Source organism: Hypanus sabinus, chromosome 29 (genome assembly GCF_030144855.1).
Source record: "Hypanus sabinus isolate sHypSab1 chromosome 29, sHypSab1.hap1, whole genome shotgun sequence".
In the NCBI taxonomy this organism is placed as follows: domain Eukaryota; kingdom Metazoa; phylum Chordata; class Chondrichthyes; order Myliobatiformes; family Dasyatidae; genus Hypanus; species Hypanus sabinus.
Window position 1 is genome coordinate 26,049,347 of NC_082734.1, and position 72,089 is coordinate 26,121,435.

Sequence of the window (72,089 nt, forward strand, 5' to 3'; positions counted from 1 at the left end):
GCACTTTCTATCTCATGTTGTAATTTATAGATGATCTTTACTACTGTTTGGGGGTCTGTGCAAAACTCCCATCATTTGTTTCTAATGATTTGATTTAACTTTTTTCCAACACAGCAATCTTGGCCCCTCTGCCTTCCTGATATAATATGTGTCCTTGGATGTTAAGCTCCCAGGTATAATAATTTTTCAGGTACGATTCAGTAATGCCTACAAGTTCAGCTACATTATTCTGTATACTGTGTGCTTTCAAATATAGCACCTTCAGTCATGTATTCACTCTTTTCCATCTTGTCTGCCTTTTACGTTGCATTTCATCCTGTCAACTACAATTTTGTCTAATCATCAGCCTCCCCTTGCTAGCTGTCTCACTGCACACTGCCTTTGTGAACCAACTTTCTCAACCTCAGCACTATCACCTTGGTTCCCATCCTCCTGCCAAATTAACTTAAACCCTCCCGAACAGCTCTAGCAAACCTGCCTGCAAGGATATTCCTCCCTCTCGGGTTCAGGTGTAAATCGTCCCTTTTGTACAGGTCGTACCTTCCCCAGAAGAGATCCCAATGACCCATAAATATGAACCCCTGCCCTTTGCACCAGTTCCTCAACCACACATTCATCTGCTAAGTCATTCTATTCTTACCCTCACTGGTAGGTGGCACAGGCTGTAATTCAGGCACTGCTACCCTGGAGGTTCTGTTCTTCAGCTTTCTAACTCCCTAAAATCTCTCCTCAGACTTGCTCATCTCTCCTACCTATGTCATTGGTGCCGATATGTACCAAGACTTCTGGCTGCTCGTCCTCCCCCTTTAGAATGCTGTAGACTTGATCTGAGATGTCCCTGACCCTGGCACCTGGGAGGCAGCATACCATCCGGGTGTCTCCGTAGCGCCCACAGAATCTCATCTTTGTTCCTCAGACTATGGAGTCTCCTGTCAGCACTGCAATCCTGTTCACCTCTCTTCTCTTCTGTGCCACAGCACCAGGTTCAATGCCAGAGACCTGGTCACTGTGGCTCTCTCCTGGTAGGCTGTCCTCTTCAACGATATCCAAATGGTACACTTATTATTGAGGAGAATGGCCACAGGGGTACTCTGCATCGGCTGTCCATTTCCCTTCCTTCTTCTGACAGTCACCCAGTTACCTGCCTCCTGCAACCTAGCGGTGACTTCCTCCCTAGTAAAAGAGGCAATGGGCCGACATATCGGAGTGAGAATGGAAATTTGAACTAAAATGGTTGGCCATGGGAAACCTTTCTTATGGTGGATGAAGTGACCCCGCCCCCCAATCTATGGCAGGTCTCTTCAACGTGAGGGAGGCTGCATCAGGAGCACTGGATACGATAGACGACCATAACGGATCTACAGGTGAAGTGTTGCCTCACCTGGAAGGACTGATTGGGGCCATGAATGGAGATGAGGGAGGAGGCGAATGAACATGTGTAGCACTTCTTCCTCTTGCAGGGATACAGTGCCAGGAGAAAGATGAATGAATAAGGGAATCACGGAGGGAATAATCTCTGCACAAAGTGGAGAGTTGGGCTGGGGAATGGCCACTGGATCTTAGTGTTTGGCACTAAGATCCAGTTGAAGATGGTGGTCCAATTTCTCCAACTTTCCTCCTCCCCTTTTCCTCTTCCTAATTCCCCAGTCTGCCTCCCCCCTTTACCTCTTCTTTTCACCTGCCTATTATCCTCCCTGGTGTCCCTTCTTCCCCTTCTCCCAGGGTCCACTCTTCTCTCCTATCAGATTCCTTCTTTTCCAGCCCTTTATATTTTCTTCCTATCACCCCTCAGTTTCTTACCTCATCCTACCCTTCCTCCAGTCATATGGCTTCACCTATCACTTTCTAGCTTGTACTCCTTCTTCTCCCCCACCTTCCTAATCTGGCTTCTTCCCCCTTCCTTTCCAGTCTCGTCCTGAAACATCAACTATTTGTTCATTTCCATAGATGCTGCCTGACCTGCTGAGTTCCTCCAGCATTTTGTGTGGGTTGCTCCGGATGTCCAGCATCTGCAAAATCTCTTGTGTTTTAAGTGGGAAATGATTCATGTCCAATAAAGGCTAACCTGTATGTCTTTGGAATGTGGGAGGAAACCGGAGCACCCAGAGGAAACGTACAGGGTCAGGGCAAGAAAGTACAAACTTCTTAGAGACAGTGGCAGGAGTTGAACCTGGGTTATTGGCACTGTAATAATGTCATATGTTATCCTCAAATCTTCTAGCTCAGTATTTACCCTGAAAGTATTGATATTTTATGTGAACAATCACTTGTAATATTGCCACTTTAGAACATTCTCAGCGGTGGCACTGTAGAAGTAATTGCTAAATCCTTCTGTAATTTGATGGAAGATCTTCAACCTGAAACGTTAACCTCAGTTCCCTTTCCATAGCAAGAGGGCATTTATAAGTCCAGATGTGGGGTGCTATGTGCAGTTTTGATCTCTCCGTTAAATATATCCCTCACTAGTTGGTTGAGGACAGTTCAGAGGAAGTTCACCATGTTGACTATGTTGTCTGAGTGGATGAGGACAGTTCAGAGGAAGTTCACCATGTTGACTATGTTGTCTGAGTGGATGAGGACAGTTCAGAGGAAATTCACCATGTTGACTATGTTGTCTGAGTGGATGAGGACAGTTCAGAGGAAGTTCACCATGTTGACTATGTTGTCTGAGTGGATGAGGACAGCTCAGCAGAAGTTCACCATGTTGACTACGGTGACTGAATGGATGAGGACAGCTCAGCAGAAGTTCACCATGTTGACTATGTTGTCTGAGTGGATGAGGACAGCTCAGCAGAAGTTCACCATGTTCACTACGGTGACTAAGTGGATGAGGACAGTTCAGCAGAAGTTCACCATGTTGACTATGTTGACTGAGTGGATGAGGACAGTTCAGAGGAAGTTCACCATGTTGACTATGTTGACTGAGTGGATGAGGACAGTTCAGAGAAAGTTCACCATGTTGACTACGGTGACTGAGTGGATGAGGACAGCTCATCAGAAGTTCACCATGTTGACTACGGTGACTAAGTGGATGAGGACAGCTCAGAAGAAGTTTACCATGTTCACTACGGTGACTGAATGGATGAAGACAGCTCATCAGAAGTTCACCATGTTGACTATGTTGTCTGAATGGATGAGGACAGTTCAGAGGAAGTTCACCATGTTGACTATGTTGTCTGAGTGGATGAGGACAGCTCAGCAGAATTTCACCATGTTGACTACGGTGACTGAATGGATGAGGTCAGTTCAGAGGAAGTTCACCATGTTGACTACGGTGACTGAGTGGATGAGGACAGTTCAGAGGAAGTTCACCATGTTGACTACGGTGACTGAATGGATGAGGACAGTTCAGAGAAAGTTCACCATGTTGACTACGGTGACTGAATGGATGAGGACAGTTCAGAGAAAGTTCACCATGTTGACTATGGTGACTAAGTGGATGAGGACAGTTCAGAGAAAGTTCACCATGTTGGCTACGGTGACTGAGTGGATGAGGTCAGTTCAGAGGAAGTTCACCATGTTGACTATGGTGACTGAGTGGTTGAGGACAGTTCAGAGGAAGTTCACCATGTTGACTACGGTGACTGAGTGGTTGAGGACAGTTCAGAGGAAGTTCACCATGTTGACTACGGTGACTGAGTGGTTGAGGACAGCTCATCAGAAGTTCACCATGTTGACTACGGTGACTGAGTGGATGAGGACAGCTCAGCAGAAGTTCACCATGTTGACTACGGTGACTGAGTGGATGAGGACAGCTCATCAGAAGTTCACCATGTTGACTACGGTGACTGAGTGGATGAGGACAGTTCAGAGGAAGTTCACCATGTTGACTACGGTGACTGAGTGGATGAGGACAGCTCAGCAGAAGTTCACCATGTTGACTACGGTGACTGAGTGGTTGAGGACAGTTCAGAGGAAGTTCACCATGTTGACTACGGTGACTGAGTGGATGAGGACAGCTCAGCAGAAGTTCACCATGTTGACTACGGTGACTAAGTGGATGAGGACAGTTCAGAGGAAGTTCACCATGTTGACTATGGTGACTGAGTGGTTGAGGACAGTTCAGAGGAAGTTCACCATGTTGACTACGGTGACTAAGTGGATGAGGACAGTTCAGAGAAAGTTCACCATGTTGACTATGTTGTCTGAGTGGATGAGGACAGTTCAGAGGAAGTTTACCATGTTGACTACGGTGACTGAGTGGTTGAGGACAGTTCAGAGGAAGTTCACCATGTTGACTACGGTGACTGAATGGATGAGGACAGTTCAGAGGAAGTTCACCATGTTGACTACGGTGACTAAGTGGATGAGGACAGCTCATCAGAAGTTCACCATGTTGACTACGGTGACTGAGTGGATGAGGACAGTTCAGAGGAAGTTCACCATGTTGACTACGGTGACTGAGTGGATGAGGACAGCTCATCAGAAGTTCACCATGTTGACTACGGTGACTGAGTGGTTGAGGACAGTTCAGAGGAAGTTCACCATGTTGACTATGTTGTCTGAGTGGATGAGGACAGCTCAGCAGAAGTTCACCATGTTGACTACGGTGACTGAGTGGATGAGGACCGCTCAGCAGAAGTTCACCATGTTGACTACGGTGACTGAATGGATGAGGTCAGTTCAGCAGAAGTTCACCATGTTGACTACGGTGACTGAGTGGATGAGGACAGTTCAGAGGAAGTTCACCATGTTGACTACGGTGACTGAGTGGATGAGGACAGTTCAGAGGAAGTTCACCATGTTGACTACGGTGACTGAGTGGATGAGGACAGTTCAGAAGAAGTTCACCATGTTGACTACGGTGACTAAGTGGATGAGGACAGTTCAGAAGAAGTTCACCATGTTGACTACGGTGACTAAGTGGATGAGGACAGTTCAGAAGAAGTTCACCATGTTGACTACGGTGACTAAGTGGATGAGGACAGTTCAGAGGAAGTTCACCATGTTGACTACGGTGACTAAGTGGATGAGGACAGTTCAGAAGAAGTTCACCATGTTGACTACGTTGACTGAGTGGATGAGGTCAGTTCAGAGGAAGTTCACCATGTTGACTATGGTGACTAAGTGGATGAGGACAGTTCAGAGGAAGTTCACCATGTTGACTATGGTGACTAAGTGGTTGAGGACAGTTCAGAGATGCACTGCACTCACTACATTCACTAAATGGACTGGGGCACTTCAGAGGAGGTTGACTATGTTCACTGGGTGGACAAGGACAATTCACTGCACTGATTTCTGAGATGAAGGAGTTTGGAAGGGAAGTTTGCACATATTGAGCTTCTAAGAGTTTAGAAAAGGGCAAGGTGATCTTATTGAATCACATGAAGTTTTGAACTGGATTGATGCTGAAATGATGTTTTCCTTTATGGTGGAATCTAGAACCAAAAAAAGGAATTGCCCATTTAAGGTGAAGATGGGAAGGTATTTCTTCTCTAATGATACGTAAGTTGCTGGGATCCAAAATTGGACAGGCATATTTATTGAATATATTCAAGGCCATGTCATCTAGAGATTTGGCTTTTATGGGTGGCAAGGATATGGGAAGACGGACAATTAAAATGGAGGCTGAAATCAGAACAGCCACAAGCTCGCTGAATGGTGACTGCCTTGTGAGGCCATAAAGCTTTCTGCTGCTCCCTTTCGTTAGGTGTTTAGATGCTGCCTGACCTACTGAAGGATTTCTTTAAATTAATTCAGAATTTCAGTATCTGCAATATTGGTTTCCCATAGTTCTCAAACTCTCAGCACATTCTGTAGACAGTTTTGCTTAGCAATAAATCTCAGCCCCATCATAGAACAACATGCAAAACACTGGAGGAACTCAGTAAGTCAGGCTGCATCTATGGAGGGAAATGGAGGAGACTCTACATCCGGCCATGGCACAAGTCAATTCATTACTGAATATTGTATGGCTAACATTGCATCAAATTATAACACTTAATCATCGATAAAGGCATAGTCTCTCTCTACTGCCCATTAGGCCACTGGTGATTAGGGCAGCAATATAGGCCCTCCGTCTCTGACACTGTTCAGGGCTTCTTTCTTCATGTCAGTAGCTCAGTTTTTAGTACTACCAGTCATGCAAATTCCAGTTTACAGTTCACAGTTACTGTTCTATAGATTTGCTAAGTCTGCCAGCAGAAAAAAAGAAACTTAGTGTGGTAACATGTATGTATTCCGATAATAGATTTTACTTTGAACTTTGGAAACTCAGGAAAACTATCACGTTTAGATGTAGAAGGATTCTTCATGAATGTTTCCAGTTAGGGTTGTTAGCCCTAAGCTGAACCCCTGAACCTGGAGGACCGGTGGACCACTCTTGGTTTGGCCTCTACCCTTTGACCTGTTTGGCATGGATGACCCTACCAAGAGCCAAGGCATAAAGCCTTGACTCCAGCCAACATAGCTCTCTGGGTCATTGAGGCACGCAAACCTCCAAACCATGACAAATCCTCTTGGAAGAAAGGCACAGTAATGGAAACAAAAATACTCTGACAAATCAAATTCAGAATTGTTATAGTTTATATTTGTACAAACACCATTTGTATAGCTGCCTCAATCTGTGTTTGAAACCAGTACTTACACTGGAAAAATTAGACCTTGTTACCTTAAAAACTGGTAAAATGAACTATTCTACACATGTGATGGACATGGAACTATTCTACACACGGGTTAGACATGGAACTATTCTACAGATGGGTTAGACATGGAACTATTCTACACATGGGATGGACGTGGAACTATTCTACACATGGGATAGACATGGAACTATTCTACAGATGGGTTAGACATGGAACTATTCTACACATGAGATGGACGTGGAACTATTCTACATACGGGATAGACATGGAACTATTCTACACATGGGTTAGACATGGAACTATTCCACACATGGGATAGACATGGAACTATTCTGCACATGGGTTAGACATGGAACTATTCTACACATGGGTTAGACATGGAACTATTCCACACATGGGATAGACATGGAACTATTCTACACATGTGATGGACATGGAACTATTCTACACACGGGTTAGACATGGATCTATTCTACACATGTGATGGACATGGAACTATTCTACACATGGGTTAGACATGGAACTATTCTACACACGGGTTAGACATGGATCTATTCTACATATGTGATGGACGTGGAACTATTCTACACACGGGATAGACATGGAACTATTCTACACATGTGATGGACATGGAACTATTCTACACATGTGATGGACATGGAACTATTCTACACACGGGATAGACATGGAACTATTCTACACATGGGATAGAGATGGAACTATTCCACACGTGATGGACACGGATCTATTCTACACATGGGATAGACATGGAACTATTCTACACACGGGTTAGATATGGATCTATTCTACACATGTGATGGACATGGAACTATTCTACACACGGGATAGACATGGAACTATTCTACACATGGGATAGAGATGGAACTATTCCACACGTGATGGACACGGATCTATTCTACACATGGGATAGACATGGAACTATTCTACACACGGGTTAGATATGGATCTATTCTGCACATGGGATAGACATGGAACTATTCTACACATGGGTTAGACATGGAACTATTCCACACATGGGATAGACATGGAACTATTCTGCACATGGGTTAGACATGGAACTATTCTACACATGGGTTAGACATGGAACTATTCCACACATGGGATAGACATGGAACTATTCTACACATGTGATGGACATGGAACTATTCTACACACGGGTTAGACATGGATCTATTCTACACATGTGATGGACATGGAACTATTCTACACATGGGTTAGACATGGAACTATTCTACACACGGGTTAGACATGGATCTATTCTACATATGTGATGGACGTGGAACTATTCTACACACGGGATAGACATGGAACTATTCTACACATGTGATGGACATGGAACTATTCTACACATGTGATGGACATGGAACTATTCTACACACGGGATAGACATGGAACTATTCTACACATGGGATAGAGATGGAACTATTCCACACGTGATGGACACGGATCTATTCTACACATGGGATAGACATGGAACTATTCTACACACGGGTTAGATATGGATCTATTCTACACATGGGATAGACATGGAACTATTCTACACATGTGATGGACATGGAACTATTCTACACATGGGTTAGACATGGAACTATTCTACACATGGATTAGACATGGAACTATTCTACACATGTGATGGACATGGAAATATTCTACACATGGGGTAGACATGGAACTATTCTACACATGTGATGGACATGGATCTTTTCTACAAATGGGATAGACATGGAACTATTCTACACGTGATGGACACGGATCTATTCTGCACATGGGATAGAGATGGAACTATTCCACACATGATGGACACGGATCTATTCTACACGTGATGGACACGGATCTATTCTACACATGGGATAGACATGGAACTATTCTACACGTGATGGACATGGATCTATTCTGCACATGGGATAGAGATGGAACTATTCCACACATGATGGACACGGATCTATTCTACACGTGATGGACACGGATCTATTCTGCACATGGGATAGAGATGGAACTATTCCACATGTGATGGACATGGAACTATTCTACACATGTGATGGACATGGAACTATTCTACACATGTGATGGACATGGAACTATTCTACACACGGGATAGACATGGAACTATTCTACACATGGGATAGAGATGGAACTATTCCACACGTGATGGACACGGATCTATTCTACACATGGGATAGACATGGAACTATTCTACACATGGGATAGACAAGGAACTATTCTACACATGGGTTAGGCATGGATCTATTCTACACATGGGATAGACATGGAACTATTCTACACATGTGATGGACATGGAACTATTCTACACATGGGTTAGACATGGAACTATTCTACACATGGATTAGACATGGAACTATTCTACACATGTGATGGACATGGAAATATTCTACACATGGGGTAGACATGGAACTATTCTACACATGTGATGGACATGGATCTTTTCTACACATGGGATAGACATGGAACTATTCTACACGTGATGGACACGGATCTATTCTGCACATGGGATAGAGATGGAACTATTCCACACATGATGGACACGGATCTATTCTACACGTGATGGACACGGATCTATTCTGCACATGGGATAGAAATGGAACTATTCCACATGTGATGGACATGGATCTATTCTACACATGTGATGGACATGGAACTATTCTACACATGGGTTAGACATGGATCTATTCTACACATGGGATAGACATGGAACTATTCCACACATGTGATGGACATGGAACTATTCCAACATGTGATGGACATGGATCTATTCCAACATGTGATGGACATGGAACTATTCTACACACGGGATAGACATGGAACTATTCTACACACGGGATAGACATGGAACTATTCTACACATGGGATAGACATGGATCTATTCTACACATGGGATAGACATAGATCTATTCTACACATGGGATAGACATGGAACTATTCCACATGTGATGGACATTGATCTATTCTACACTTGGGATAGACATGGAACTATTCTACACATGAGTTGGACATTGATCAATTCTACACTTGGGATAGACATGGATCTATACTACACATGGGATAGACATGGAACTATTCCAACATGTGATAGACATTGATCTATTCTACACATGGGATAGACATGGAACTATTCTACTCATGGGATAGACACGAATCTATTCTACACATGTGATGGACATGGAATTATTCTACACATGGGATAGACATGAATCTATTCTACACATGGGATAGACATGGAACTATTCTACACATAGGATAGACACGAATCTATTCTACACATATGATGGACATGGAATTATTCCAACATGTGATGGACATGGAACTATTCTACACATGGGATAGACACGAATCTATTCTACAGATGTGATGGACATGGAACTATTCGACACGTGATGACTCTTTGGAATACAATGCAACTTACTTTGTTCTGCACCACACCCTTTTGCTTGCAGCAGTCACATGGGAAATGTGCTGTTTACTGAGAAAACTGTAAAGGACCTTTCCTACTTCCTGGTCACCTACCACTGCATCTGCCAAACAACATTTTCTGCACTAACCTGAAATAAATTAGTCGATTACTACGGATTTTCCTCCCTCAGCTCTCCATGGCATGGTGGTGGTGTGGTATTTAATCATCCAAAGAGTAATGTGGAAGCTTGGATACAAATCACCCTGTAAACTGGTTCAAATCCAATCACAGCGACACGGAATCTAAGTTCAGTTAATATCCTGGATCTTGTCATAACTACTCTCAGTAATCCTGACCACAAAAACTGCCAGATTATTGTGAAAACCCCTCAGGTTCATGTAAGAAATTGGCATCTTTATCTGTCAGTGTATTAAAATGGCTTCTGGATAGGCAGTTATTCCTTTAATAACATTTTATTTATTCCTTTCTCAGAATATGTGCATTGTTTTATAACATAAAAAAAGGGTAATATCAAAGAGGATAGCAAAAATATTTTCTTCCTTGTAGGGTGCAACGGTTGGGAAGTTAACCTTGAAAACAACAGAGATGGAGACAATCTTTGATTTAGGAACAAAAATGGAAGAGGACGTGCAGACCCGGTGAGTATTTATGGAGGTGTAACCAGCAGTAGGAAAGTGCATTTTATTCAGTAGATTTTAAAAACCAACACAAGGCAACTTACAAAGAAAACAAAAGGAAAGAAAAGATGAAATATGAAGGTAAGCTAGCCAAAATATCAAAGAGGATACCAAATGATTTTTCAGATGTATTGTGTAAAAAAGGGATTAAAAGTAACATTAGCAAATTTGCTGATGACACAAAGCTGGGTGGCAGTGTGAAATGTCAGGACTATGTTATGAGAATGCAGGGTGACTTGGACAGGTTGGGTGAGTGGGCAGATGCAATTTAATGTGGATAAATGTGAGGTTATGTGAGTCAATGAAAGCAAGCATGCAGGTACAGCAGGCAGTGAAGAAAGCTAATGGCATGCTGGCTTTTATAACAAGAGGAATTGAGTATAGGAGTAAAGAGGTCCTTCTGCAGCTGTACAGGGCCCTGTTGAGACCCCACCTGGAGTATTGTGTGCAGTTTTGGTCTCCATTCTTGCTATTGAGGGAGTGCAGCGTAGGTTCACAAGGTTAATTCTCGGAATGGTGGGACTGTCATATGTTGAAAGATTGGGCTTGTATACACTGGAATTTAGAAGGGGATCTGATTGAGACATGTAAGATTATTAAGGGATTGGACATGCTGGAGGCAGGAAGCATGTTCCCGCTGATGGGTGAGTCCAGAATTAGAGGACACAGTTTAAGAATAAGGGGTAGGCCATTTAGAACTGAGATGCAGAAAAACTTTTTCACCCAGAGACTGGTGGATATGTGGAATGCTCTGCCCCAGAAGGCAATGGAGGCCAAGTCTCTGGATGCATTCAAGAGAGAGTTAGATAGAGCTCTTATAGATAGCGGGGTCAAGGGATATGGGGAGAGGGCAGGAACGGGGTTCTGATTGTGTATGATCAGCCATGATCACAGTGAGTGGCGGTGCTGGCTAGAAGGGCCAAATGGCCTACTTCTGCACCTACTGTCTATTGTCTATTGCCTATAAAAGAGTGGTGAAAGTGGATATTGGAAAATGACACTGGAAAGGTAGTAATAGAGGATAAAGAAATGGTAGTAAGTGTTTTGCAGTATGCCAGAAATTCAAGAGTGTCAGGGGGCAGAAGTGAGAGTCATTGCTATCACTAAGGAATGGGTGCTTGGGAAGCTAAGAAGTTTGAAGGTAGGTAAGTCACCTGGACCAGACAGACTACACCCCAGGATTTTGAAGGAGGTAGCTGGTGAGATTGTGGAGGCATTAGTAATGATTCTTCAAGAATCTCTAGATTCTGGTATGGTTTTGGGTGACTGGAAAATTGCAAATGTCACTCTGCTCTTTAAGAAGGGAAGGAGACAGAAGAAAGGAAATTATAGACCAGTTAGCCTGACTCAGTGATTGAGAGGATGTTGGAGTCCCTTGTTAAGGATAAGGTTTTGGGGTACTTGAAGGCACGTGGTAAAGTAGGCCAAAGTGAGAATGGTTTCCTTAAGGAGAAATCTTGCCCGACAAATCTGTTGGAATTCTTTGACAAAATAACAGGCAGAAAAGACAAAGGAGTGTCAGTGGGTGATGTGTACATGAATTTTCAGAAGGCTTTTGACAAAGTGTACAAATAGTATTGGTTAACAAGATACGAGCCCGTGACATTACAGGAAAGACGCTAGCTTGGATAGAAGGTTTGCTGACTGGCAGGAGGCAAAGAGTGAGAAGAAAGAGGGTTTACTCTGGATGGCTGCCAGTAACTAGGGTTGCTCCCCAGGTTTCAGTTAAATGCCAATGATTTGGATGACAGGATTGATGGCTTTGTGGCCAAGATTGCAGACAATACAAAAATAGGTAGAGGAGTAGTTAGTGTGGGGAAGCAGGAGTCTACAGGACTTAGACAGATTTGGAGAATGGGCAAAGAAGTAGCAAATGGAACATAGTGTAGGAAGGTGTACGGTCATGCACTTTGGTAGAAGGAATAAATGGAGAGATTTTTCTAAATTAGGAGAAAAATCAGAGGTGCAAAGGGCCTTGTGTAGGATTGCGTAACGGTTAGCTTACTGGTTCAATTGGTGGTAAGGAACGTAAATATGTACAATGTTAGCATTCATTTAGAGAGGACTAAAATATAAGAACAAGGATGTGATGCCGAGGCTTTCTAAGACATTGGTCAGACTGCTCTTGTGAGCAGTTTTGGGCCCCTTGTCTATAAAAGGATGTGTTGGCATCGGAGAGCATCTCAAGGAGGTTCACAAAAATGATTCCAGGAATGTAAGTGTTAATGTATGAGGAGTGTTTGATGACTGGAGTTTAGAAGAATGTGTGGGGGGGGAGACCTGATCTCATTGAAACTGAATATTGAGAGACCAAGAGAGAATGGCTGTGGGAGGATGTTTCTTTAGTGAGTGAGTCTAGGTCCAAAGGGCACAACTTCAGAATAGAACAAAAATGAGGAGGAATTTCTTTAGCCAGAAGGTGGTGAATCTGTGGAATTCCTTGCCACAGACTGCTACAGAGGCCAAGTCATTAAGTATATTTAAAGTGGAGGTTGATAGGTTCTTGATCAGGCAGGTTGTCAAAGGTTATGGAGAGAAAGGCAAGCATGGGGTTGGGAGGGATAAATCAGCCATGATGCAATGGCGGAGCAGATATGCTGGGACAAGTGGCCTAATTCTGCTCCTATGTCTTATGGTCTTATTTATATTAAAGGTGATGGTCAGTGCAAACTGATGGTGTCTTTTGTCAGAGGAAGTCTGATTCGCCAGTTAATCAAAGGCAATGCCCTCCCCACTAGTATTGCCTCAAGAAAGCAGCATCCATTATCAAGATCCCCACCATCCAGGCCAAGCTCTCTTTTTACTATTGGGAAGAAGGTGCAGCAGCCCTAGATCCCACACCACCAAGTTCAGGAACAGGTTGACCTACAACCATCAGGCTCCTGAACCAGTGTGTATGTTTCAATCATCACAACTCTAAACTGGCTCCACAACCTCTTTCAAGGACTCCACAACTCATTTTCTCAGTGTTACTTTTATTTTGCACAATTTATCTTCTTTTGCACATTGGTTGTTTGTCAGTCTTTGTTTATGTGTAGTTTTTTTATGAATTCTATTGTATTTATTTATTTTCTTATAAATGCCCTCAAGGAAATAAATCTCAAAGGTAACACATGCATACTTTGATAATAAACTTAACTCTGACGGCGAAAGGAGCAGAATTGTAGAATCAGAAGTCTACTCAGTCCATTGACCTGGGGCTAGCTCTTTTTAGAGCAGCCACTCAGTACCACTACCTCAGTGATTCCCCAAACTCCTGATAACTATTTTCCCGACTGATCTTAAAACAGGCCAGATTTGACACATTCCGACCTTCTCCACATCACCCTAAAAATTAATGGCCTTCCAGCTGTGGGCCAGCAAGTTAGCGTTGTGGTTAGTGCAACGTTAGTATGACACAAGCGACCCGGGGTCAATTCCAGCCTCCGTAAGGAGTTTGCACATTCTCCCCATGACCCTGCGGGTATCCTGGTGCTCCGGTTTCCTCCCACATTCCAAAAACATATGGGTCAGTAGGTTAATTGGTCACATGGGAGTAATTGGATGGTGTGGGCTCATTGTGCTGGAACGGCCAGTTACTAGCTGTATCTCTGAAGAAATAAATAAATTAATTAACAAACAGATGCAGGCTTTAATTTCTATCGCACTTTATTTATTTATTGCGATACTGCACTAAATAGGCCCTCCTGGCCCTTCAAGCTGTGCAGCCCAGCAACCCCTGATTTAATCCTAGCCCAATCACAGACCACTCACTTACAATGACAGCTTCTTCCCCTCTGCCATCCGATTTCTGAGTGGACATTGAACCCCTGAACACTACCTCACTACTTCTTAAACTTCTTTTTTGCACTGCTTTCATTACATATGCCGGTGATATTAAACCTGATTCTGGTTCCGAAACCTATCAACCGATATGTCCTTGGACGGTGGGAGGAAACCAGAGCACATGAAAGAAACCCTCGCAGTCACGGGGAGAGCGTACAAACTCCTTACAGGCAGAGGCAGGAATCGAACCCGGGTTGCTGGTACCATAAAGCACTGTGCTAACACGTAATGAGACAATGCATGAGACAATGCAGCGTTGCAGACACCCACAGCACAGGAACAGGTCCTTTGGTCAAAAGTCTGTGCCAAACATCAGCACCCAGTTATATTCATCCTTACTCTTTAAATTATTCTTTCTACCTTCCCATCAGTCCCTCCCTTCTACCACCCACCTGCACATTAGGGACGATTCTAATCGTGATAAATATTGACCCACACTTCTTTGGGGTGTGGGAGGAAACTGGAGCACCTGAGAGAACTTGCAAACTCCACACAGACAGTGGCAGAGGTTGGGATCAAATCAAATCAAATCAAAAAAGTTTCTTTATTTTTTTTCTTCTTTTTATGGATAAGAGGAGAATCAATGATCTTTTTCTTTATTACATACTATTAGATTAATACTATGTATGATCTTGATAATGTTTATTTTTCCTTTTATTTGAATTGTTATTGATACAGATATTTGAGATAATTCTCCTCTTGTTTATATACATATATATATATATATACTCTCTTTTATTTAAATAATAAAAATATTGATAAAGAAAAGATGCTGGAAATCTTGAGCAACACACACAAAACGTTGGCATGAACATCAATTTCTCTCATTTCTGGAAATTTCTCACTCCTCCCCTTTCTCCCTTTTTCCATTCCCCATTTTGGTTACCCATTCACCCCTCTCTTATCCTCACCTGCCTATCCCTCTTGTTCCCTACTCCTCCCATTTCTTCCATCAGAAATTTTCTTTTTCTGCCCTTTACCTCTTCTGCTTATCACCTTCCAGCATCTAACTGAACCTTACCCCAGCTCTCCTACCCACCTGCCTTCCCCCCTCACCTGGTCTCACCTATCACCCGTCAGCTTGTACACCTCTCCCTCCCCCACCTTCTTATTCCGCCTTCTTCTCCCTTCCTTTCCAGTCCTGATAAAGCGTCTCAGCTTGAAATGTTGACTGTTTATTCCCCTCCATAGATACCATGTAACCTGCTGAGTTTCTCCCGCATTCTGTGTGTGACATTTCATCCGAAATTATTGGATCCATATTGCAGTAGTCTCTTGGTACCTACACTGGAACATCTGCCTAGACCGTCAAATCTCCGGAAGAGATTAGAAACCAGAAACTTCTCATCAGTTAGCTGCTCTAGGTCACAGCAGCCTTCTTCAGGACAATGAATTCTCCTCACTTTGCCCACCAGGAATTTATTGATCCACTTGATAGAAGAAACTTGGCAGTCTTCACCTCTCTTGCACTTTCCTAGATGTGAGGTAAAAGTGACTAGTCGTACAGATTACCTCAAGGGAGAAGGGTGTGGTGGGGAGGTTTAGAGAGCGAAGTCCAGAACTCAAGATTATTCCCGAGTACGACAATCCTAAGCCGAAAGATACCCTTAAGCACATAGTCGTAATTTAGTAATTTATTTATTGAAGCTTTGAAGGGAAAGGGTAAGGTTGAGGAAATTCCATTTCATCAGACAAAAGAAACACACAGGTCTGCCATGTAGCCATAGACAAATCTGGGGAGCAGAGTCAGGAAGCACCTCTTTGTCATTCGCTTCATGCCCTCTAATCTCTGAGCGCCGTTCCAATATGTCCTGTTGTTTATTTCCAACGACCTCCAACCTTGCCTTTGCCTGCTGCCTTCTTGCTGTGGAAGAGAGACATGTACAGATATGCTGAGAACAGTGCAGACTGAGCAGAGAATGGTCGAAACTAAGCCCAAGCCAGGTAAGTGACCATTATGCTCACTCCCTATCAACTAGGCGGGAAGGAGCAAGCTCGTGCCCACGGGTCTTGATTGAGGCCAGGAGGAGGACATTTGGCCTATTGAGCTGATACTGGCCCTTTACTGAAATGCATATCTAGAGATTGCAAACTGGTAGTTTTTAGCTGGTGCCTTGTGATTAAGGAAGGAACATATAACTTCCGAGGAAGAGGAACAAGGTCAATTAGTTATACTGCCCCTGTAGGTTGAGCAAAGTTAACATAACTATCTTTTTTCCTTTAAAAAAGGTAAGACCCACAATATTGCAGTAATTCCAGATTATTTTCAGCTACTGTTGAATCCATCAAGTCAGGATTTAGCTAATCAAAGAAGGGGCATGCCTGGCCTTAAAACAAGTCACCTTCCTAACAACGGCAGATAACTTTATCTCTGTGAGGTCCAAGCACAAATATGTCAGAGGAATGGATTTTAGTTCCATATGTTGTTTCAAAGCACACATATTTTTAACGAGCTTGGACTTTTGGCTTTGGAATGAAGAAGGATGGAGGGGTTTGCAACTTGATAAGAGGCATAGATAGAGTGGACAGCCAGAGATGTTTTCCCAGGACGGAAATAGCTAATATGAGGTGACATAATTTTAAGGAGATTGGAGGAAAGTATGGGGGGGATGTCAGTGGTAAGTTATTTTACACAGAGAGTGGTGGGTGCTTCCAGGGGTGGTGGAGGCAGATATATTAGAGATATTAGTCGATTCTCAGAAAAATGGAGGGTTCTCGAGGAGGGAAGGGTTAGATTGATAGAGTTGGTTGAAAGGACGGCACAACATTGTGGGTGAAATGGCCTGTATTGTTATGCTTTTTGATTGATGTGGATCTAATGATTAAAAACAGGCTACAGAGAGCATACACCAGTGAATTGTACCACATGGGACTTTAATACCCATTCTGTTGTGTGTTTGACGCTGGTTCCATTTCACTTTGCCACACACTTCCTGTTGTGATCCGATTGCCATCTAAACCAAACACTGCCCACGACCTGCACGTCCAAGTCAGTACAGAATGGTAGGTGCTGTTTCACGTGCCTTTGGAATTCCAATGTTACTTTGAAATTCAATAGCATTGTGATTTTTCGGTGTTACCGAGTTAGGCTTCATTTCTTTCTGAGTGAAACACAATATGCTCCATTGCCAGCTCATTTCAGAAAACTGATACTTCCTGGTTCTCGCAAAGTGATGTGATTTCTCTAGGAACATTGCAGAGTAACTTCTACCTCACCGTCCTGGGAAGCCCTATCACTTGGCATTGTCAGGTCACGCTTGTCCTTGCCAGCACAGATCCAGGTAGTTTATTACACACCTTCATTCTCAGAGTCCATTCGCTTCTTTAGTGAACAACCTTCGTGGTGATTTCCACCACCTCTCCAGCATCCAATCCCAACTCAATTGTGGTGACGTTCAACACTGCTCAGGCACCCAATATCCCAGAACAAAGTACTGACCTCAGAGCTTTACCCCTTTACTGGTGTCTTCCTCTTCCCCCTTAACCCCCTTCACAGTGCCAGTCGCCAGCCTCCAATCCCCACCTACTCACCGCCCTGGATGGAAATCAGGTGAGTGGCTACTGGCTTCCCAAACCTGAGGCCAAGAGGGAAGTCCTGGGGAAAGTACATATCTGATGCTGGTTCACAGCAGAGAGGCAATGGCAAAATGGTGACTCAAGGAGCCAGCACAGCACAATGGGCTGACTGGCCTCCAGTCCATGACTCCAATTCTGTTTGAGGAGAGAACAACGTAGGAGCTTGCTCTGCAATGGCTCTGAGGTCCAAGTAGCAGTCCTCCAAACAATACGTGATCTCGTAGCACTGAGATCATTTGTCGCATCATGAAACTGCTGGCTCTTTGGAAGAGCTCTTTAATGAATCTTATCCCCGTTATAGAATAACAGAACACTACAGCACAGAAATAGGCTCTTTGGCGAATCCACCCCATTCCAATCTATTTATCTATCTGGTCCCGTCAACCTGCACCAGGACCATAGCCCTCTATACCCCCTCGTCCATTTACCTATCCAAATTGCTCTAAAATGTTGAAATTGAACCTGCATCTAAACTTCCGTAGGCAGCTTGTTCTACAATCTCACCACCTTCTGAGTGAAGAAGTTCCCCCTCATGTTTCCCTTAAACATTTCAAATTTCACACTTAACCTATGACCTCTAGTTCTGGTCTTACCGAACATCAGCGGAAAAAACCTGCTTACATTTACCCAATCTATACCCCTCTGTCAAATCACCCCTCATACTTCCACACTGTAGGGATTAAAGTCCTAATCTAATCAACCTTTCCCCATAACATCCTTGTAAATATACTCTGTACCCTTTCAATCGTACTGACATCTTTCCTTAGGTAGGTGACCAAAACTGCGCACAATACTCCAAATTAGGCCTCAGCAGTGTTTTACACAACTTCAACATAACATCCAAACTCCTCAAAACTTTTATTTACAAAGGCCATTGTGCCAAAAGCTTTCTGTATGATCTTATCCACCTGTGACATCACTTTCAGGGAACTATAGACCCGCCTTCCCAGATTTCTCTGTTCTACTACACTCCTCAGTGCCCTACCATTCGCTGCATAGGTCCTACCCTGGTTTGTCCTCTCAAAGTACAACACTTCACTCTTGTCTGCTGAAAGACTTGATATTTGTCCCCGCTGTCCACTACGCCCCCAATCTTGGTGTCATCTGCAAATTTGCTGATCTAGTTAACCACGTTATCATCCAGATCATTGCTATAGATGACAAACAACAATGGACACAACACCGATCCCTGTTGCACTCCACTAGTCAAAGCTCTCCAGTCAGAGAAGCAACCAGCTACAACCATTTTCTGGCTTCTCCCACAAAGGCAATACCTAATCCAGTTTACTACCTCATCCTGAATGACAAGCGACTGAACCTTCTTGACTAATCTTGCCAAAAGCCTTACTAAACTCCATGTAGGCAACATCCAACGCCTTCCCTTCATGCACTTTCCAGGTAACATCCTAGAAAAACTCTGTAAGTTTGGTTAGACATGACCAAAGCCATGTTGACTATCCCTAATTGGTCTCTGTCTATCCAAATAATTATATATCCAGTCCTTCAGATCACCTTCCAACAACATAGGCGCAACTCATGTCTAGCTCACCAGCCTATAATTTCCTAGCTTATTCTTAGAGCCTTTCTGAAACAACCAAGCAACATTAGCTGTCCTTCAGTCCTCCGGCACCTCACCCATGGCGATCTCTGCTGTTCCTGCACTAGCTTCCACAGGGTCTGAGGAAACACCTTGGCAAGTCCTGGGGACTTATCCACCCTAATTTTCCTCAAGACGGCAAACATCTCCTCCTATGTAATCTGTATACAGTCCAAGATCTCACTGCTGCTTCTTCTCACTTCTCTAGTCTCAGTTTCTGTCTCTCAAGTAAAATCAGGTGCAAAAAATCCATCTAAGATCTTCCCCAACTCTTCTGGTCCATGCATAGACAGCTACTCTGATGTTCATGAGGACCAATTTTGTCCTTTGCAATCCTTTTGCTCTTAACATATCTGTAGAATCCATTAGGATTCTCCTTCACCTTGTCTGCTCGGGCAACTTCATGTCTTCTCTTAGCCATCTTGATTCCCTTTTTAAGTGTTCTCTTGCATTTCTCATACTCCTCCAGTAGCTCATTTGCTCCTTCCCATATAGCAGGTAGAGATCTGCAATGCACCTCCTTCTTTTTCATAACCAGGGTCCTGTTCTTCCTCCACAGAACTGTAGATATTTGTTTGTTGAATTTGCATCCCTATCCAGTTTTGGATTGAGTTCCGCTTTCAAATCTTTGGGCACCAGTGAGAGTTGTTATGCTTCTTTTGTTGTTTACTTTGCACATGTTAAAGTTATGTAAATCATAAGCTAATCTAAATTAATGATAACTGCACTCAGTGGCCACTTTATTAGGTACACCTGTACACCTGCTTGTTACTGGAAATATCTAATCAGCCAATCATGTGGCAGCAACTCGATGCATAAAAGCATGTCAACATGGTCAAGAGGTTCAGTTGTTGTTCAGACCAAACATCAGAATGGGGAAGAAATGTGTTCTAAGTGACTTTGACTGTGGAATGATAGTTGGTGCCAGATGGGGTGGTTTGAGTATCTTAGAAACTGCTGATCTCCTGAGATTTTCATGCACAACAGTCTCAAAAGTTACAGAGAATGATGCGAAAAACAAAATAAAAATCTAGTAAGCAGCAGTTTTGTGGGCAAAAACGCCTTGTTAATGAGAGAGATCAGAGAAAAATGGCCAGACAAGTTCTAGCTGACAGGAAGGTGATAGGAACTCACATATCCATGTGTTACAACAGTGGTGTATGGAAGAGTAGCTCTGAATGCACAACATGGCGAACCCTGAAGTGGATGGACTACAGCATCAGAAGACCAGGAACACACAAAAATATATTCAGTGGCCACTTTACTACAAACCTCCGGTACCTAATTAAGTGGCCACTGGATATAGGTTTGTCCTCGTCCATGCTGCAAGAAGCTAATTTCCACGGTACGACAATGAACTTGAAAACGTAGCCGGAAAGAAGAGAAATCCAAAATGGGTCATTAGAGAAGATTACAAATCCTGAGGTTGATCACTGCACAACAAGTTAAAAATTAATCACAATCAATTCATCAGCATTTGGCATCCCTTGGTTATTCGTGTTTTGGCATGTTTCCTGTGATGTTGTTATTTCAGCAACCGGATAGACTACTTTCATGGTATTACTGTGGAGTAAATGAGTGTGAGAGGAGATGTCTGGTTCCCTCATTAAGCTTAAAGTGCATTTATTATCAAAGTACATATATGTCACCATATACAACCCTTAGATTCATTTTCTTGTGGGTGGTGTTAATTGGGTGGTGGGGTGGTGATACATCTCTACCAAAGGAGGTGTAAGACGCTCATTCCCTTCACTAGCCTACAGGTCACCCTTGGGTAAGGTGTAGCACTTGCTTGGCCCCCCAATCAGGGTCATGTGAAACCATGGGAGCAGGTGGTGGATGGTCATATGAGCAGCCGGTGCAGATCACAAGACCTGGTTATGCGACCACTGACACCAGGCAGACAATCTCCGAAGAGTATTGATAATGGCTGGGGTGGGGGGGTGGGGTCACCCATCTCGTAAAGATACTGCCCAGAAGAAGACAATGACAAACCACTTGTGTTGAAAAATTTGCCAAGAACAATCACAGTCATGGAAAGACTATGTTCACCTACATCATAAGACACAGCACAGAATGATGATGATGTTACATGGTTAAACACACACAACACACATAAAATGCTGGAGGAACTCAGCAGGCCAGGCAATATCTACTTTGTTTATGGTCAAACAGGACTTGTTTGGTCACAGATCCAGTGCAGCTCAGGCACACCTTGACCTGGGTTACTTGTTGTGTCAGCTGCAGGGACATCATAACCCTTAATTATGCATGACACGACGGGTCTGGGTTTTGAGCGTCAATGGTCAGGAGCAAATTCAGGCACAGTGTGATGCCTTCCACAGACGATGAGTTCAGTCACATTCTCTGTGAGGGTGAAGGTAAAATAATGGCCACAGTACTTGGAGACACAGGAGACTCTGGATGTTGGAATCTGGAGCAAGACACAGGGAGGGTGGAGGAACTCAGCAGGTTGAGCCTAGTCAAGATGGCGTCAAGCTACATTCTCCATTGTTGTTGTTCTTCTCCACGCCTTATGGCACATTGGGTGGCAACCTTGCTATTTCTTTAGCATTTGTTTGTTTTTTTACGAGGCTGAGTGGCTAGCTCGGTGCTCCCCCCAGCACGGATGGATGGAAAGTGTGCAGGGAGTCGGCCGGATTCGAACCCGGGAGCACTCACCTCGAAGTCCAGTGCAGATGCCGACAGGTCTCCGTTGCAGCTTAGATTTAGTTGTCTTGTTTAGTTCCGGGGACGAAGAGGAGAGCTAGGGTTGAGGGACTAACATTGAGTCAGGCCCTTGCTCCACACTTGGCATTTGAAGAGCAGCCATGTTGACAGGTGACAAAGAACATCCAGAGTCCGGGCCTCGGATCCATGGTCGATGGTCAGCGACGTGGACAGGGGACAAAGGACATCCGTGAATGTTCCAGTTCAGTGGGGTTCAGGTCGGCTGTTCATGCGAGCAGGAGGTATGAGGAGGCACAAGGACCGGTCAGTCAGTGGGCCTGGAGTTTGGGTTCCTGTCATCAGCTAGTCTGGGGATCAATACTGTAGCTCAAAGCCCAATGGTCAATTGGAAGAGTGGAAGTAAAAAATGATGGCCAAAGCCTGGGGACTGGAGGCCTAGAGGCCCATCCTGGAGTTGGAGGACTATCTATGCGTGTGGGTGGGAGGGAGGAAAGGGGTGTGTTTTGCTTTTGTTGTTTTGTTGCTTATTGTGTCCTGTATTGTTCTGCCGAGCTTTGTGGACATGTTATGTTAGCGCTGGAGTGTTCATGTAGATGTGATCAATAAATCTGAATCTGAGTAATGTCTGTAGAGAGAAATAAACAGACAACACTTCTGGTGCAGACGAGGAAGGACCCTGACCAGAAACATTGGCTGTCCATCTCTCTGCCGAACCTGCTCGTATCCTCCAGCACTCTCTGTGTCGGCCTGACATTTACAGGCTCCAGAATCAGTGTCCCAGAAGATGTTACGTCTTCAGGAAAGGGTGAAAATAAGCAATAAACTTATGTGACACAGCTCCGGCATTGACTGAAAAAGGAGGAGAGTTGAGCATGGGGCTAGCAGTCCCATCCTGTCTGCTACAGAAACATCAACAAAAGCTCTAAAGACCTCATCCCTGGGAGAGGAAGAAGATGGGCTACACTTGACAGTCTGGCCCAGGACAGAAGGATCTGGTGAACTGCTGCCAGTGGCCTATTCCCCAATAGGGGTGATGGGCTTAAGCTAAGCTAATTTACAGTGTGTTACACAGAAATCATTCAGAAAACTCCAAAGTGTTTGACAGTGACTAAAACTCTCATCTAGCCTCTTGCAAAGCAGGAGATGTACCAGCTGATCCACACACACCAACTGGTCAGCCTGTCTGGTGTTGATCTGGCAAAAAAAGGTTGCCTGGGGAGAGTAACCGTGCTCTTCAGTAGAGAGCCCTGGGATCTCTTGCAGCCACCTGGGAGAGCTGGGTTTGACATCATTCGGAAGGCACCCACTGAGAGAGTCTCTTCCTCAGAGAACCGTAGGAGCCCAGACCTTGGTGCTGAAACCTCCAGTTTGGGACTTTAAGCCCTCGATCTCAGAGGTAAAAATGCGACCGTCCAAAACCTTCCATCAACCCCCTACAGGACCCTTTCCCAAGTATCCCTACCGAGACCTGGAGATGCTCCACCATTCCCTGTGCATCACATTCCCAGGGGAGTATAGTGGTTAGCACAATGCTTTACCGCACCAGCCTCCCGGGTTCAAATCCAGCCGCTGTCTGTAGGGAGTTTGTACATTCCCTTCCGTGACCACGTGGGTTACCTCTGGGGGCTCAAGTTTCTGAAGCAGAGGCATACAGGACAACTTGCATCAGGAGGGAATGCAAATAGGGGTTAGGGGGATGGACTGAGCAAACGAAGTTTCTCCAGAGGTACTCACAATTTCTGGTGCTCGTTGATACGATTGTGCAGGAGGTTAATCTGCAAAAGAAAATAACATTTCAGGAAAGAAATGTGTCAGAAGGAGCAAATGATACCACTGTATTCTCCCCTCATTTATCCAGACACACAATATCCTCCGTCTGGTTCTAGGACGAGCGGGGCATTGATAGGATGCAGGGCTGAGCAGTGACGGATGGAGTTCAGTCCAAAGAAGTGTGAAGTGTTTCTTCCCCACAATAGAGTAGCGGGTTGCGTGCCATTATTACAGCTCGGGAAGTTCCATGGTTCAGAGTTCGATTCTATCATCGCCTATGAGGGGTTTGTACGTTCTCCTCGTGAACCGTGTGGGTTTTCTCCGGGTACTCTGGTTTCCTCCCACAGTCCAAAGACCTACCAGGTAGTAAGTTAATTGGTCATTGTAAATTGTCCTGTGATTAGTTGCTGGGTGGTGCAGCCTGTTGGGCTGGAAGAGCCTGCTCCACATTTTATCTCCAGATAGATAGATACACTTTGGAAGTTCGAATTTCAAGCCAGAGTACGGGGTTAGTGGCAGGATTCTTAGCAGTGTGGAGGAACAGAGGGATCTTGGGGCCCATGTCCATGTGCAAGTTGATAAAGTTGTAAGGATTTGTGTGGTGTGTTGTGTGTTGGCCTTCATTAGTTGGGGAATTGAACTCAAGAGCTATGAGGTAATGTTGCAGCCTAGGTTACACCACACTCGGGGTGTTGTGTTCAGCTCTCACTGCCTCATTTTTGGAAGGATGTGGAGGGTTTAGAGAGGGTGTAGAGTAGTGCTGTCTGGTTTGAAGAGCATGTCTTACAAGGACAGACTGAGCAAGCTAGGGATTTTCTCTTCAGAGTGAAGGAGGATGAGAGGTGACCTGATAGAGGTGTATAAGATGATAAGAGGCAGAGACAGAGTGGACAGCTAGAGACTATTTCCCAGGGAGGAAATGACAATCTTACAGATAAATGGATGAAAGAAAAATGAAAGGCTATGTAGGAGTGAAGGGTTAGATTGATCTTAGAGTAGGTTAAAGAGTTGGCATAACATTGTAGGACAAAGGGCTTGTAATGTTCTCTGTTCTAGACAATGACGTTTTAGAGATTATATGGATTTATTTCATGCTCACCATTGCAAATTATTCCATCCTCCAGCTTTCAGGGAGGATTTGGCCCCAGGTTCCTGTGGATGAATTGAGTCATCCTATGGACCACAGCTCCCAGAGATAGTTGTATCCAGTCCTGCTCCAGAATGTTTCGCTCCTCTTCCCCCCACCACACTGCGCGCGTGTGCGCGCGTGCGCACACATACACACACACACACACACACACACACACACACACACACACACACACACACACACACACACACACACACACACACACACACACACACAGATACCTCGTACTTCTGTCGTTTCAGTTTGTCCATCAAATCAAACTTCTCTGACTCCAGCTGGTACATCCATTGCCACAACTCCTTGGCCTTCTCTCTGCACAAGGACACAAAGAGCTTTCTTTCAGATGTAAGGGTCAGTCAGCACAAAACAAGCCCTTCACCCCTTTGCATCCATGCTGACCACCAGAGCTCATTACATTTAATCCAATACTAATCCCATACATGACGCATTGGTTAGAGACATAGAACATTACAGTTCAGAAAAAAGCCCTTCAGCCCATTTTGTCCCTGCTTAGTAATCTGCTTAGTCTCAGTGACCTGCATCTGGATTAAAGCCCTCCATACCCCATCCATCCATGTACCTATCCAAATTTCTCTTAAATGTTGAAATTGATCCCACATCCACCCCTCATGCTGGCAGCTTGTTCCACACTCTCATCGCTCTCTGAGTGAAGAAGTTACTCCTCAGATTTCCCTAAACGTTTCATCTTTCACTCTTAACCCATGACCTCTAGTTCTAGTCTAACCCAACCTCACTGGGAAAAACAACATACACAAAATGCCGGAAGAACTCGGCAGGTCAGGCAGCATCTGTGGAAATGAATAAACCGTTGATGTTTTGGGCCACGACTCTTTTTCAGGAGGTTCCGAAAGCATCTTCAATGCTTCTGCCTCTAGCATTTTGTGTGTGTTGCTTTGGATTTCCGACATCTGCAGAACTTTTCATGTTTATGATCAGAGTAGAAAAAGCCGACTGCTTTTACCCTATCTATAACCCTCATAATTTTGTATATCTCTATCAATGTCCCCTCAATCTCCTCTGCTCTAGGGAAAAAAGTCCTAACTTATTCAACCTTTATGTCTAACTCAGGTCCTAAAGTCCTGGGAACATCCTTGTGAAATTTCCTCTGCACTCTTTCAATCTTATTGACACCTTTCCTGTAGGCAGGTGACCAAAACTGCACACAATACTCCAAAGCAGGCCTCACCAATGTCTTATGCAACTTCAACATATCATCACAACTCCTGTACTCTATACTTTGATTTATGAAGGCCAATGTGCCAAACGCTTTCTTTACAATCTTATCTTCCTCTTTCAAAGAATTAGGGACCTGTACTTTCAGATCCCTCTGTTCTTCTGCATTCCTCAGTAGCTTACCACTCACGCTGGTAGGCTGTCCCCCTAAAGTGCAGCACCTCACACTTAACTGAATTTAATTCCATCTGCAATTTCCCAGCCCATTTTTCCATCTGGTACGGAGCCTGCTGCAAGCTTTGATAGTTTTTCCTCGCTGTACACTACGTCCCCAATCCTGGTGTCACCTATGAATTTGCCGATCCACTTTATTATCATCCTGATCATTGATATAGATGACAAACAACAACTGACCCATACTGATCCCTGCAGCATTCCACTAGTCACAAACCTCCAGTCAGGAAGGCTTAAGATGGCACTAGTGAAGTACAGTGACGACTTGCTGGCAGTGTACAAAACTACTAACTACTTTATGGATCACACTCTTACTCAGAAATGATCACTGCAATAATAGCCTGTAACTTCCCTTTTGGAGTTGAGCTTTTGAACCACCTTGGCATTTTTTTGCAGAGTGAATTGAAGTCTTGAAGATGCAGGATGGTTGTGGCTTGGTGTGTACAGGCCGAATTGAGGTGGTGAGAGTGAAGAACGAGCTAATGTTTGACCATCGCTGGTGCAGACAGAGGCTATTCAAAGTGACAGAACTGAGGTGAGGCTGATTCGAGGTTGCAGGGCCCGAGTCTGAGAGTGCGTAACAAAGTGAGGTTTGACAGATTTAAGCACCGGGCCAGATTGGAAAGGCCGGGTATGGGACGATCGAGGCGTCAGGTCCCAAGCTTGAGAATGTATTGACACGGGCAAAGCTGGGTCCGAGAGGAAGGAACGACCTGATGTTCGGCAGATTAAAGTGCTGGGCCAGCTTGTAAAGGTCATGGTGTAGAGGCTGTAGGTGAGGGATGGGCTGGGGTTCAGCTCGCTGCTTGCAAGGTTTACCCATCTCTGTGCTGAACTAATCGGCTCCCGGATCATCTGCGACCGGCTTTGTGACTGAGGACTTATGAACTTCAGTTCTGAATGTTACTTGCCAACTTTTATTGTTCGGATGAATTGTGTTTTTTTCTGCATACCGGGTGTTTGACAGTCTTTTTTTAGTGGGTTCTACTGTGGCTGTCTGTAAGGAGACAAATCTCAAGGTTGTATGCAGTGCTTTGAGAATAAATGTACTCTGAATTTTGAACTAGTTACTACCAGTCTCTGGCTTCCCTCACAAGGCCAACGTCTAATCCAATTTACTACCTCATAATGAATGTCAAACGATGGAACCTTTTTGACCAGCCTCCACTGCCTTGCTTTCATCAACTTTTCTGGTAACCTCCTCGAAAAAGTTTGGTTAGACATGATCTACTACACATAAAGCTTAATCAGTTCCTGTCTAACCAAATAATTATATATCCTGTCCCTCAGAATACCTTCCAATAGTTTACCCTCTTCCAATGACGGGCTCACCAGCCTGTAATTTCCAGGATTATTCTTAGAAACTTTCTTAAACAATTGAGCAATATTAGTTATACTCCAATCTTTTGACATCTCACCTATGGCTAAGGATATTTTAAATATCTCTGCTAGGGTACCTGTAATTTCTGTAGAAGCCTCCCACAGGGTCTGAGGGAACACCTTGTCAGGCCCTGGGTGGGTTGGAGGTACATCTCTACAAAGAAAGTGTAAAGCGCTCCTTCCCCAATCAGGGTCACATGAAGCCATGGGGGCAGGTGGCGGACGGTCGTATGAGCAGCTGGTGCATATCGCAAGTCCTGGCTACGCGACCACTAACTCCTCAGAGACAACCTCTGAGGAGTATTGATAATGGCTGGGGTCACCTGTTTTGTAAATACACCATCCAGAAGAAGGCAATGGCAAACCACTTCAGTAGAAACATTTGTCAAGAGCAATCATGGTCATGGAAAGCCCATGATCGCCCACGCCATATGACACAGTGCATAATAAATGAATGAATTTGCCTTAAGATAGCTCCAACTCTGCAATCTGTATACGATCCAAGCCCTCACTGCTGCTTTGCTTCTCTTCTACAGACTCTTTGCCTGTCCCCCAAGGAAACACAACTGTTTGTTAACACAAACAACACATTTCACTGTATGTTTTGATGTACATGTGATAAATAAATCTGAATCTGAATCAATTTTCTTCCTACCAGTTCTCCACCACACCCCTTTATAGCTTGAATTAACAAATTTCATGGGCCGCACAGTAGCATAGTAGTTAGTGCAATGTTTCACTGTAAGGTGAGGTTTCACTTCCTGCCACTGCCTGTACATTCTCCCCATGACTGCGTGAGTTTCCTTTGCTTGCCCCAGTTTCCTTGCACAATGCAAAGATGTACAGGTTGGTAGGTACTTTGAAGTTTGAACTTTAAATAAAATAGAAAAGAATTGTAAGAAACACCTTCTTGGTGCATTTGGAAGAGCATCAGATATTACTCAGTGCCAGCAAGGATGCCAGCCATATTGACTTTGCACTTCCATACATTTTGTTAGAAGGATGCTGAAATGCCACAGTAAAATAAGTTATATGTCAGTGTCTTAGATGACAGAATTGATGGGTTCGTGGCAAAGTTTGTGGATGATATGAAAATAGGTGGAGGGGCAGTAATTTTGAGGAAGTGGCAAAAGGACTTAGACATTAGAAGAATTGGTAAAGAAGTGGCAGTTGGAATAAGGTGTTAGGACATATGTGGTAATGCATTTTGGTAAAAGAAATAAAAGGATAGGCTATTGTCTAAATGGAGAGAAAATTCAAAAATCTGAGGTGCATGGAAGTCCATGTGCTTGATTCCCTAGGGGTTAATTTGCAGGTCGAGTCTATGGTGAGGAAGGCAGATGTGATGTTAGCATTCATTTCAAGAGGACAAGAATATTAAAGGATGTAATGTTGCAGCTTTATAAGGCACTGGTGAGGCCTCACTTTGAGTACGGAGACCAGTTTTTGGCCTCGTATGTAAGAAAAGATGTCCTGACATTGGAGAGGGTTCAAAGGATGTTCTTGAAAATGGTTCTTGGGAATGAAAGGCTTGTCATATGAAGACCGTTTGATGGTTCTAGGCCTTTCATCACTGGAATTCAGATGACCTCAATGAAACCTGTTGAATGTTGAAAGCCTCAATAGAGTGGATGTTGAGAGGACGTTTCCTGCGGTGGGGGATCCCAAGACCAGAGGGCACAGCTTCAGAATAGAGGGTCATCCTTTTAGAACAGAGGTGAGGAGGAACTTTAGTTAGAGAATGGTGAATCTGTGGAATTTGTTGCCACAGGTGGCTGTGGAGGCCAAGTCATTGGGTATATTTAAGGAAGAGGTTGATAGACTCTTGATTAGTCAGGCTATGAAGTGATATGGGGAGAAGGAAGGAAATTGGGGCTAAGAGGGAAAATGGATCAGCCACGATGAAATGGTGGAGAAGACGTGATGGGCCAAATGGCCTAATTCTGCTCCTATATCTTATAGTCTTTTGGTAAAGTACTGGCAGTCTCACTTGTCGGTGGGATGGCTGGTGAATGCAATGAGACAACACAGGCAGCTAAAACTGCGGTGCTAGAGAATGGTGCCTGTGATTGCGAGAATGGATAGATATTACCAAACCAGCCCAAAATCCTGACAAGTACATTTTACCCAATCTGCCCAACCTTTCCATGTAAGATTACCTGCCCTTGCCGAGCTCCGAAATGATTCCTGTTCTTGGTTAGTGAGGAGCCCAGTACCATGTACCTCAGTTACGTGTCTTCAATTACCAAAACAACACATCTCTACTTAATTATCCAAAGAATTAACATTGGCGCAATTTTAATTTGTCTAATTATTTGCTGTATCTACAAACTTTTAAGCATTGTGCACTCAGCCACCCAGATCCCTCTGCGCTTCTGAGCTCTGTGGTCCCTCATCATCTGGATAGAATCTTTATTTTTTTATTTTACCCACAAAAAGCTCACTTCTTTTATTATTCTTTATTTGCTAGATCTTTGCCCTCTAACTTGCTCCACCCACATCCCTTGTACTTTTTCAAGTCGCCTTCACAGCTTTATGTCCGCATACCAAATAGCCAATCCTTTGTTTACTTCAACAAAATTTTAAGTCTCCCACACCACCCCTGATCTCTCTTCACGTCTTATCAACTAAACCAGGGTCGATTTATGACGTCCTTTTTTTCCTCCTCCCGGACATACCCCCTGCACAAAATTTTTTAATCTCTGTCATAACTTTGATGTGGTACCATATCAAATGTCCTTGGAAATCAATGTAGAGTACATTCACTGCTTTCTATTGCCCATAGCACAAGTAACTTCTTCAACAGACTTCAACAAATTGGTCAAATACTGTTTCTTTTTCTCAAAACCACTTGGTTTTGCTTTGAATTTTTCTAAGTACCCTTCCATGAACATTTTAGTGATACCTTCTGACAGTTTCCCAATGTTATGTAAACACAGAAACATATTGCTGTTCCATCGTCATCTCTGGGTCTAAATCTCCTGCCAATTTTCTCCAGGATTCATCCCACGAATATCTCAGAATTTTATCTCCAGTTCTCAGGATTCCCGTGGAATCTGAAGGGACAGCTTGATGAAAAGGACTGCAACATTGCATGAGAAGGAAGTCATGGGAAACAATGGTGTGAGGGACAGACAAAGTGGGCTTTAAAACCTGCCACCATCTACAACAGAATTGAAACGGTTGAGAAAATGAGACAATGGTAAGGGTCAGGGATAGGAGGAGCTGCGGGACCTGGGTCGCCCTACCTCATCTTCTCATCATTCAGATGTTCAATATTGAGAGGCCGGCGCCTCTCTGCCAAAATCTTCTTCTTCATTTCCCGTCCGGTCTGTTTCATACCTCGCCGTTGCTCTGCCTGCAGAAAAAGGGTGTTGCAGTTACTTGTGTAGACCACTCCATCAACACCTAGACCACTCCATCAACACTTAGACCACACCATCAACACTTAGACCACACCATCAACAACTAGGCCACACCATCAACACCTAGACCATTCCATCAACACCTAAACTATGCCACCAACACCTAGACAGTAGCTAGGATATGAACTACAAATTACAATCTGAAATAGAAACGGCTTGTAAAAAGGGCACTGTTATGATAGTCATGGAGAATTTCATTACACAGGTAGATTGGGAAAATCAGGTTGGTGCTAGATTGCAAGGGGGAAATTAGAATGCCTATAAGGTGGCTTTTTAGAGTGGCTTGTGGTTGAGCCCACTGAAGGATCAGCTATTCTGGAGTAGGTGTTGTGCAATGAACTTCAACTAATTAGAGAGCTTAATGTAAAGGAACCCTTAGAGGACAGTGATCATATTATGATAGAATTCATATTGCAATTTGAGATGGAGAAGCTAAAGTCAGATGTATTAGTATTACAGTGGTGTAAATGAAATTGCAGAAGCATGAGAGTGGAGCTGGTCAGTTGATTTGAAGGGAAGTCAAAGCCAATATAAAAAGCCGAAGAGAGGACATGTACTAGAACAAAGATTAGTGGGAAGTTAAAGGATTGGGAAGCTTTTAAAAACCAACAGAAGGCAACTAAAAAAGTCATTAAGAGAGAAAATATGGAATATGAATGTAAGCTAGCCAATAACATTAAAGAGGATATGAAATATTTCTTCAGATATATAAAGAGTAATTGAGAGGGGGGAGTAGATATTGGACGCTGGAAAATTATGCTGGAAAGGTGGTAATAGGAGACAAGGAAATAGCAGAAGGCACTAGTAGTATGCCAGAAGATCGAGAACATCAGGGGGGAGAAGTGAGCGAAGTTGCCATTACTAGGGAAAAGAAGGTCCTTGGGAAACTGAAAGGTCTATAGATAGATAAATCATCTGGACTAGATGGTTTTGAACCCAAGGTTTTGAAAGACGAGGCTGAAGACATAGTGGATACATTAGTAATGATCTTTCAAGAATCAATTGACTCTGGCATAGTTCTGGAGGACTGGAAAATTGCAGATGTTACCCCACTCTTCAAGAAGGGAGAGGGGCAGAAGAAAGGAAATTATAGGCCAATTAGTTTGACTTTGGTGGTTGGGACGATGTTGGAGTCAATTGTAAAGGATGTGGTTGGGGGTACTTGGAGGCACATGATAAAATAGGCCATAGTAAGCATGGTTTCCTTATGGGAATTTCGTGCCTGTGAAATCTGTTGGAATTCTTTGAAGAAATAACAACCAGGATAGACAAAGGAGAATTGGTGGATGTTGTGAACTTGTATTTTCAGAAGGTCTTTGACAAGGTACCACACATGTGGCTGCTTAACAAGTTAAGAGCCCGTGGTATTACAGGATAGGTACTAGCATGGATAGAGCATTGGAGACAAAGAGTGGGAATAAAAGGAAGCTTTCCTGGTTGGCTTCTGGTGACTAGTGATGTTCTGCAGGGATCAGTGTTGGGACCGCTTCTTTTCACATTATACGTCAGTGATTTGGATGATGGAATTGTTGGCTTTATGGCCAAATTTGCAGGTGATATGAAGATAGGTGCTGGGGCAGGTGGGGCTGAGAAAGCAGAATGGCTGTAGAAGGACTTAGATAGATTAGGGGAATGGGCAAAGAAGTGGCAGGTGGAATGCTGTGTTGGGAGGTGTGTAGTAATGCATTTTGTTAGAAAAAAATGCAGATTATCTTCTAAATGAAGAGAAAATTCAAAAATATTATGTGTAAAGGGACTTGGGGGGGGGGGGGGGTCATCGTACATGATTTCCTAAAGGTTAATTTGCAGGTTGGGTCAGTGGTGGGGAAAGCAAATGCGATGTTAGCATTCATTTCAAGAGGACTAGAATATAAAAGCGAGGATGTAATGTTGAGACTTTATAAGGCACTGGTAAGGTCTCACTTGGAGTCTTGTGAGCACTTTTTGGACCTGTATCTAAGAAGGAATATGCTGACTTTAGAGGGTTTTGAGAGGAAGTCCATGAGAATGATTGCAGGAATGAAAGGGTTACCATATGGGGGCCAATTTTTGACTCTGGGCTTGCCTGTATTCACTTAAATTCAGAAGAATGAGGGGAGATCTCACTGAAACCTATCGAATGTTGAAAGACCTCAATTGAGTGGATATTGAGAGGATGTTTCCTATGGTGAGGAGGTCTAGGACCAAATGGCACAGACTCAAGAATAGAAGGACGTCCTTTTAGAACAGAGATGAGGAGGAAATCCTTTATCCAGAGAGTGGTGACTTGTGTGGAATTCATTGCCACGGGTGGTTGTGGAGGCCAGTTCCTTGAATACATTTAAGGAAGAAGTTGACAGATTCTTGATTAGTCAGGGCATGAAGGGTTATGGGGGGAAGGCAGGAGATTGGGTCTGAGAGGGAAATGGATCAGACATGATGAAATGATGGAGATGGCTCTGTAAGTGAAATGGCCCAATTCTGCTCCTATACCTTACGGTCTTAGACCACTTCAGCAACACCTAAACATTCCATCAACATCTACTACACTGTTCCATCAATACCTAGACCACTCCATCAACACTTCAAATGTTCCATCATCTTCTGGACCACTACATCAACACCTAGAGACCATCCTGACAACACCTAGACTGTTTCGGTATCATCTTGCAAACCTATAACCTCTGGCTCTAAGAAGAAGGATAGTGGAGAGAGGGGAAACCATGTTCTGTCATATCATAACTGTCTCAGTGTCGCTGGGTCTGAACCCTCAAACCCTTCCCAGTAGCACTCTGGGAGAACACTCACCACCACCTTCTCAAGGGCAGTTCAGGGTGAGCGATGAACACCATCCTCCCAAAAGTTAAAAGGTGAAAGGTAAAATTCTTCCACCGAAGTTCCAAAATTCTCACTGTGGTTCTCAGGTAGATACCTGCTCCTGCACTGTCTCTGTAAGTCCTGCATTGCTCACTAGCACAGGTAGTTCAGTGGTTTAAGTCTTGTATTGCTTGGAGATGTTAACTCCTTTAGCATAGGTTTGTTAGGCATTCCCTACCAACACGACCACTCAGTGCTTCCACCACCCCCAGGCAAATTTCTACTTACCTTCTCTCCACCGTTACCTCTGGTACCAAACCTCCTTAAACATCCCCACCTCTCTCTAGCTGTCCTTAAGGCCCACTTCACAGACCAAACTTTGGATCACTCACCACCTTTGCCACCGGCTTAAAATCAAATTGTATCTGTTAATCCTCCCATGATGAAGTTTGGGACATTTTACTCCTACACACAAGTTGCTTCTTGTAACACTAGTGCAGGAAGGGTTGCACCGGGTCAAAGATCACTGCCTCACTTTACCGTTGTGCCAGTAGAACACTGCAGGGAGAACCTTGTGTTACCTTCCACACCAGAACAGGATAAGATTCAGTTTCATAAAAAATACTGAGTATCATCCAGTGAATTCTGCGTCTTCTGCAAGGGAAGGCATACCATTAGGTCAGGAGACCTGTGGTTACCTGTGATGAAGCAACTTCCCCAACTATCAATCACTGAAATGAATCAACTCAATTTTTTTAGGAAAGCTAATTAATTCTCCATCCAATTGCTGTTTCATTTTGATCAGTAGAGGAGAAAGGAAGGTGCAGGAGTTTTCCTTGGCAAAGAAGGTGACCTTTGGCTCAGAAGGGAATGGGAAAAGAGAAGAGCGGTAGTGATAGTGGATTCATTGGTTAGGAACTAATCTTACAGGATATAACAGCCTATTCTTACTCCAATTTCATACTCTTTGTCAATGTGACACCCCTACTTTCAAGGTCAAGTTGTTTTCATGAAATGTCTGTATTGTTAGGGCCATTGATGAGCTCCTACCTTAACAAGGTAACCACCAAAATGTGCACCCATGTTAGAAAGGACTTTCTTCTTCTTGGCGTCATCATCAGCACGTTTCTTGGCCTCTTCCTCCTCCTTTCGATTTCTCTCCTCCTGCACCATAGAGAGAGGGAGAGAGACAAAATAGCTGGTAACACAATATGCATGGTGAGGAGAGATAATCTGGTAAACCAACGGGTGAAGAGATGATCTGGTGAACCAATGGGCACGGAGGGGAGAGGTGATCTGGTGGACCAATGGGCATGGAGGGGAGAGGTGATCTGGTGGATCAATGGACATGGAGGGGAGAGGTGATCTGGTGGACCAATGGACATTGAGGAGAGAGGTGATCTGGTGGACCAATGGGTGAAGAGGTGATCTGGTAAACCAATAGGCAAGGAGGGGAGAGGTGATCTGGTAAACCAATGGGCACGGAGGGAAGTGGTGACCTGTCGAACTGGTTGGGATGGTGCTGGGTGGAGGTTGAGGAAAGAAGAAGGTGAGGTAATGGGAGAGAAGACCCACCAGCAGCCTGGTCTGACGGTCTCGTTCTTTCTCTGCACGGACTCTCTGTTGTTCGGCTCTCTCTGCTCTTCTGTGCTCCTGCAGATGCAACAAATGACACCCATCTAAGCTGAGGTAACTTTTTACTTTCAGAGGGTGCTGAGTTTTCAGAACTGTCTTCCACAGAGGGCGGTGCAAGCAATATTTGAATCGTTTGCAGGCAGAAGTGCTTTTTATGATAGAAGTGGAACATAGAACAGAGGTCAAAGGTTGCCAGGTTAGACAGGAGTTCAGGAGACTGGCAGCTTGGTCACAATCTCATTGAACAGCACGCTGGGCTCAAAGAGCCGAATGGCCTTCCTCTGGTCTAGTTTGTATCTTGATAAATTTGGTGCTTGTTTGGGACTGTCCCCAACTCAGAGAAAGGTCTGAGGAAAAGAGGGTACTGTGCTTCCTAAGAAGCTGCTTCCACATCTTCATTCGGGTTTCTGCACAGGGGACTGTGGATCCTTGGAGTTCTCTGGGCAGTGGATAGTGAGGGTCCATCAATGACTGTGTTTAAGAGTTGGGTTCCCAATACTTGAGAGAATCAAGGACAGCAATAGTAGAAGACATGCAACCTGATCCTTGTCCTGACCCAGCCACAGAGGCAGAGTTCTGGAGACCCCCGGGATAATGTTCTGTCTGGGGTAAACACATACTGGTGTTCACAGGTTCACCCCTGGAGGATGCCACCCTAGGGTGACCCGTCTGCATTCAGACTTTTCATACAGAACAAACTCATTACACTGATGAAGGTGGGTGGCTGAGATGAACAGTGGCTGCTGACTCTGACTAATCACTGGAAATCAGGTCAGGCCAAGTTGTGCCCAGTGGTATGGCGGGCATTACATTTCAGACCAGAACAACACTGGCACCCAGGACTGCCACACTCAGCTCAGTGTGGGCATCTGGGCAGCTGGGCTCAGGCGGGTGGATGGGTCAGCCTGAACTCCAGCCCCTCTACTGAATGCCGGGTCAGGCTCAAGGGGCCAAATGGCCTACTCCTGCTTCTATTCCCCAGTATTTCAAAAGTGGAAGCTAACTGAGATGCTGTGATGTCAGTGCTCTACAGGACCTGGCTTCCGTTCAACTGCTGAGAAGAATAATTAATTGAGCCTGGTTCAGCGAAGTCACGTTTATAACAGAAAGGATTATACACACAGGTGAGTTGCTAAATGTACACATTTCTGTGTTGCTGCAGGACAGGAGGATTAGATATTACCTCAGAACAGCTGCAGCTTGGCTCCACCCGCATGTCAGAAGCCTTGTCTGGAAGGCACAGGCCCGGGTTTGGATGTCTAGATGGCATGTATGTCTGTGAAATGCCCCACAAACTTTCCCAACCCCATTCCTACCAATGTTCAGCAAGGATTCTTGGGCGGAAAGCACGATCGGACACGATATTTTTGTACTCACACAAGAGATTCTGCAGGTGCTGGGGATCCAAAGCAACACACACAGGATGCTGGAGGAACTCAGCAGGTCAGGCGGCATTGATGGAGCGGGCGGAGACGCTTCATCGGACTATTTCTCTCCACTCCCCCCCCCCCCCCCCACGATAAGGAGATACAAATTTTACCCCTATGGTAAACTCTGCTGACATCACTGTTGAGGTAGGTACTGTTGATTCTGCATGGTTTGGAACAGAATGGCCACCTCCCACTCTCAGCACTATCCACAGTCTGCATTTTCAAAAGCAGATCCAGGCCGATTAGTGCTGTCAACATTAACTGGATATATCCCTGCGAAATCATTCATGTGTTATGCTAACCACCTTTCCTCGTCAAACAAGTTGATTGTACCCAGTGTAAAATGAAAGTGAAAGTCACAAAATGTTTGTTTCCTGATACCATCCATGATGTTGGCACTCTTTGCAAACCAAAATGCTTAATTTTACATTTGGGCAGGGCATACTTATCACGATGAGGAGGGTGGTTGAGGAACACGTTCTTTCTCCATGAGATGTGCTCACTAGGGGAACTACAAAATGTGCAAGATGACACATATTGCTTTCCTTGGCAGGGTGGGTGTGTGGGAGAGAGATTCAAACTCTTGAAAAAGCAGCAGGTGCCGGAAGCAACTCTCAGCAGGTCATGCTGGAGAGAGAAGCAGTGCTTTGAGCTGGAAACTTTTCATCTTTGGTAAGAAGCATTAGTTTTTCTCGCTCTCTCTGCAGTTGCTGCCTGACCTGCTGAGTATTTCTAGCACTGCCCGTTTTTCTTTCAGCATTGCAATGTCTTGTTGCCGGGAATTGATGTGAAGGGCATTCCGTGAGTATCTCAGTGCCTCAGTGGTGTAATAAACAGTTACAGAGATTAACCCTCTGGTCAGAGGGTGGAGGGATCCTGAGGAATACCTACAATCCTCTCCTTCAGGCAGATCAGTTCCTCTTCCTCCTTCTTCCGCTGTTCGAAATGGGCTTCGATCAGAGTCTGCAGTTCCAGCAGGTCCTTCTCCATGCGCTTGCGATGGATGTCCTGCAACGGACAGGGAGATGTGGTGGTGAGGGGAGCAGGAGAGCCGAGATAAGTTGGTGAATCAGCACTCATCTGAAAGCAACTGCGGTGGATCTTCCTCGCCTTTGACTTGACTCTGAGCGAGGCCATTCGGCCAGTCAGGTCTGTGCTAGCTCTCAAAGGGCAATCCTATCAACCCATCCACTCCCTCCTCTGTGACGTTTTGTGGCTATTTCGGCAAGATGGCACCCATCCATCCACCTATCAGCGTGTGCCTGGTGGAGAAACTGGTCTCCCTCTGGACCCCTCCTGCAGCAAAGGCAAACTTCCTGCAGTTAATAGGATAGAAGCAGGCCATTCAGCCTCCATGTCAGTGTTCACATCAGTCTCCTCCATGGTACCCTCCCTCCTTTATTCCCTATTTCACTGGCTTCCCTAAATGTACCTGCCCTGCTCCTCGTGGTAACACATCCCGCATTCGAACCATCCTCTCTGAGTTGAGATTTCCAAGGACATTCCTTTCCCTATTTATCAGTAATTACCTTGAACTTATGGCCCCTTTAAAACCCCCATGGTCAGGACCTGCTGAGGCCCTCCAGCAGATTATGTTTAATTTCTTCATCCAGGTCATTGATTATAGATTGTGAACAGCTGGTGTCCACACTACCCACATCCTCCCAGTTCAAAGCCAGCCCTTTTATCCCTACCAACACACAGAAACTGCTGGAGGAACTCAGCAGGACAGGCAGTATCTATGGAAATGAATAAACTCTCGATGTTTTAGGCCTTCACCGGGACTGGAAAGGAAGGGGGAAGATGCCAGAATAAAAAGGTGGGTGGAGTACTGTGTATAGTAGTTTAGCTTCGACCTAACCACTGTTCTTTTATTGAACATGAAACAGTACAGCACAGTAACAGGCCCTTCAGCCCACAATGTTGTGCTGAACCAATTAAATCAGTAATCAAACAATCAAATAAACTAAACTCTTCAGCTTGACAATATCCATATCCCTCATGTTCATGTGCCTGTCTAAATGGCTCTTAAAAGTCCCTGATGTATCTGTCTCTGTCACCACCCCAGGCACCCTCTACTCCCTGTGTAAAAATACTTGCTCCTCGCAACTCCTTTGACATTACCCCCCTCTCACCTTAAATGCATGCCCCCTGGTATTAGATATTTCAACCCTGGGAAAAAAAGATGCTCACTCTACGCCTTTCATAATCTTATAAAACTCTATCCTCAGCCTCTCCTGCTCCGAGGAAAGCAACCCACGTTTGTCCAACATCTCGTTAAGGAACTTGCCCTCTAATCCAGGCAGCATCCTGGTAAACCTCTTCTGCACCCTCTCCAAAGTCTCATCACCTTCGTATAGGGGAGGGAGCAACCAGAACTGTATGCAATACTCCAGATGCAGCCTAACCAGAGTTTTATAAAGTTGCGACTTTTGAACTCAATGCCTCGATTAATTATAGTTCCAGTTTTCAGTGCCTCAGTCAGTGAAGGTCAGATTTCTTCACTGTTTTATCCCCTTGTCCCAGAACTCTCAGGAGCCTGTGGACATGCACCCAGATCTTATGGCCCTCCGCACTTCCCTTTGCTCTGTGTATGCCTTTGCTCCATTTGCCCTTGCCCAAACCCATCACCTCACACATCTCGAAAGATTAGCCTTACTTCTCACTGCACATCGAAGCATCGAAATGCACAGTGAGATGGTGGGACGGAGCAGTCAGGATTACCAGGGAGAACGTACATCGAAGTCAACCCTCTCTCCATCTGGGATTTTGGGAATGGAAATCTGAGGAACAACCAACCTGTAAGAGACAAAGGGGAGAGCATCACCTTTGGGACAGCCACCACAGTGAACCATTTTCTGTAACACTGGCCTGTGGGTAGGTTAGGTTTTTCGTATGTTTGTGACCACTAACTGGCACTGAACAGAATCAGGCTTATGTATACCTGCCAAATATCCTCTAATCTGCATGCAACCGCGGCCACACCCCAGTGCACTGCTTCAACAGGCAGGCTAAACCAGGTGAGGTAAACTGGCAGGCCTCATACCCCAGTGAAATACGGATAAGCCTGTCCTAGCACGCAAATTCAGCTCTAGCTGAACGAGATGAACGGTGAGATCCAATGGCCAAGAAGGTGGTTCTGCAACGCTTCATGGAGAGTGAAAAGCATAACAAGATATAGAAGAAGTCATGGTCATCTAGTGCAAGCAAGGAAGACCCCAGTTAAGATGACTGCTCGTACCGTTGGGTACAGACTTCTGAAGTCGAGAGAGTGAAACTGCCCCGACACAATGGCTTTCCCACTTTAAAATCTCTCCTATGCAAGTTTCTTCTGTCATCGTTGGATATGACTGTCAACCAAACCATCAATCAATCAACTCTGAGATAAAATCAGTAACAATCAATATTTAACCTGCACAGACTATTGGCTGGGAGAATTATGTTAATATTTGTGTCTTCATAAACACTCATCTCTGAAACTTCTTTCATTCATGGTAAAAATATTAATGTACTGTAAGTATCAAACATTGTGCTTCTGATATTCTTAAGTGAATAAAAATATAATTTCTTGGTTACATTGTAACCATTGAGTTAAGTTTTTAGGGGTATTTTCTCATTTTTTTATTATTGACTAGAATGGAAAATTGTATCTGGTACACATATCCTAAGGTTGATTTCAAACCAAAGCTTCTCACAGAGAAGGTCGGCAGGTATGCAAACGGTTAACTGAAGGTCCTTACTTGGGTCTGGGCCGCTCCTCTTCTGTGGACCGAAGAGAAAGAGAAGAAATGTTAATTTTTGCAGAGAATGACATAAATTATGTTTAAAAAATAAAATTGTGTTCAAAGCATGACAAGGACCTCAATCAAAGTAGGAATGTCAAGGTTACAAAGCTCCAGCGTGTAAACCCAAGAGCAAGAGGCATGCGACCTTAAATCCCATCCGATTTAACCCCCACCTACCTTCCCCCTCACCTGGCCTCACCTTTCCCCACCCCCCTTCACCTTCTTCTTCTGGCAGCTCCCTTCTTCTTTTCCAGTCCTGATGAAGGGTCTCGGCCCAAAACATTGACTGCTTATTTTCCGTTTTGCATGAGCTGGAATCAGAGGATCACTAAACTACCACTGGTATAACAGTCGGCCGTGGGGGCCACACTGAGACCACAGTGGGAATGTAGTAGTGACTGACACTCCCATAGAATGAATGTTTATATTTCCAGATCAGTAGACAGAGTTCTAGACCAATGTTGCAGAGTCGAGAGTTCAAATCCCACCACAGCAGTTTGGGCATTAAAAAGTCCAATATGATTAATTCTGGAATAGAACTGGTTTGCATAACAATAGTAATGTTAACTCTGGAACCAGTGTGTTGTTGAGAAAACCCATCGAAGGAATCTGCTGAATTCCCAGAAAGAAATCGTCCTGTCTTACCCAGTCGCTGACCTGCCAGTATGGTGCATTCTGGGCTTCCTCTTCAGTGAGGGGCAGTTAGGGGAAGGGGGTAATGAGCATTGTTACTCTCAATAAGGCATCAATATAAATACAAGATGCTGGGGGAGCTCGGCTGGTCAGGCAGCATCTAAGGAAAGGAATAAACAGTCGATGTTTTGGCTGAGACCCTTCATCAGGACTGGAAAGGAAGGGTGAAGAAACCTGAATAAGAAGGTGGAGGGGGAGGGTAAGAGGGTAAGGAGTACTCACTGGAAGGTGATAGGTGAGACCAAGTGAGGAAGAAGATGGGGGAGAGGGGAGTGAAATGAGCAGCTGGGAGGTGGGAGGTAGAACACACACAAAAGCTCTGAAGAAGAAATCTGACAGGATGCCTGCTGCTTCTGCCCTGGGGACAAATACTCATTATTCCTCTGTGCTCTTCAATGCCTTTTCACACCCCGAGGAGAACACCTCCAAGCTGCTGTGGACCCGCACGACAGAACTTTATCATCCTGGAGTTTATTTTGGGAACTCCATTCTGCACCTTCTTCAGGATGTGATGCCAAGAACTGGGCACGATATTCTGAGCAACCCAGCCTTTGTACAAGATCTTCATGATTTTCTTGCCTGTCGCCCTACGCTTATAGAGGCCTGGGTCCCATCACTTTTTAACTGCTTTCCAACTTGTCTTGCCATCTTGAACAATCTGGATTATTATTATTTTTAAACTTAGCGGTACAGCACGGTGATCCCCGCCACCCGATTACGCCCATGTGAACAGTTATCCTATGTCTTTTCGATGTGTGATGCATCCATGTACAAACTCCTCACAGACAGCGGCGGGATTGAACGTGGGTCACTGGTGGTGTAATAGCGTCACACTAACTGCTGTGCTACCATGCAGCCCTTTTCATTTCTTGTTTTTTCGTTTTTTAAAAATTTCTTTTCAGGTGGAGTGAAATCTGATAATCTGGCGTCATCAGGACTTTGCAGATGATGGACAATTGAATTTCCAGGATGTTAAATCCCAAACACACTTCGATTACACGAACCTCAGAAGCATAATACGGTTTACAGCAGGTGGACCCAGTGAATGTAAAGAGAATAGAAAATATGCAAGCACTCCGGACATGGTGGGAAACCTACCCCTACTCCGGACCGTACCTTTATTCTTCAGCCTGCTGTCCCAGATGCCAGCCAGAAACATGACTCACAGTCCAGACTCTAACCCAGACCCACTTCAGCTCCAGTTCTCACCGCGCACCTGTCGCATAGTTCAGCTCCCCCACCCTGGACATCACTTTATTCCAAGATTATTTCCCACTTTGTGATTATTTCTGTGATATTCCTAATTATAAGGGGCCACTTGCTTAGCTGAAACAGGAGCTGCAGGTGGATTGAAGAAGTTTTGCTATGCAAAGAGTGTTTCCCAACCAGAACTCACCACCCACAAGTGGAGTGGGAAGTGAATCAGTGCTTTTAAAGGGGAATTGGAGGCAGTTGGATAAAGGAGACTTTTTTTACACAGAGGTTACTGAGGACCTAGAGTGAGCTGCCAGAGGAAGTGGTCAAGGTTGGTACAATTGCAAAGTTTAAGAGGCATCTGGATGGGAGAGGAGGGGAGAGGCTTGGAGAATCATGGGCCAAACACGGGCAACTGGGACTAGTAGGGAGGATGCGGTGGTCAGCATGGACCAGATATTTTCTTGCTGTATTACTCCATGACTCTATAAAAAAACAGTTGTTGCTTGATGTGTTCGGCATTGTTCTTCTGAACGTTGTGGGCATGCTTGGCTGGCGCTGGGATGTGTGGCAACGCTTATGGGCTGCCCCCAGCGCATTGTTGTTCACGTAAATGATGCATTTTACTGTCTGTTTCAAGGTTCACATGATAAATAAGTGTAAATCTTGAATTGCAGAACAGTTCTCTGGTCAGCGGGGATATAGCAGGGAAATGGGACTGAATAGTTTGCTTCATAGGCAGCATCGACTCAATGGGCTAGGTGGCTTTCTACTCTGACACTGTCACGGACCACTTACCTTGTTGAGCTGACATACAGTCCAATGACGGAGACAGCCAAGGATGAGAAATGGGAGGGAGCAGAAGGGATGGAAGTTGAAAGAGTGAGGGGGGAAAAGGGAAACGATTAATACAGCTTTGACTCCAAAAGAAGTTGTTCATTAGTTTCTTGTTCACCACTGGTGTACAGCCAATGGTTCAACCAGCTCATCTCCCTTTACTTTTCAATGTACTTCCATAGATTTCTCTCTACAGATACAAGCAAACTCTTTCTATTCATAGCCTTGTGAGACTCAGGTGAGTTCCTTGAACACTGAGGGAGCTGAGTTTGGACCCTTCCCCAAAGGACTGTTTGTGGGTCTGTGGAATGTGCGTATGACATTCACAGCCTTATCCCTGACTCCCAGTATGCAGCCAAACAACAGGAGGTGAAGCTGACTACCTCATAACACAACGCATGCCACGCTGTCACAAGAACATCTTGGGAGCACGGAGCAGCCTCAGCATAGCACAATGGCCAAGAGCATTTTATAGTCTAACGCCAAGCAAGAGGCAGCGGGAGCAGTGGAGCATGGTCGATGTGGGAGGTTTTATGGTGGGCATTTCCAGATTCTGGGTGTCAGACACTTGTTGAAAGACACTGAAGGATGAATCCATGGGATGCTGAACCCGTGGATTTGGAGAGATGGAGTAGGAGACATTTCCTTCCCTACAAACCCACATGTTCATGGTTCCTGATTTCTGGTCAGTTGGTGGAAGTGGCAGTATTTCACATAATAAGCCAAGGGTGCATCACCAATTGGTAAAGGTCAATGGTCTATTAACATAAAGACAAGAGCATTTGAGCTGTTGGCCCATCAAACTACCCCCTTCCCCATTCACTATGATCACGGCTAATGTGCCCCAGCTACATTTCCCCTCAGGAAAAAAAATCCTGATTTTTTTTCAAAAATGTATCCACTTTCTCTCTAAATATTCCCAAATGATCCAGTCTAGACAACCCTCCAAGGGCTGAAAATTCCAGCGTTTCACCACGCTTTGTGAGAAGGTCCCTAAGCACCTCAGTTTTAAATTTCTATCCCCTCACCTTGTCTCTTCATGTGAGACTTTCCCACAGCTAGAAACATCTCAACATTCACTCCCTGCCCTCCAACGACCTTCTGTTTCAAGAAGATTTGACCTCAGCTTTCTAAACCCCAAAGAATACACATCTCTTTATCTGCTTGTGCTTACAACCCAAGTATTGACCAACTGAGCCAATTTATAGCTACAAAGAGAGCTACAGTGGATATTGAAACAGTTCCAACAAGATACCGTGGCAGAAAGTGATAAAAGAATTATGAAACAAGGGATATGTGGAGTATATGGTTGGAAGTTGCATCAGCTAAAAATCCCGAAGCAGGAAAGTGATAGTCTCATAATTGTTCCCCTGCACTGAGTGGTAGTGTTCACTACCCAGCAGTGCAGGGGTCGGGGACAAGGTGGGGGACAAAAGTGGCCCCACAGTTGTAATGGTTAATGCAACCTGACTCCAGGCGTAGGAATAATGGCCCAAATCACTGAAATAATCCTACAGTCACTGGAATAATCCCCCAATCACTGGATTAGTAGTTCCAATCACTGGAATAATCCCCTAACCATTAGAATAATAGCCCCAATGATTGGAATAATCACCAAACACTGGAATAAAAAACCCAATCACTGGAATAATAGCCCAAATCACAGGAATAAAAGACCCAGTCTCTGGAATAATGGACCCAATCACCTTGTTGGAATCTGCTTCAATATCTGCTGTGTTCCTCTTTATAACGTAGAACAATTCTTTTGGGAAAAAAAGGATTATAAACAATAACTGTAATTACACGAAAGCTAGTGTTATCCACAGACATGGGGGGAATACCTGGGTAGGGAAGGATGGTCATAAATCAGTGGGGTGGAGTAGGGGTGAGGGCTGAAGGTAGATAATGGTGAGAAGGAGTTTATAAACACACACACACACACACACACACACACACACACACACACACACACACACACACACACACACACACACACACACACACACACACACACACACACACACACACACACTGCAGCCTTCCACAAACATGGACAGCAGATGGCAAATGCACATCAATGCTGGCCGGAATAGTTTGGAAACAAATTCCTGAACGGAGGATGGAATGTGATTTCCCTACAAATAAGTTGTAGAACTGCCGCTCAGATTAGTACATTACAGTGATAAATATTCCAAGAGTATATAGGAATTTTAAATAATCTAAATTGGTCACAATTCCTGTGCAGAAACATTGACTCGCGGCCTAAGCAGATTTCTGTGTGGTTTAGTGTCCAGGGTAAAGGACTGGAGGTCCGGAGGCAACCTATCCTGGAGTTGGAGGCCTGTCTGTGTGTATGAGAGGGTGGGTAGGAAAGGGCTTGTTTTGCTGTTGTTGTCATTGCTGTTTGTGTTCTGCTGAGCACTGTGGGCGTGCCACATTGACACCTGAATGTGTGGCGACAGCTGGGGGCTGCCCCCAGCACGTACTGGTTGCTAATGCAAATGATGCATTTCCCTGCTCGTTTTGATGTTTGTTCATTCATGTGATGTATGACATAGGCAATCATGGTCAATGGCTGTGACTGTAAGTGTTGTGCCATTGTCTTCTTCTGGACAGAGTCTTTAGAAGACGGGTGGCCCCAGCCGTTATCAATACTGTTCAGAGATTAACTGCCTGGCGCCAGTGGTCACATAACCAGGACTTGTGATATGCACCAGTTGCTTATACAACCATCCGCCACCTCTCCCATGGCTTTGTGTGACCATGATGGGGGGGGGGGGGCGGTTTGGGGCAAAAAAGGTGCTACAACTTGCTCAAGGGTGACCTGCAGGCTAGCAGAGGGAAGGAGTGCTTGCCTCCTTTGGTAGAGACGTATCTCCACTCCGCCACCCGGACCCGATGTTTCGATAAGTAAACCTGGATATGGCGAGTTGTGTGTGTGTTTCCATGGGTTCAGTTGACGATTGGAAGCATTGTTCCCACTGCAGTGGTGGGAGGTCTGCAGAGGTAGAGTTTTTCTCCTCAGAGCTGTGCAGGAATTGACACTTCAGCCACTGTCTGTGTAGAGTTTGCGCATTCTCCCTGTGTCTTGTCTCTCATCCCAATGACATGCAGGTGGGTTGACGGGGTAAGTAGAGAGTGTCCAGAGGACGTTCACAAGAATTATCCCGGGAATGAAAGGGTTAACATATGAGGAGCACTTGATGGCTCTGGACTCCCCGGACTTCAGAGGAATGGGTTGGGGTGGGAATCTCACTGAGACTTATTGAATACTGAAGTGGATGTGGAGAGGATGTTTCTTACAGTGTGGGAGCCTAGGCACCACCTCAGAATAGTAGGACGTACCTTTAGCAGGAATTTCTTTAGCCAAATAGTGGAGAATCTGGGGAATTCATTGGACAGCTGTGGAGGCCAAGTCATTGGGTATATTTAAAGAAGAGATTGAAAGGCTCTTGATTAGTAAGGGCTTCAATAGTTACAGGGAGAAGGCAGGAGAAGGGGTTTGAGAGGGATAGTAAGTCAGCCATAATGGAATGGCAGAGCACACTCAATGGGCTGAATGGTGCGATAATCTTATGGTCTTTACTGGCCATAGTAAATTACTGCTAGTGTAGGTGAGTGGTGGGGCAACTAGAGACATTGACTAGGTTGCAGGGAGATACGTAGAATGGAACTGATTGGATTGTGCTGAGGTAGACTCGATGGGTAGAATGGCCTATGTTGTGAGGAAATATAAAAACATGAGAAAATGAAGAGAGAAAGTTTAATGGAGAAAAGATAGAATTGTTTGAGAAAGCAACGAGAGAGTGTCCTGTGACAGACTGAATGGTAATAGTTTAAAAGTGACAGAAAATTTGTAATCTCAAGGGATTTTGCTCTTTTGTAAATTTAATTGCTGTGACAAAGAAAAAAAGTGACAGAAAATGAATCATTACTAAACACAGAAGGAAATTTGGTAAAGAAATGAAGGGAAACATTTTTGGCACCAGCTCGCAAGTGGAACAGTTCCAAATGGGTTAGCAGAGGTAGAATGGGCTGAACAGCCTGCATAGGCTGGATTAAAACCATAGCAATGACTGTATTGGTGGACATTGAGAAAACCCATCTTCTCTAATGCCCTTTGGGGAAGGAAATTTGCCGTCTTTATCCTGAATTTCCTGTGTGACCCTGGAACCATCAAGATCATTGACACCTCACTGCTTTCTCAGTTCTGTCAACTATGGATGGACAATAAATGCTGGTGTGGCCGCTAATACAGGGAGTGAGTGGTTAAAAATAATCTCTAAATCCAAGAAGTGACCAGCTCCATCTACCTTGTTCCTCTTGCTCCAGATAGTCCTCTTCTGAATGGGTGGAAGCAGAACAGAAGTTAGAACGTCTCACACAGCTGCAAAGCACACTACAGAAAGAACATGTGTTCAGCTACGAGGCTGTTAGTCCTGACAGTGTGGGCTCAGGCACTCCCTGGCCATCGATTAATAGCATATACTTGTGTCAGAAGCAACTAATAAATGATTAACAGCTTAAAAATACACTGACATTCTGGAATAAAAATTGTCACAGCAAATGCTGGTATTGCTTAGACAGTGGGATACTTTGGTTCTGAAGGCCAGTTCCTTCTGTGGAAGAGCAGTTGTGCTTACTGGGCCAGGGAGAGTGTGTCACAATCACCCAAAATATGTTTACTGTCCCACAGGAATACCTAGACACTGGAGTGGCCAGGCTACTTCTCAGTTTTGGCAATGTGAACATAGAACATAGAAATCTACAGCACATTACAGGCCCTTTGGCCCACAATGTTGTGCCGACAATGTAACCTACTCTAAAAGCTGCCTAGAATTACCCTACCGCATGGCCCTCTATTTTTCTAAGCTCCATGTATATATATATATAAAAGAGTCTCTTAAAAGATCCTATTGTATCCATCTCTAACACCGTCACTGGCAGTACATTCCACGCACCCACCACTCTCTGTGTGAAAAACCTACATCTGCCATTCCCTTGGTACCTACTTTCAAGCATCTTAAAACTATCCCCCCTTGTGTTATCATTTCAGCCTTGGGAAAATGCCTCTGACTATCCACGCGATCAATGCCTCTCATTATCTTATACACCTCTATCAGGTCATTTCTCATCCTCTGTCACTCCAAGGAGAAAAGGTCAAGTTCACTCAACCTATTCTCATAAGGTATGCTCCCCAATCCAGGCAACATCATTGTAAATCTCCTCTGCACCCTTTCTATGGCTTCCACATCCTTCCTGTAGTGAGGCGACCAGAACTGAACACAGTACTCCAAGTGGAGTCTGACCAAGGTCTTGTATAGCTGTAGCATTACCTCACGGCTCCCATGGTTGATGAATGCCAACACACCATCCACCTTCTTAACAACATTGTCAACCTGCACAGCAGCTTTGAGTGTCCTAGATCTCTCTAGGACCCCAAGATCTCTCTGATCCATACGATGTGGAATGTTTACGTACAGATTCCATCTGTCAAATGTGGTGTGTGTTATCACATTCACACACACACACAGAGCCACATACACGTGCAGACACACACACACTCACACACAGACATATACACACACATGCACATGCATATACAATATATTCCAGTACATGCAGATGTCTTCTTCAGCTTGTCATTGCCCCCCCGCCCCCCCCCCCCCATGACCTGGAGACATGCGATTAAATGATGGTAGAATAAGCAGTCAGTAGAAGCTGTTTGAACTTGCCCTTGACCTGGATGGTGAGCCCAGCCAGTCCGTCAGAATGTAGCCACAGTGCAGACAGCGAAATGAAGGCCAGACATGATAGCCTGGTCATCTCCTCAGCCACCTGCTCCTGCTCAATGAATTCAGCCAACCGTTAGATGAGCTTTGCCACGTTGTGTGAACAAGTTTGTGCTTCGGATTTAAATATGCCCTCTCTACGTGCCAACATCAACTCTCAACGGCGGTACCAACAGATAATGATGAGCCCTTGACAAGGGTCTAATGAGCTGTCGATTCCCACGGAATCAAACCTCGGGGGAGATTCCTGAAAGAAGCTGCTATAAACGCACATCAGTAAAACACTTCAGGAGGCGACTAATGACCAGACATTTCCTACGTGACAATAATCAGTGCAAGCAGAAATCAACACAGAGCATAAAACTTAAAAACTTAGAATCATCTGGTTCTGAAACTCAAAGCAGAGAGGGCTGAATTAAATTTGATTTGTACCTCATCCATTCTGAATGGAACTGGTGGGTGATTTCATTACAGGGAACTTGATGCTGGCTTCACCCACCATCTCAGCGCAGTTTGCAAGTTCCCTTCAATGCCTCACCCTGGCCCAGCCGTGGTGTGGCAACACTTCCCCCGGGATACAAGTAGTCCATTACTTGCACAAGTTTTAAGCTGCTGGTGGTGGTGGTGGTGAGGTGGGGGGTGGCTGCCCTATGGTTTGGCCCTCTCTATTGCTTCAAGTAAGGAAAGAATTCTAACCCATCAGGCTCCTGAAGCAACGTGGATAACTTCATTCACCTCAACACTGAATTATTCCACAACCTACAGACTCACTTTCAAGGACTCAACAACTCATGCTTTCAGCATTTCTATTTTTGCACTACGTATTTGATCATTTTATATATAACGTTCTTACTGTAATTTACAGTTTTTATTGTTATGCATTGCACTGTGCTGCTGTCACATTACTAATTTCACGACATATGTCAGTGATATTAAACCTGATCCTGATTATTTATTTACCTTTTAAAAATTATTTGTCTTTTCTTCCACATTGGCTGTTTGCCTGTGTTTGTTATTTATTGTATTTGTTAGTTTTCCTGCAAGAAGATGAATCTCAGGATAGCGTATGGCGACCCACAGTGTACGTACTTTGATAATAAATTTACTTAGAGCTTTGAACTTTGACTTTGAATGTAGAACAATCCCATCACTCCCCTTGTTCTTTCTTCATAGCCCATCTATGAACTGAAACAGAGGCCTGCCCAATTCCTATAGTTTAAATGGACCTTAACAAGTAGGCATTTCATTGAATTGGTGCCGTTGACCATTGCACTTTCCCTAGTGTATCAGAGCATGCACGTTGTAAACTACCCCAAGTCCACACTAACCACTTCCACCAACCCCAGACTATCCCACAAACACAACCTCGATTTGACCCTCAAGGGGCCGTTTACCGTGGGCAGCGAATCTGCCAAGCCACACGTTGTTGGGATGTAAGAGGAAATTGGAGTGCACAGGGAATGGCATCATCATAGGGAGAACCTAGGAACGGAGGTCAGGATTGACTGGAATTGGGAGACTGTGGCTCATCGAGCTGATATGTTAGGTGCATCAGAATGATCTGTATCGAGTAGCGGTGGAGGTCAATGGATGGCAGAACTGGAAATATTAACAAACTTTTCTCAGTAGACACTGCTTTGAAATTTTCTGAAATCAGCCTAGATTACTCAGAGTAGGTACTGGGCCAGGAGTAGTCGGGCAACGACTGAAAGGCATTTTACATCTAAAGTAAATAACACTGAGGGATGGTGAGAAAGTAATGAATCCTACTCACTGTTCTGCCACCTGGATCTGCACCCCGAGGTCCCTCTGTACATCAGTGTGAAGGTGTGCCATTCACTCAATAATTTCTTTGACCTTTAACCTTCCAAAATGGAACACTTCATACCCATCCAGATTAAACTCCATATCTCTGCCCAAATTTCCAATGTTTCTATATTCTGCTCCATCCTTTGACCAGTTTCTTCAATATCCACAACTCCACCAGATTCCACGTAACATGAGAACTAACTAATCATCGTTACAGTATTATGAACAACAGAGGGCCCATCGTCGAACCCTGTGGAACTGCATGGGGCACCAGAACTCCAGTCAGACAAACATCTACCCTTTGTTTTCAATGAAGCCAGTTTTACTTAGCAGCTCACTGTGACTTGGAGAGGACTGTGGTGGTGTATTCAACCAGTGTCACTTGTTAGCTAAATATTGACAATATCATCTGCTTTTATGACCGTAAGACTTAGGAGCAGAATTAGGCCAATCAGCCTATCAAACCTGCTCTGCCATTCCATCATGGCTGATACATTATCTCTCTCAACCACATTCTCCTCCCTTCATCCCGTTACCATTAACACCCTACTAGTCAAGAACCGATCAACCTCTGCTTTCAATATACCAAATGACTTGGTCTGTGGCAATGAATTCCACAGATTCACTACACTCTGGCTAAAGAAGATCCTCCTCATCTCTGTTCTAAAGGGTCGCCCTTCCATTCTGAGGCTGTGCCCTCTGCTAAGAATAATGCCAAGAAATCTTTTATGTGCATGGGAGCCTTGTTTGAACACTTAATCAGCTGGATAGCACCTCCGACTGGATGGCATTCCCTCAGCGTTGACTGGAAGCCTAGGCCAGGATTTAGTGCTTGGACTGCCTTGTACCACTGGCATCCCATACTCTGTCTGGGCTTATCACCATCCAATCTTCACTCCCTCAGGACCATGCGACACACTCCTTCCATTGTGGAGCTCCTCAGTGAGGCAGACAAATGACTGCAGCCGATCTTTATTTAATGGTGCATAACTAACCATACTCATTACTGAAATAACTTCCAGTTATTGCAGCCTGTAAATCATCAAAATCTCAGGTGATTTCATGCTGTGAGGTATCCTTTAGGTTGTTATAGCTGGGGGTGGTAGTGGGGATAAGCTCCCATTGCTCCCAGTGGTGTTCACTTCAAATACCGGACAACCAAGTTCAGCTCCTGGCCTTCACATGTGGCTTAGCTACTAAGCCCGGTAGAACAGGTTAAAAATGCAAATCTGTTTTGCGCATGTCTACCGTCACCCAACCCTCCCACCACCCCACCAGGGATAGGGTTCCTCTTGTTCTCACCTACCTCCTAACAACTTCCGCCATCCTCAGCGAGATCCCACCACCAAGCACATCTTTCCCTCCGCCCACTTTCTGCTTTCAACAGGGATCGTTCTTTATGCGATTCCTTTGTCCGTTCATCCCTCCTGTCACTCATCCTTGCAAGTGGAACAAGTGCTACACCTGCCCCTAAACCTCCTCCCTCACTCTCATTCAGGCTCCAAACAGTTGGTGCTCCTGGTGTGGCCTCCTGTATATCAGTGAGACCTAACGTAGATTGGGAGACCGCTTCGCTGAGCACCTACACTCCGTCCACCATCAAAAGTGGGATTGCTCAGTTCTAATTTCAGTTCTACTTCCCATTCCCATTCCGCCATCTCAGTCCATGTCCATGACCTCCTCTACTGCTGCGATGAGGCCACATTCAAGTTGGAGGACAACTCCTTAAATTCTGTCTGCATAGCCTTCAACCTGATGGCATGAACATCGATTTCTCTAACTTCCAGTAACTGTCCCCCTTCCTTCACCATTCCCTATTCCCATTTCCCTCTCTCACCTTATCTCCTTACCTGCCCATCACCTCCCTCTGGTGCTCCTCCCCCTTCCCTTTAGTCCAATATCTTCTGATCTCTCCTATCAGATTCCCCCTTCTCCAGCCCTTTATCCCAGGAGATCAGCAGATTATGAGACCCTCAGACCACCCCAACAATCATTCCACAGTCAAAGTCACTTAGATGACATTTCTTCCCCCATTCTGATGTTTGGCCTGAACAACAACTGAACCTCTGGACCATGTCTGCATGCTTTAATGCATTGAGTTACTGCCACATGATTGGCTGATTGGATACTTGCATTACTGAGTAGGTATACAGGTGTATCTAATAAAGTGGCCACTGAGTGTATATAGATATAAACAGGACACTCATCTGCACATATCAACAAGCAATGGATGTATTCATGCATACCTACCCACACTAGAGGATATCGACGTGCGGAACTTTCTGTAGGAGCTGTAGACACTAACATGGATGCACACGCGGCCTCAGTTAGTTATAGCAGCTTAGCTTTTTGCTGTTAGCTTTGAGACGCTCAGTTTGATGCAAAGGCAGAGACTGCCGGAGGAGATGACTCACCTTCTTGGCCATACTGCTGTCCCCCTTCGCAAAGCGAGGCAAGCGTACACAGTGAAAGAGAGAGAATTAGTGGGAGACGGAACATCAATCCCCGTTGCGTCAGGATGCAGGAGCGGCGTGGGGATTGCATACTGAGAGTTATGGTGAAGGGTGTGAAAACCGTTTCGCAACGGTAGGAAAGACCTGCCTTTCTTTCGCATCGTTCACATCCCCTCAGCACAGCCTGAAGTTCTTTGCACTCAACAAGGAACTTAGTACAGTCAATGGTGCACTCGCTGGAAACGTGGCAACAAGTGCACACAGCGAGATCCCGAAAGGACATCTGATAATCAGATTTAGGACCGTAAGACAGAGAAGCAGAATTAGTGAGGTTGTTAGATAAATATTCAGCACACACTTCAGATTACTGGAGAACAGAGCATGCAGGTTTTATTTTCACTGAAGATGGCAGATATGGCCTCGATTGGTTGTGGCATGGGCATTAACAGTGAAGCTTTCCCTCTGTACTGCTCTGCAGTGCTAACCTATGCTCAGGCCTTCAGAGATGAACTGTAACCCTTGACCTTCTGCTGTGCCCATCTCAGCTAACTTGTACTTCAACGATTTCAGAATTTGTACAGAGCACCATAGTGACGGGCTCATTGATTGGCAGAATTATACTGATGCACCGATACAAACACCAAATAGCAAGTAACACAGCCACACATCAGACATGTACAACGCAAGCATACACACAACCTTGTAGGCAGCTGCACAGGAAGACATCCAATCACATAAAAGTATGAAAGGAAAGGCTACATAGGTTAGGACTATATTCCCTCGAGTGTAGGAGGACGAGAGGAAATTTGATAGAGGTATACAAAATTACGAAGGGTATAGATAGGGTAAATGCAAGCTGGCACAAGCTTGTTGGGCTGGTGGGTCACGTCTCTAAATAAAAAGTAAAAAATAAATAAGTAAACTAAAGCCCAGGCAGAACTCTGAGACTGTGGCCTATTGAGATGTGTTAACATTGTGTTTGCCTCATGTTGATAATCATATGTACGTCGAATGGACTGTGTTATCTTCCTCAATATTTGGGCATCGCTGACCCTATCAATCACTGCTCTGACACTCGAACTGTATAAATAGTTCATCTAATCGCAAACAAGAGAGAATGCTGGAAATCCCAGCAAAACACAAACACACACACACACACACACACACACACACACACACACACACACACACACACACACACACACACACACACACACACACACACACACACACACACACACACACACACACACACACACACACACACACCCGACGGGTCTCGGCTCTAAAACGTCGACTGTACTTTTTTCTGTATATGCTGCCTGGCCTGCTGAGTTCCTTCAGCATTTTGTGTGTGTTGCTTAAGTAATTAATCTGATGTTTAGTGAATTGGACAAACATTAGCAGACAGAACCAAGCGTAAACAAGTTGCAGCGTAGTTCAATAAAAGGCCTGTTGAGTGGGTTTGGCACCAGGGTTAGGGTTTGACGGGGGCACATGATTGTCTATCACCTGAGCCAGGACGAAGACACACAGAGGAGAATGCAGCCACTTAACAGCGTACCTTCTTCAGGCTCATCTTCTGTGACAACAAACAGGAACTTTGTATTAACCACATAGCAGCAAGAGGCAGGATCCTGAGAATATTTTCCGTGACCATCTAACTGTGCGTGGAGACACTTTGCAAAGCAGAGACAGAGAGATGCTGTGGAGCACACGCAAGTACCCAAGGACACAGAACAAAGTGCGGCAGAACCGAGCAAATCATCCTGACTGGGATGGAGCTTCGGCCGGGTCGGGCCGTTCTTGAAATAACTTGGCAGCTCTGATGAAAGGAGAGCGGCATGAAATGTTTGCCTCTTCACAGAGGCTGCCTGACCTGCTGAGCACCTTCTGTACGAACTATTCACATTCCTGATCTCTCTCATCCGCAGATTCTTGCTCACGTTCACGGGCATTGCAACTCCACAAGAAATCACAAACTTCACATTGATCACGTAAAAAATTGAAAGGGTGAATCAACACTTACCTTCCTGCTGTTCCCTGGCAGAGAGAGGACAAAAGGAAAGAGAAATTGGTTAATAGACATGATTTTAAAATTTGTGAAAGTTTTAATGAGTTAACAGGGAGGATTTAACTCAGTTTATTTAAATAACCTTCTGATAGTACAGTTAACGTACAGACAGAATGTGTGAGGTAATGTCAGGTTTTATTTGTAGACTGGTCAAAAATTATCCTCCTTTCCCACCTTCTTATTCTGGCTTCCTCGTCCTTTCTTCCCAGTCCTGCTGAAGGGTCTCGACCTGAAATATCAAATGGCTGTTCCCCACTCACGGATGCTGCCTGGCCTGCTGAGATCCTCCTGCATTTTGTGCAGGGTGAGCCCTCTAAATAAAAGGATTTGTTAAATTTGTTTGGGATTGTGGGAAAAGTAAAACAGGCTGGTTTAGGTTTGTGTAAGTGGTGCCTGAGGCAGAAGCAGGATGGCTGAAGGGCCAGTTTCTGTGCTGTAGACCTTGTTAAAGTTAAAGTCTAAGTCTGTCCTGAGCCTTATAGGTTCATCAAGCCGGTGCTTATGCCGGTTTCCGTGGCATGAAGTGACTGAGAGTACGGGACTCCCCACCAGATAGGACGCCGGTCTATCACGAGGTTAACCCCCAACCATTTCGCCGGTTCCCATTTTCAGCTGGGTGGACTATGTGCGTTCAAGGACATAACACACCGCCTCCGCTGGGGCTCGAACCCACGACCTTCAGATTGCTAGTCCAATGACTTAACCACTTGGCCACGCGCCACACGCTGTAGACCTTGGCTTCACCCAAACCACAGTTGCATGAGAGAAAGGAACAGATGTGGAGAGTAGGAGGAGACTTGTGTGGAGCATACGGCGTGCTTCGGTGTATAATATTGTCCTTCGATGCCCCTCAGCTTCAGGAGAGGCTGATTTAACGGAACTCCGGTGGCAAGGTTGGGGTTGTGATTCTGGGAGATGATGGGAAGCAGGAAGAGTGGAGAGCCAGAGACTCTTTCCCAGGGCCGAAGTGGCGGGTACGAATGGGAATAATTTTAAAGTGATTGGGGGAAAGTACAGGGAGGATGTTACAGGTATTTTACTCAGAGAGTGGTAAGTGTGTGAAACGCACTTCCAGAGGTAGGGGTGGAGCAGGATGCATTCGGGGCATTTAGGAAACTCTTAGATGATAGAAGAATGGAGGGCCATGTGGGATTGAAGGGTTAGATTGACCTCAGGGTAGGTTAAGAAGTTGGCACAACATCCTGGGCTGTATGGCCTGTGCTGTGCTGTAATGTTCTGTGATCTATGTTCTAACACCCATGACGCTGCCTATGGTTGGGCAACGGCGGGGATGGAGTGGAGATGGAAGAGCGGCTTGGACGGCAAGGGGGGAATCTCACGTTTTTCCGCTATCATCGTTAAAGTGCCCCTGGGTGTTAAATACCGTAACACACTCAGGTTTCTATTTGGATTTTTCATTCTTAAATGCTCTGGCGATAAGACTGGCAGCCCTGAAGACTAGGCCTGAGAAAATCCAGGTTACAACTCAGACGCAGATAGTGCCTTAAGTGGCTCTGGAGAAAACCATGGGGGCATTAAAATAATTTGTCGTTTATTAACATTTTTTACTGAGTCATAACCACATAGTACAAAATCAGTCTTGCTGTGTCTACACTGACCTTAAAATGGCCCTGGTCAGTGGAGACTCTCTGTGATGCTCTCACCAGATCCATTACATCTATTACAATCATTCTTCTCTTTTAAGTCTAAATTCTATGACTTTAAGACTATTTTTATTGCTTTCCTCTTTGTAACGTCTCGTGTAGCTGTGTTTGAATGATCAGTCTGGATGGCATACAAAACAAATCTTGGTACCTGTGACAATAATGAGCCAATTCTAACCTACACTAGTTGTGTCATTATCCTCTCCAAATTCCCATCTGCTCCCATCAGCCTATACACTGGGGACAACAACTTCTCTACGTGCAGCTATTTGTATTCAATATTGGCGCAGAGCAAATAGGACATAGTGTCTTCATACTGCATTTGGTGTAAATTTTAATAATTTTTTTTATTATCATTGCCTGTTCTCTATGTTGGAGATGACTGAAAGGATGTTAAGTTGTGAGTCCAAAGTTTACTGCAGGGTCTGATCAGAAAACTGTAAGATAAAGGAACAGATGAAGACCATTCAACCCATCGATTCTCTACTGCACCACTCAATCATAGTTGATTTATTTTTCTTCAATCCCATCTTCTGTCTGTAACCTTTAACCCCTTTATCAACCACCAACCTGTCAATCTCTGCCTTAAATGCACCCAGTGGTTTGGCCCCCACAGCCACCTGTGGCGATGAGTTCCACAGATTTACCACTTTCTGGCTAAAGAAATTCCTCCCCATCCAAAGGGAAGCCTCTTTATTCTGAGGCCATGCCCTCAAATCCGAGACTCCCCCACTGATGGGAACAACCTCTCTGTGTCCACTCTATCCAGGCCTGTTCAGGAGATTTCTGTGAGATCCCCTCTTGTCCTCTGAATTCCATCAGGTGCAGTACCAGAGGCAGACCCAGCAAGGTAGACAGTGACCCTGGATAAGACACTGAACAATCTAAAGCAAGAGGTCAGGTGGTAGAGCCTCCCAGAATCCACCAAATTCTAGTGGATATGTGCTCCTTAGTTGTGTAGCTCTGAACAGACTGTGCTAATTACTGCTTGTTCCTCAGGTCAGTCATCTCTGTGTCTCATTCCAGGTTAAAGAACCCTCTCTAGTGACTTGGGTTCAACGCTGACCTCTGGCACTGGCTCCGCGGAGTCTCAACAATGCTCCTGAGACCCCATGGGTTTTCCTGGGAGTTCTTGTTTCCTCCTGTGTCCCTCTGTAAATTACCAAGTGTAGCTGGGTGGTAGGAGGTTTGGGCAGAGTAGTTAGGCATGTTGGAATAAACTATTTGTGGGGATTTAATTGGGAATGAAACCAATGGAAAGTCTGGCCTAGACGCAATGGACTGAGTGGCCTCCTTCTATTGCAGAATATGAAAACGTGGATAGAGGAGGGGGAAAAAAAATCCAAGAACGTACTCATAATCAGCAACGTCTTCAGTGTCAGACATGGCGAAGCTTCGAATCTACCTGCAATCAAAGAAACTGAACATTAGTGCATTGCCTGCTGAAGACTTATGTTCATTAACAATTGCCAGGACTTGTACAATCCTCTTGAAGTTCAGGCATTAGAAATGTCCTGTGTGTGATTGGGCATTAGTTCAGAACAAATCAATGCAGGGCACAAGATTCATTGGGTAACACGTGGATTGGGGAGGTGCGGTGGAGCAGTGGTTAAAACCAATTCCTCACAGTTCCAGAGACCCAGGTTTGATCTAAATGTCTAAAACTTCTGTACATGTGTGCTGGAGAGTATACTGACTGGTTGCATCACAGCCTTATATGGAAACGCCAATGCCCTTGAACGGAAAATCCTACAAAAGGTAGTGCATATAGTCCAGACCATCACGGATAAAGCTCTCCCCACCATTGAGCAAATCTACACAAAGCATTGTTGCAGGAAAATATCACCCATCATTGGGGAACCCACCAACCAGGTCGTACTCTTCTCTTGCTGCCGCTACCAGGAAGAAGGTGCAGGAGCCTCAGGACTCACACCACCAGGTTCAGGAACAATTGCTACCCCTCAACCATCAAGCTCTTCGACTACAGCTCAACTCCACAAGAAAGTGAATCTCAGAGGTGTATTCGGTGACATATATGTACTTTGATAATAGTTTTGTTTCGATCCCAGCCTCTGGAGCTGTCTGTGTGGAGTTTGCACGGTCTCCCTGTGATTGTGTGAGCTGTGCTTTCCTCCCACATTCCAAAGCTGTGCAGCAGGGTAGGTTAACTGGCCATTGTAAAGAGTCACTCATGTGTGGGTGAAGGGTAGAATCTGGGAGGAGACGATGGGAATGTGGGGGTGAATAAAATGAGATTAGCGGCTGTGGGTCAGCATGGACTTTTTGGGCCAAAGGGTTGTTTTCGTGCTCTATGACAAAACCCAGTAATGGTCGATGAGCATGAGCCGGGGTATGATTTGTCCCCTACCAGGTACAGGTACATAGCAGGCCGCTGGTTAGGTATCCACGAGCAATCAGCCAATGTGTTCATTAATTTCGAAGGAAGATTTTCACACAGGGACTTGCTGAGCACAAAAGCAGATGGAATGTTTCGTTCAGCAACTGTCAATGCACTGTGGCATTAGACGTATGCCAATTGATTCCTGCGAGCCCTCTCACAGTCCGTCTCTGGTGCTTGTGGGGGCAGAGGTGGGGACTGTAAAGGCTGTCCGTTGGTCATGAATGGGGACCTCTGTTCACTGCGGTTCTGGGAGGGGTGGGAGGAGAAGTGAGGCAAGTGACAAAACCCTTGGAGCAGGCCACTATAGCCACAAGAGATTCTCAGAGGCTGGAATCCTAAGCAACACATGCAAAATGCTGGAGGAACTCAGTCACGAACAAGAGAAACTCTGCAGATGCTGGAAGTCCGAGCAACACACCCAAAGTGCTGGAGAACATCTATGGAAAAAAGATGTCATTCCGGGCCAAAACTCTACGGCGGGAACTCAGTCAGTCAGGCAGCATCTGTAGAGAGGACTAAACGGTCGCCATTTCAGGACGAGACTCTACATTGGGTCCTAAAATGTCGACTGCTTATTCTTCTCCATAGATTCTGCCTAACCTGCTGAATCCCTGCAGCATTTTGTGTGGGATCGGGCTGCAATGTGTCACCCGGAGTCCCCAGAATCACAGTCAGTTTTATTATCTCAGATACACGTTGTGAAATTTGTTGTTTTGCAGCAGTGCATAAAAGTCACTATAAGTAATAATTTAAAAATATTTTTAAAAAAGGCAAACAGAGCGCAGAATAGTGAGGTATCGCTGAAGGTTCACAGTCTGATCAGGAAAAGGTGACGTTACCCACGTTGCATTGGATAGAATGTCAGCGTCTTTGTGAAAGGTTGACCTCATTTGAAAGGTTACATTACTATACAATGAGCTAGGACTTAATATAAAAGTCAGATTGCGTTTCAGAAAGCATTTGGTTTATTTTCAAGTCGCCCAGTCCCGGCGAGCTGTCTGTGACCCTAACAATTTTGGAGCAACCCCATGAAAGAATGACCAAGAAACTTCTGTCACTACTCCATTGACAGCTGGGCATTTGAAAAACTCCTATCAGATTGCTCATCCACTGGGAGCATAATGCTCCCTTGGCCAAGAATGGTTGACATAATCCCTTTGCTCCATTCGACATTTGGTGTGCAATACAATAGGGAATACAAAAGCTTCTCTCTTGTAAGCCTCGCTCGCAGCTCAGGGCTATTCTGAGAAGTCAGCGTGGTTTAGAATGAAGGGCTTAATCCCAGAAGAATGCACTGGAAATGTTTTCCAATTGAACAGGGAGCGCCGGTGGAGTTTAAAGGTCGGTCAGCAGCCTTGTCCTTTCCGTGTAGCTGAGTGAAATTAGTCTGGTGTGTTTTGACAAGTTCTACAAAACTCATATTGTCGGTGCACAATGTAACGGGGGTCTGAAGTGAGATTTCTATGGTCCCTCAGAATCGGGGCTTTTGTCCGGGCCGAGTGAGGGACATCCCCCTTTGGTTTGGGGAGGTATGGGTGTCTATGCCAACCATTTGGGAGGGGAATCCCGACTGGGGTAATGAAAGATTTACGGCAGGAATGGTACAGATGCTCATGTCTCTGGCGGGAGTGGCATGAGTTTAATTATTTTAATTGTTATTTATAAAATATTGAACTCTGGAACAAGTTCTTTCACCTCAGCTTGCTTTAGAACATAGAACATTACACCACATTGCAGGCTCTTCGGCCCACAATATTGTGTTGGCCCTTCAACTAAGATCAACCTAACCTTTCCCTCCAACATAAACCCTCAGTTTCTATCGTCCATGTGCCTATTTAAGAGCTGGCAGTGCATTCCACAAACCCAGCACTCTCTGTGTGAAATACTCTGACATTCCCCCCCTTACTTTCCTCTAATGACTTTAAAATTATGCCTCTTGTATATCGCCATTGCCACCCTGCGAAGATATGTCTGGGTCTCCACTCGACCTATGTCTCTTATCATCTTGTACATCTCTAACAGGTCACCTCTCCTTCTCCTTCATTCTGAAGAGAAGATCCATAGATCACTCAACCTATCGTCATAAGACATGTTCTCTAATCCAGGCAGTATCCTGGAAAATGTCCTCTACACCTTCTCTAAAGTTTCCACATCCTTCCTATAATGAGGCGACCAGAACTGAGCACAATATTCCAACTGTGATCTAACCGGGTTTTATAGAACTGCAACATTACCTCACTGTTCTTAAACTTATCTGTCTGGACTATATTACTTTATCCCGTCACTCAATCTCCTTCGCATTCATGCCGACAAAGCCACATTCCATACCAGTGACTGTCATTCCCTGTTTTTACATCTCTATGTGAAATAGGAGACCACTCAGCCCATTGAGCCTATTCTAGCTCACAGATCAATCCCATTTGCCCTGTAATCCATTATTAGATCATAAGACATTATTATCATCTCTCCCTTGAGGATCAGCCATTCATCAACACACTAGACACACTTGCCCAGCAACCAGCACGTCTTTGGGGTGCAGAGAGAACGTGAAAACTCCACACAGATAGTGCAGGAGGTTGGGATCGAACTGGGGTCTCTGGAGCCACAAGGCAGCAGCCCTCCCAGCCCTCCCTCATTGTGTGGCTCATTTTGCTCCCAGCACCACCCCCACTCTGCTCTCCTCACTCCTCCTGGAACCCATCGGGGCTCCTCGTCCTCACCTTCCACCCCAATCATTCTCTGACATTCCTGCCATACCCAGTACAGTGCCAACTCTTTCCCCTTTCACCTTCCAAAGGGACATTTGCCCCCATGCCCTCCTGCTGTCGGCACACAGTAGAGCACAGGGTCAAACCCTTTGGCCCACCGTGTCTGTACTGGCCACGATACCAAATTTAACTCTATTTATTCAATAGGCCTTTCTGGCCTTTCAAGCTGCACCGTCCAGTAACCCCCGGCAACCCCTAGTTTAATGTTAATCGAATCACAGGACAATTTACAATGACCAATTAACATACTAACCGGTACGTCTGTGGACTGTGGGAGGAAACCGGAGCACCCGGAGGAAACCCATGTGTTCCACAAGTGGACCCAGACGAAACCCACGTGTTCCATGGGGAGAACGGACAAACACCTAACAGAGGCCACTGGGATTGATCTCTGAACTCTGACACCCCGAACTGTAATAGCATTGCACTAACCGCGGCTCCTCGCCACTCCACTAGCCGCGAGTCAGTGGGAAACTAATCCCACGTGCCTGCACGGGGTCGGTACTCTCCGTCCCTGTCTGTTCATGTGTCTGTCTGAATACCAGGCACCATCAAGTTTATGGACAGCTTCTGTCCTGCTTAAATGGAACTATGCTATAATAAAGATGAACTTTAGATCTCGACAAGACCCTTGCACCTTGTTTGCCTATAGTACACTACAGTACTTTGCAAAAGGCTCAGGCACGTACATATGTATATAGCTAGGGTGCCTAAAACCTTTGCACAGCTCTGTATTTGTCAACGAGGAGCGGAGAGTGAGCTTGTAAATCTGGCGGGAGCACAGGATGTTGGGAATGGCAAAGGCGGGGTGCTGCGGGAGGGGTGTGGGACAGGTGGCAGAGAAGGAGAGCCGGGGTGCGGGGTGGCACAGGTACAGACACACCCGGCCCTGATACATCAGGCAAGGTCATTTGATTCCAAACAATTGGTTTATTGATCATTACAGAATGTCTCTCTGGTGCTTCCCGCTCCCTTCCCCTTTTCCCGACCATGATTCCCCTCTCCCTGCCCCCTTCCCACTCCCAGTCCACAATAGAGACCCATATCATAGTCGGGTTTATCATCACTCGCATATGTCATGAACTTTTTTTTTGTGGCAGCAATACAGTGCAATATGTAAAATCACTACAGTACTGTGCAAAAGTGTAAAACACTCGAGCTGTATATATGTGCCTAAGCCTTTTGCACAGTATGGTATATTTTGTTAGAGCTTTTCCTTTTGTACTACCTCGATGCAATTATGTTCGTAATGATCTGTCTGGATGTCAGAGAACATGAGAACAGTAAACCAATTACCAATTACTATTGTGTCTACTCCCACCACCACCCACAGCAGCCTTTTCCGGGCACCCTCCTGTCAGTGTGTAAAAAATTACCTCATACATCTCCTTTCAGCCTTTCTCTCTCTCACCGTAGGTACATGGCTTCCAGTACCTGACATTTCTACTCTAGTAGAAAGAAACTGTGGTTTAAGAAGGCATCGGTGAAGCAGGGCGACAAACAAAACCACTGGACCAGGCCCGATAGCAGGGTATGAGCCAATTTTTGGCCGATTTAAGCTCTGGGCCACATTGGAAAGGTCGGATCCTGGCCAAACTGAGACGGCAGAGCCTGGGCCCGAGAGTGAGGAACGAGCCGTAGTCCGGCCGATCTAAACGCCGGGCCGACAGGTCAAGGATGTTGCAGCCGTAGGAGAGGGATGGGCTAGTGTTCAGCCCACTCCTCCACGATGTTTACTCAACCCTGCGCTGAACTGAGGCTGCGGCCTGCAACGAATGGGTTCCTGGATCGTCTGCGACCGGCTTCATGGCTATGAAATCACTCCCGTGAACTTCAGTTCTGAATGTTATTCGCTTGAACTGTTTGTTCTTCTGTCATCAGGTAAACGTTACAGGAGCATCAAAACTAAAACCACAAGGCTACTAAACAGCTTCCTCCCACAGGCAGTCAGACTGCTAAATAGCTGCTCTACCTGACTCTGCTTTGGACAGTTTTAACTTGCACTGGACACTTACAACTTGATTTTAACTGACATGTGGCTGTTGTGTTTTACTACTTATTGTTCTGTTTATTATTTAGGCTGCGTTTGTTATGTTACGATTGCACTGCTCCTGGGAAACGCTGTCTCATTCTGCCCTGCAGAGCTGATATACGGTTAGAATGACAAAGTTTTGGAATCTTGAATCTTGAATCTTACTTTTATTGTTTACACAGTTGGTTATTTTCTTCTGTTCTTTGGATGTTTGGTGGTCGACCTTTTTTTAAATGGATTCTGTTGGGTCTATTTGTTTTGTGGCTGCCTGTAAGGAGACAAATCTCGTTTGTATATAGCATACATGCTTCGATATTAAATGTACTTTGACATTGAGATGCTACCCTATTGGTTTCTCATAACTTTATATTCTAACAGGTCTCCTCTCAGCCTCACTGGTCCAGAGAACAGAACCCAAGTTTTTCCAACCTCTCCTTGGGCGCAGAAGCACAGTGGATTAATTCTGCAATCTGAAGATCTGGCCAGAAATCTGGAATGCGGGCTCTAATTCCTTGAAAGTGGCATCACATGTGGATAGGGCTGTAATTGATACATTGGCCTTCAGAAACCAGATACTGAGTCTGGGAGTTGGGATGTTAAGTTGAAGCTGTATAAGACATTGGTGAGGCCAAATTTGGAGTGTTGTGTGCAGTTCTGGTCGCCTAGCTACAGGAAAGTTATCTATAAGCTTGTCATAGTGCAGAGAAATTTTACAAGGATGTTGCTGGGATTTAAGGACCTGAGATGCAGGGAGAAATTGAATAGGTTAGGAGTTTATTCCTTGGAGCAGAGGAGAATGAGGGGAGATCTTATAGAGGTGTACGGAAGTGGTATAGATAGGGTAGGTTCATCCAGGCATTTTCTCCTCAAGTTGGGAGAGACTAGAATAGAGGTTTAGAGGGGAAGTCTCTTCACTCAGAGGGCGGTAAGAGTGGAAAGAGCTGCCACCAGAAGTGGTGGATGAGGGTTCAATTGCAACATTTAAGTAAAGTTTGGATAAGTACGTGGATGGGAGGGGTATGGAGGGCAATGGTCGGGGTTACCAGATTGGCTTTTTCTAAACCAAATTCCAGAAATTTGGCTTTTTCCCAATTTGGTGGGGGTGCAAGAAGGCGCCAAGCCGGCAAGTCGGGTCGGCATCGGCAACACGGTCAGTCACGTGCGGCCGGGTCCAGTTTGGCGCCAAATCAGCAACACGGTCGGTCACGTGCGGCTGCCGGCGGGGTGAGGTCTAGTTTGTCTTGGACCTCCGAAGCAGGCAAGGTTTATGCTGTATGTTCCACTCATTTCTGTGAAGAGGATAGTAATAACCTGGATCTGGAGCTTTTCATGTGATGTGAGTATGAACAATATATTGAAATTTGTTTGGCTTTCTTTCCTGGCTTTTAAAAGTATTGTTTGGTTTTAAATTAAAATTTTAATCTGGCAACCCTGGCGATGGTTTGTGTGCAGGTAGATGGGACTAGGCAGGAGAAAATATTGTCACAGACTAGACAGGCCAAGTGGCCTGTTTCTATGCTGTGTTGCTCTATGACGTGATGACTCTTCTCATAGAAGTTGAGTGTCACCAAGTTATCGTTGTGGCAAGATTCGGAAGTGGATTGCCAAGGCCTTTCTTCTGCACAGATACTGCTGCTGCCCAGGTTGGGACTCGGCCGGATTCGAACTCAGGACTATCTGCTTCGAAGTCTGGTGCTGATGCCACTACACCACCGGCCGGCCCCTTCTCATGGCTAATACTCTGCAATCCAGGCAACATCCTGGAGAACCTCTTCTACACTTTCTGCAAAACCTTCACATCCTCTCTGGAGCCACGCATGCGCGCACACACACACACACACACACACACACACACACACACACACACACACTCACACACACACTCACACACACACACACACACACACACACACACACACACACACACACTCACACACACACTCACACACACACACACACACACACTCACACACACACACACACACACACACACACACACACACACACACACACTTTACACAGAAGGCATGCTGCTAGTTAGATTCTCACCCAAACAGGTCAGCATGCTCATGATGGGCTGAAGGGCCTGGTTCAGAGCTGTGTGACTCTGTGGCCTCTCTGGCATGTGGCTGCTTCACCCAGGTGGCTTTACTCAGCTCCTCAGGACTTGGGCAATAGTTCTCAGATTCAGTACCGTTAACAACCCGCTTACCCAATGGATCTTAAACCAGGAGCAGCGGTAGGCCATTCGGCCTCTCCAGCCTGCTCTGCTGTTCGCTGCGATCTGCCCGAAGCCTCATCTCCTCTTCTGTGTCAGACCCCCAACTTTCTCTGCATTCGCTTTCTATAGTGATGCGGCCTCCCCAGCTCACGGGTAGAGAATTACAGAGAGTCAGCACTCTCCATAAGAGTTTTATACAAGTTAGTTTTCAATGACCAACATCAGAAATATATACTTAAACACATGAAAGTGATGTAAAGTTACATTCAGTGTCACTGCAAGAAGTATATTTCTGGTCTTCACAGTTTGCACTTCTCAGGGAAATTTCTCATATAACTTCTCAATAGGTTCACGAACTAGAACCCCTCACATTGTATGAAGGATTATACAGTGAACTTGTTTTGTATCTTCTCCCTCACTAAGGGGAGCCCACTGCCTGACCTCCAGCACCCAGGACATGCCCTCTTCTCACTGCTACCATCAGGGAGCCTGAAGGCACACATCCAGTGTCTCAGGAACAGCTTCTTCCCCTCTGCCATCAGATTTCTGTACGGACAATGAACGCCACCTCACTTTTTTTTGCTCTCCTTTATCACTATTTATGTAATTATATACGGTTCTGTGCAAAAGTCTTTGGTACAAATTTTCAGCCAGGGTGACTAAGACTTTTGCCCAGTACTGCTTTTTGTCAACGTGGAACAGGGAGCCAGTTTGAAAATCTGCCGTGAGAAAAGAATGGTGAGGGTGGAGGTGTATGGGATAGGTGGCAGGGGTGGGGGTTGACCCAGGTGTAGACACATCCAACCCTGAGGCACCAGGCAATGTCATTTGATTCCAAACAATTGGGTGCTTCCCACTCCCTCCCCTCTTCCTTCCCCTTTCCCCAACCACGATACCCCTCTCTCTGCCCCACTTCCCACCCTCAGCCCACTCAGATTTATCATCACTGGGGCAGGACGGTACCGGAGCAGTTAGCACAACACTGACCGGGGTTCAATTCCTGCTGCTACCTGTGGGGAAGTTTTACATTCTGCCCGTGACCGTGTGGGTTTCCTCCGGGCACCCGGTTTCCTCCCACGGTCCGAAGACGTACCAGTTGGTAGGTTAATCGGTCAGTGTAAATTGTCCCGTGATTGGGCTAGGATTAAATCGGGGGGGTTCCCCGAAGGGCCGGAAGGCCTTTTCTGCACTGTATCTCAATAAATAGATAAATGAATGTCATGAAATGTGTTTTTATTTGTAGCAGCAGTAGAGCGCAATACATAAAACTACTACAGTACTACAACTACAACTACTACAGCAAAAGTCTTAGGCACCCCTGCTCTATATATATACCCAAGACTTTTGCACATTACATAACATATGTAATATAACATATGTGTGAGCATATTATGTATTTATGTACTGTTTAATTTATAGTTTTTAATCTATTGCATTGTACTGCTGCCTCAAAACAACTGATTTCACAACATGGGCCGCTGATATCAAAACTGATTCTGATTCTGGGATAGATGCTCAGTAACTTCACTGGGTGCACCACAGACCATGCCGATGGGCTTCCTGCAGCCGCTGGTGCCCGTTTCTCTGGGCAGGAGGATTCCCCCGCAGGTGTACGACAGACACCCCCCCCCCCCCCCCCACCCCGTGGCGGCTTGGGATGGTTCAGAGCTTCGCGGGGAGTTGGAGATCTAAACGTTAGCTTTACTTGTCCCACATATATCGAAACACACGGTGAGAAGTGCATCAACGACCGGCACAGTTCGCGGATGTGAAGGGGGCAGCCCGCGAGTGTTGGCACAACCCACTAACCTTAACCCACAAGTCTTCAGAATGTGAGAGGAAACCGGAGCACCTGGGGGAAACCTTGTGGTCATGGGGAGAACACACTCCTTACAGACAGTGGCAGGAATCGAACGCAAACTGCTGGCGTATCACCGGCCGTCATGGCCGCACCGACCTTTGAGCTGACAGTGGCATCCTTCCTCAGCCCAGCTCGGCTGCGTCCGGAGCCCGCTGCCCGGTTCTGGTGATGTGAGGTTGTACCGGACGGCACATGCCTTTACAAACGTGCACACCTCTCACTCAGTAAACTCACCTTTCACCCATCAGAGCCTTTATCTTCACGACGCATTGTAAACAGAGTAAAGATCAATGATAGCAATTAGCTCTATTTGCCACAAGTACATTGAAACATCAAAATGTACAGTGAAATGCAATGTTTGCGTCAACGAGCAACACAGTCCGAGGATGTGTCGAGGGCAGCTTGCAAGTGTCACCATGCCAACATAGAATGCACACAACTTACTAACCTGAGCCTGGACGTTTCTGGAATCTGGGAGGAAACCAGAGCACCTGGAGGAAATGCAGAATCTCAAATATTTAACCGACCCCCAAACCAACTTGCTGCAAGCTGTAACACCAGATGTGGGTCCCACAGCAGCTTGTACTTATTCCCGAAATGAAAGCTGCAGGGGAGGAGGGAAAATTTGGAATAGGGAACCTGTAAGGAACAGTGTTAGTTCTATTAAACAAAACGTCCAGCTTACCTTAAAAGGGTGAAGAAAGAGAAGAGAGAGTGAGAGAGAGAGAGAGAGAGAGGGAGAGATGTGAGTGTCTCCAGGGTCTGTCAGACAGTGAGGAGGTGACAGATTGCACTGGACATAACCAGCCTTGGAAACCTGATACCCTTTATTTGGCCAACCTTTTTGCAGGGAAGAACGTAAGGGAAATTGAGGGCGTTTCTTTAAATAGGGTTTCAAGAATAATAAATTTTTCTAAATGTGGAGTTGACAACCGATTACAAAGGGGAAAGCCTTGGAAATGTTGGCATGAGGCAAATAAATAAGTGAATCCTTCAGCGTTGCTGCTCTCTTGTTACTCCCCTAAGGATCATCCTCCCACCGAACAGGAGACAATGATCTGTGACCTGTGTAATCAGAACGGTGGGGGGGGGGGGGAATTGAAGGAAGAAACAAGAAGCATTTTCCATACACACAGGGAGAGAGAACAATTATAACAAGGTATGCCATTTATCAGGAGAAAGAGAATGGATGGTTCTCCTAAACGTAAGTAAGAGGAACAGGCCATTCAGCCCCACTAGCCTATTCTGTTCTCTGTGGCTGGCCTTCTGCATCAGCACTATTTTCCTGCACCCTCCCCCAGCCACTTCAACACCCATCCATCTCATTTTAGGCTGAACACCATTACTAAGGCTTGCAGCCCCCCAGGTGGGGAACACCAAACGTTCACTACCCCACTGAGTAACAAATTTGCACTCAACCTACTCCTAAACACTCACCCCCATATTCTGAAACTACGTTCAAGACTCCTCGCCCCAGGAAAACGTTTTCCCTGCCCCTAGCCTGTCCAGCCCTTTAAGAATTTTGATTCTGTGGGGATGCCTGGTCGTGTAACACTTTTGCAGTTCCAGAGACCCAGGTTCAATTCCCGCCACCGACTATAAGCAGTTGTACATTCTCCCCGTGACTGCGTGGATTTCCTCCCGGTGCCCTGGTTTCCTCCAACATTCTCAAGACGCATCAATTTGTAGGTTAATTGTTCACATGGATAAAGTGGGGGCCATGAGCCCGTTAGGCTGGAAGGGTCTTTATCTCGACATGTAATAATGTGATCTCTTCTCACTCAGTCCTGATCTACACAATTGGGTAAAGCCTCCGTCCAGCCTGGTGGATCTCCGCTGTTCCCTTCTATGGCTTGCACGTCCTTTCCCAGATAAGGAGACCACGGTTGTCCATGCTGTGTCACCAAGACCCTGTACATTGACACAAGCTCCCGTACTGTGCTGCGCGTCTCTATGCTCTAAGGGCTGTACTCCTCAGACCAGAGAGCAGCGAACAACACGGTGGTGCTGCTGGTGAAGCTGCTGCCTGCTTCAGCCCTGAGCTCTGGTTCTCTTGTGAGCAGGCGCCCAATTTCCTCAAAAATGTGCAGGTTCTTAGAGCATGGAACTTAGAACGTTATGGCACAACAGAGGCCCTTCAGCCCATGATGCTGTACTGATTCTTTAAGATCAATCTAACCCTTCCCTCCCACAAGACCCTCCATTTTACTAGCATCCATGTGCCTATCTAAGATCTTCTTGAATGTCCCTCTACCACCACCCCTGGTAGCTTGTTCCATGCTCTTGTGTTCAAAAAAAGACTAACTCCAACATCCCCTTCCGTGCTTTCCTCTAATCACCTTAAAATTATGCCCCCTCAAATTGGATATTTCATCTCTGGGAGAAAGTCTATGGCTGTGCACTCGATTTATGCCTCTTGCCGTCTCTATGAAGTCACCTCTCTCTCACCCTCCTTTGCTCCAAAGAGGAGGTTTAATGAGGAGCCGTGTGTTGTCCCTCATGTGCTGGTGAGGGGGTAGATTATGGGGGCAGTTGGGGAGAAGAAAATGGGCCCTGGATAGTCAACATGGACTCAATGGGCTGAAGGGCCTTTTCCATGTTGTATGATTCTAAGGGCGAGGGATGATTTGACAGTGGCGTACAAGAAGTTCAAAAGGAGGCAGGAAAGAAGTTGGTGCCATTAGCTCCCATCCTGTTCTGAGGGACACAGACTGAAAGTTTTGAGTGGGAGATACAGAAATTTTAGACAGTCAAGGGCAGAGACCAGGAACTCTTCTGCGGAATTGGATACAGTCAACAATCACTGATAGATTCCAGTGATCGCTGAAGTAGAATCCTCTGAAAATCTTAACTTTAAAAGGCATAACTTTTGCTTCTTGGTTAACAAAATTTATTATCAAGGTATGATAATAAATTTACATATACAAATTAGTGTATGATGACAAATACGTACCTTGACGATAAATTTACACTGAACTTTGACTTTGGGGGAAATAAAGACCATAAGATTTTGGAGCAGAATTAGGTCAGTCAGCTGACTGGGTCTTCTCCGTGTGCGGATAAACGGTGCTAATAGTGGGGCTTTGGAAC

The 72,089-nt window shown here is 45.2% G+C and overlaps 1 protein-coding gene across 2 annotated transcripts; it reads right to left on the reverse strand.

Annotated features, from left to right (window-relative positions):
* Positions 1-16,159: 16,159 nt before the first annotated feature.
* On the reverse strand, positions 16,160-55,562 carry tnnt1 (troponin T type 1 (skeletal, slow)). Of its 2 annotated transcripts, none has more exons than XM_059953235.1 (10): positions 55,543-55,562; positions 41,111-41,177; positions 40,154-40,214; positions 38,307-38,423; positions 35,926-36,003; positions 35,401-35,514; positions 31,378-31,487; positions 25,543-25,633; positions 24,136-24,176; positions 16,160-16,401 (listed from the first exon to the last, which is right to left on the reverse strand). In XM_059953235.1, the coding sequence occupies exons 4-10, from the start codon at positions 38,403-38,405 to the stop codon at positions 16,356-16,358; spliced, it is 579 nt and encodes a 192-aa protein (XP_059809218.1). In that variant the 5' UTR covers positions 38,406-38,423; positions 40,154-40,214; positions 41,111-41,177; positions 55,543-55,562; the 3' UTR covers positions 16,160-16,355. The 2 variants fall into 2 exon arrangements, with proteins under 2 accessions (XP_059809218.1, XP_059809217.1); XM_059953234.1 differs by lacking the exon at positions 55,543-55,562 and adding an exon at positions 43,886-44,050 and having other exon boundaries at positions 41,156-41,177.
* Between the last annotated feature and the right edge of the window lie 16,527 nt (positions 55,563-72,089).

Coding starts and splice junctions, on each gene's coding strand:
- tnnt1 (XM_059953234.1), bottom strand. CDS start 44,027: ATGAACAACTTCTTTTGGAGTCAAAGCTGTATTAATCGTTTCCCTTTT. Junction 35,515..35,925: donor ACCGTCAGACCAGGCTGCTG/GTGGGTCTTCTC, acceptor TCTATGGTGCAG/GAGGAGAGAAATCGAAAGGA. Junction 16,402..24,135: donor ATCAACGAGCACCAGAAATT/GTGAGTACCTCT, acceptor TCTCTTCCACAG/CAAGAAGGCAGCAGGCAAAG.